Here is a 72089-nt window from a genome sequence, read left to right on the forward strand (position 1 = left end):
AAAGTCAGTGGTACAACTGTCATCTGTAACTGCTAGCGGTAAAATGAACTATTTAAAAAGTCAATGATGTCATTCATTGAGTATGCCTGCATGCTAATGTTAACCTATATTAACAATGTGCAAGGCACAGTTCATAAAAAAGGGGTATTATATTCTTCCTGCTTTAAAGCCCCCTTAAAAACAAAATTATACTATAGTGTATGCAGTATTCTTTTTTCAAGAACCAGGCTAATAAGTAAACAAATATAAGTAAAATACAGAAATAGCTAGCTTTTTGGTTAGGAAAACGACAGATATTAATTCAGTTGCTAAACCATTCCCTTTCAACAGAAAAGTCTTCAGATCTTACATTAAAAATGAAAGTAAAACATCTACACATTATTGCCATTGCACATACACAAGCAGAATGTTTTGGATTATGCCCTGAAGTCTATATGTCTCTGACTGTTATGACTCTGAGAACCCATTCACTAAATATCTGTTTGCTATTTAAAATGTACATAATAATCCCCTAAGGGTACAAACTCATATTAAAAAGCTACACCTGAATTATGTTTTAGTCTTACAAGGTGACTGCTGAGAGGGACAATCTCTTAAGTAATGCTGGGAAGGCAAACACAGTCAGGCTAAGACACTATGACTGATTTATTGCTACAGATGATGAAGATAAAATAAAATAAAATGATTACAGCTCAAAAGCAGAGCAAGTAAGCCAAAACACACATTAAAAAAACAAACCAAGGTCAAATAGTTACAGCTGAGCTAACTTTAAGTCACAAAATAAATATAAAATAAAATGTTGATAAATACACACACACACACACACACACACACACACACACACACACACACACACACACACACACAGACACACACACACACACACACACACACACACATATATATATATATATATATATATATATATATATATATATATATATGTATGGATCTAGGACTCTCCATCGAACACACATTTCACGGAAACGTAAATGGGCGAGCTCAAATTCGCAAAAGTGTATTTTAGCGAAAATGCACTTTCACCAGAAGGTAAATAAGCAAACAGTTGTTTGCATGTAGATTTAATTGTACATCAACATGTGGTATACATTGTACAACTAAACTGTTGGTTAGATCATGGTACAGTGGGGTTAAGAGAATATTCCCTTTTCCCCACTGTAGTGCAATCTTGGAGTGAGAATATTAAAGTAGGAGGGGTGTGCCACATGCCCCCCCCACATAAACGTAAGTAGTCTTTTATTTTATAATTTTTTTTTTTGCGAAAGTGCATTGTCGATAAATGCACTTTCGCAAAAGTGTGTTCAGTGATTTACGTTTCGGTGAAACGTGTTCGATGGAGAGTCCTAGATCCATAAATATATATATATATATATATATATATATATATATATATTATATATATATACATACATACATATATATGGGTTCCCTTCAGAAGCTTGAAATACTGAAATATCGAATTTCAGTATTTTGACTCCAAGAAGTCGAATCTACATAATAGCGAAAGTTTAAAAGCGTGAAATTCAAAACCTCGAATACCAGAGGTTTTGAATTTCGCGCTTCTAAAGTTCCGCTATGGTCATGTATTCAGGTAAGTGTGTGTGTGTGTGTGTGTGTGTGTGTGTGTGTGTGTGTGTGTGTGTGTGTGTGTGTGTGTGTGTGTGTGTGTGTGGGCTGTGGTGTATGTCAGTGTGTCTTGTTGCTGCAATGTGTGTGTGTGCGAAGAGAAAGTAGCTTGTGTGGTGGTGTTTTGTGTGTGTTTGTATGTAGTGCGACCTCAGAGTGAGAATATTTAAGTAGGATGGGGAGTGGGGGGCTTGCCCCCCTGCTTTCATGTAGTAGAGTGATTGTGTGCGTTTGTGTGGTGGATGGTGTGTGTGTGTGTGTGTGTGTGTGTGTGTGTGTGTGTGTGTGTGTGTGTGTGTGTGTGTGTTAAGGGGTTTGGGTAGGGGCTGTGGTGTATGTCAGTGTGTCTTGTTGCTGCAATGTGTGTGTGCGAAGAGAAAGTAGCTTGTGTGGTGGTGTTTTGTGTGTGTTTGTATGTAGTGCGACCTCAGAGTGAGAATATTTAAGTAGGATGGGGAGTGGGGGGCTTGCCCCCCTGCTTTCATGTAGTAGAGTGATTGTGTGCGTTTGTGTGGTGGATGGTGTGTGTGTGTGTGTGTGTGTGTGTGTGTGTGTGTGTGTGTGTGTGTGTGTGTGTGTGTGTGTGTGTGTGTAGTAAAAACCATGAAATTCAAAACTTCCGGTATTTGAGGTTTTAAATTTCGCGGTTTTTGCTTTTCGTTGTTTTGTGGATTCAACTTCTTAGGCTCAAGATACTGAAATTCGGGATTTCAGTATTTCGAGCTTCTGAAGTGAATCCATATAGCGATATATATATATATATATATATATATGTAAAAATATTCTCTGAAGTACATTTTGCTGTTTCTCTGTGTTATTGCAGTCTTGGAGCTAGGATATGTAAGGGGGGGGGGGGGTGACCACACAACTGACATGAATTTTCATTATGAAGTATTATAAAATTTTATATATATATTTATTTAGTCTATTGTTGATTGGGTTAGTTCATCTAGGTCAATGGCTTCTTTTCACAGGAGATGCATACTGGCAAATAGAAATCTCAATCATTATTAGTTATACTCTAGTTGCTAAAGCAGCATGCAACTTCACCATTTGTTAAATGTGGAAGTACTTGAGTTGGAGATGTCCTCTGAGGTGGACATGCTTCAGTTAGGCGATGAGCAGTATTGGGCTGATGCAGATGGTTGTTTACATCTTCATACACTCAGATGGCTTGTTGTTGACAAACAGATGATGGTAGCATTCAAGTACACTGCGGGGAAATAGCCAATGCAGCAGCAGTTAAATGGTAACAATTTGTTTCCAAGGATTTTCAATCCAGCTAGCATCATGACCATTTAGTTTCAGATGAGGCTATATCTGTTAGACATTTATTCTGAAGCAATGTGTTCAAGGTTCTAGCGATGTAAGTAAATAAGAGTAATTATACATTTAGGGAATGAACATTTATTTGAAGTATGTTTTAAAGTAAGTCAGCCCTTCCTGTGGTTCATCACAGGCTTCTAGAATTGTAAGATACATCATCTTGGAATGCATATGGGGTGAAAGCATTTGGAATGTTTGTTAGAAGTCACAAAGACACTCTAATGCAGAGGTGATAAAACAAGCATTTTACAATTACTCAAGCTTTTGAGTTAACTGTAGACCTTTATCAGGAGTTATTAAATTAGTAATATTAGACATACAGATTTACTTCCCACTCATGCCTAGAAAGGGAAGAGAAACCACATCATTTCTTAATCATTGTTAAAACTGACATATGAAAAATATCAGTATAGAAATAAAGTGTGCAGCTTGAATGCCTAGTATGACAACTATACCTTAGAGACCAACACACAGCACAAGTGTGTAACTAGCCACCAGGTTATGGCTTACCATAAAACTAAAGGCTGTTTATGTTGCATTAGAGTCAGTGTTCACTTCACAGAGAAAACAACTTCTCAAGAAAGTACTCTAATATGTAATAGGAAAATAAATCACAATAAATACATAGGTTGGGAGATTAGTTAAACAATGAGAAGGTAAAAAAGAAATTCTAACTTACAATTTGTTAGTCTGTTTAAATAGGCATTCTTTGTGAGACAGATGTTTTGGTTAACAGAAAATGTGAATTTGCAGTAATGTCCACGTTTTTGTGATGTGATATGTTATGAAAAATTAGGAACAACCAAAGAGAATAAGATATTGTGTTAGAAAGCTGCTCTGGTGATGCAGAGGAATAAAGCCCTAACTATGGCCCAGATGACCCAGGTTCAATTAGTGGACAAATTAGTAATGGAGCAGCATGGAGAGATGGGTGTGCCTGTTCTGGGTAGGTGAATTCTCCCTAAGAGAAAGTGTGGTCCATAGACATAGTTGCCCTTGGATATAGTTAATGAGGAGTGGGGAGGATATACAAAAGGGAAAAAAATCACTAACAGTTGAGCTCCCAGGATGTCCTTAGGATTTATGACCTGCCCCAGCAAATACCAGAATAGTCCGGGGTGGTAGGAGGATGGCTGGTAGACCTGGGGTAGACAGGTGAACATATGGCACTGGGAGCTAGGCCTGTACCATGAAGTCTGAGGGGACTAAAAATTAAAAAAAAAAAAAAAACAAGAAACAAGGGTTAGAATAGATGATTGGATGTTGTGTATGGTTTGTACACTACAAAGCTGTGTTTTACCTCACTGAAAGAGACACAGACAGAGATAAAGCACACACTGTGTTAACATATCAGTCTAATGTTCTGACAGATACATATGAAGAGCAGGACTGAGCAAAGTTTTGTTTTGCTGTTAAAATTTTTAGAATATTAAGGCTGTCTTGAGTGTTTACTAGTGTTTTGACTAGAATGTTACCTTATGGGGTAACAACTACTCTCTTGTCATCATAAATAAAACATGAGTGTAAACAATACAAAAACCACAAAAACCTTCACGTGCAATTAACTTTCTGAGATAGTCAACATTTTGAATTCAGGGTATAATTATCATAGTATCATGCATGACCAGAACAACAAGCATTTCTAGTCCTTTAGCACACCTTATTTGTGTCCATTGTAGGTTGCTCAGAAGGAAATAGTTCTAGTCCTACAATGTCTCATTAAAACAAGATTCAAGTTCAAACTACTGACTGAGATACAAAATAATTTGTTATTCTTTCCAAAGGTGTATAGAAATGCCCTCAAAAAAGCATAACTGACACTTTCTATACAAAATGATCATACTAAGAAAAATGTGTTACCACTGGCTTGTCAGTAATTTTGCATTTAAATATGTCTGTGTCTGTAGGCATTCATTCTTGTTCTGAGGGTCAGGTCTATCTCAACTATATAGCCTACTTCTGGACACTTTCATCATTTGATTAAATAAATCACATTCTTAAAAGTGCATGTAAAGGAACATTATGTGTTGAAACTTCTCTTCTGTGAAGTAGAAGTCATCTTACATTTTGCATCTTCAATGGTTGCAAGGATTTGTGCCATTTTGGACTGCATTCTGTTCTGGACAAAAAGTGCTTCTCACAAGAATTTTTTTTCCAGATGTGATGATTCTTTAAAAAACACTAATGGGAAGAGAGTTACTTTTCAGTTTCACACTACCTGAATTATTAATTCATTACTAAGACAAGCATTAAGTGAGACATGGGTATACTCTGTGCACAAACTCGGGGACTCTGTTGACTTCTTGACAGGGGATGGGTTGTTAGTCTGGACAAAATGAATATGATGTAGTCAGTCACTTGCCTAAAAATGTCATAATGAATAGATGAGGGAGATACAGTTCACTACAGATAGTGATCAAAAGGGTTTTATTTTCGTGATTTGCAAGATCATTTGATAAAGACCTGTCATAAAAAAGATGAGAAGCAAACTGTGGCACACTAAAAATAACTGTGAAACTGAATATGCAAGGTGCAATAAGAAAGGTCATTTGTAGGTGTTCATCTCAACCTCTCAGTGCAAATAATCTGGACAAAGCTAAGAATAATGGTTGGACTAATGCCAAAAACCAGGACTGGATTTTAAATGCTGCTCTTATAAGCTTAGAAAGTTACTAGAATACAAAGTTTTACATTAAGATACATGTTCTGAAGGATATGAACCTGAAGCTGAAATGTCTGTCATTATTGTCTTAAACAAGTTGTCAGAAAACCAAAAATTTTATAAGGAACAGAGCAATAATAAGGGGCAAAAAATCTGTACATTCTACAAAATTCTGAACAGGTGAGAGGTATATTTGAAGGTATACATTTATGAACATGATCTTATATGAAATGTGCTACTTGATGGCCATAAATGTATAATTTTAGAATGGGAGGAGTGAAATGAAGACCTACATGATATACCACAGATGCTGAATTAAGATAACTAACATAATGATGTATTCCATGCTGTCATTATGGGTTATGAGGATCTTCTTCTTCTTTTCAGCTTTTCCCGGTTAGGGGTCACCACAGCAGATCACCTCATGATTAGCAGTGGAGTTTTATGGTGTCAAATTGCCACCTTGGCACCCAACCTTCCACAGTAGGCACATACACACAAATGCCTAGGGCCAATTTAGAGTGTCCAATCCACCTACAGCATGTCTTTGGAATGCGGGAGTAAACCGGAGCACACGGAGAAAGCCCACACAACCACAGGGACGACATGCAGACTCCACACAGAAGGCACCCCAGCCAAGGATCGAACCGGAGAACCTCTTGCTGTGAGGTGGCAATGCTAACCACTGCACCACCACGGCCACCCATTATGGGTTATGAGGATATAGGCTATGATGTAGAAGGAATCAGTTGCAGATGGAATTTTGTTTCCAAATAAATATGTCAACTTGTAGAGTAAGTGGGAAGAGACATATGATGGGAGGATTAAATATTTTGGCGGGAAGGTAGTAACACAGAAAAGGAAAATGAAGGAACCTGTTAAAGTCAAACTGAAAAAAAAAATGATGGCACCTTGGAAACTTTTATACCCAAATGTGTATATTTTGAGAATGTCTTTCAGAAAATTTGCTGTGCTACATTTGACTATAGAAGAAGATGTAGATGTGTGTGTTTATCACAAAATAAAATATATTTCTGCCTTTGAGAGAGGAAATATTGCAATTTTATGGGGCAGTACATTAATATTGTCTTTTGGTATTGGGGAATGCTCTTTTTGTAGCTATATTACTTATGAAAAGGTCAGGACTGAGATTTAGAGATTGCACTATAGTTTCAAGGAGACTGTTGGTTAAAGATTGTTAGTGACAAAATTCAAATCGAGGCTGTGCAATGCAGACATGTCTACAGCAGATAGGGTGTAGGGTTGAGCTATTTGAAAATATGAGAGATATTTTACTATGAATATTCTTCTGATTTGTGCAGGAGACTTTAATTGTCATTTAAAAAAAGAGATGTGCAAAATATAAACAAAGAAATAGATTGCTGCAGGATATTTTAAGGAGGCCGGCATTCCACAGTTGAGCAGGATGGTTAGTCATATCCAAGGGCAGACAGTTATAAACAAATTGATTATTTTATTTGAACTGTAAAGGTTAAGAAAAGAAAAGGATCCTATCATGTCGTCGAACATTTAGATTGTTGAATGCCTAAACGTCGACAACTAAATGTTGAATTCTGAAAACCTCGAACTGCTAATTACGCAAATTTTTTCCAAGGGAAAAAAAATTTGCTTGGCCATCATCAAAGATTTGCCCTTTTTCCCAATGTAAAGCGATCTTGGAGTTGGTATATTTAGTTAGGAGGGTGGGGGGGCACAGCCCCCCCACATCAGGGAGTGTGGGGGTGAAGCCCACCACTTGGTTAGGGTTTTAATTTTTTTTTTTGGCCAAGCAAATTTTTTCATGGGGAAAATAATTTGCGTAATTGGTCGTTCGTGGTTTTCAGCTTTCGACATTTAGGTGTCGACGTTTAGGCATTTGACAATCTAAATGCTCAAAGTTGTGATATAGATGCAAAAAGAAATGCATGACTGGTTGATTCTTGATTTCCAGTCATAAGGCTGTTCCGTTGTGGCAACCTGGAAGGAAAAGTTCAAATACCAAGATGGGGATTTTTCATCTTGGTATTTGAACTTTTCTATCCAGACTGCCACAAGTATTTGTGTTTTGAGTTAACTGCCAGAGTGTTCTACTTTTTATAAGGCAGTTCTGTGTCAGATGAGTAGGGGTTGTTGGACAGAATGTGAGAAAAACTTTATTCAAAGTCAAGTTTATATATTTTTTTTTTAAGCATGAAGGAATTTAACAATATTTTGATTTATTTATACTTAGTTGACAGGGTTAGTCCCACTAGGCTAATGGCTTCTTTTTATTGAGATCCAGATGGTATTCATATATAATAAAAGATTAGCAAGATCACTTAGGTATGAATGATGAACAATCTATGATACCTGGTCTGACCTGTGGAAGGCATATAAAGATAAAGTTAAGAAGGAATACGTAACACAGAAAAGTCAGAACAGAAGAAAGTGTTTCTCAGTAATTATTCTTAACTGTACATTGGGGAAAGTGGCACAATTTCACAATACTATAGATGTGATACAATGGAAGCATGTAGTAGAGCAAATTCGTTATGTGAGGAGAATGAATTTAAAATGTGAGAATGGCTGAGAGAGATCAGAAATGTATGGCCTCTGGAAAGAATGAAGATTTTAATTCTTTATTGGGAAAGAAAGTTCAAAAGAAGCATGTTACATGGGCAAGCTGTGGTAATGGGGTATGTTTGATGAACAAGGTGACACCAGCAGAAATGGAGTATCTTCTACAAAATTTATATAAAAGGGAAGAGTTTAATTGTAGAAGTATGGTGGGGATACAAAGCATTTAGGAATAGTAGATTGAAAAATGAATAAAAGATAGCTACTGGATATTATGAAAGAAGAAATAAAGAAAGTTGTAGCTATGGTCAGTGATGAAAGTCCACCATGACTGGTCAGGTTCTCTTATGGATTCTATAAATTGATACCTGATGAGTAGTAGAAGGTATTGAGAGAAGTGTTGCAAGAGTGTTATGTATAGTAGGTGTGATTACATTTCTTTGTTAGAGGAAGCAGAAGGAAGTAGTTAATGATTGGAAACCGTTGGCAAGGACTGATACTAATTATAAGATCGATTTTTATCAAGGTAATATAGTTTAGAGTGAATGTGGTGGTTTTTAAGGTAGATGAACATTTAATTTTTGGTGTTTCAAAAGGGAAGAATACATTGAATGTGTCATTATTGAGATACATTAAGACGATACTAAGGAGGAGAATAAGAATGCAGTTTTAAGGGGCAATCTAAGAAGAACATTTAATAATTTTGATTTTGGTGTTATGTTAATAATTTTAAAGGACTAGATTTGGGGAAAATTTTGGGAAGTGTTTTATTTAGGAGACTGGATTAAATTGTTGAATGAATACGGAAGGCATGTAGTCTTAGCTCTCTGCTTATTAGACTGACTGTGTGCAATAATTCATAAGTTTAAAAAGATAATGAGATGTGAGACGTGGGAGACTGATCATGATTCTGTATTGTCCCTATCACTATCTTAGTCAGATGATTTAAATTGTGTTGAGGGAGTAGAGTAGATCAGATGACATGATGAAGACTTTACAGACCATTATAAGGGAGTCAGGGTTGGAGGTGAAAACAGATCACATGAATGCAACTATCACTATCAAACAGGGTAATGTTGAAGTATTGGGTATTAAGCATGGATGTTGGGGGGTTGTGTGGAAAGGTATATTTGTTGACTTCAATTTTATTATGCAAGTTGGGGAATTATGGGTTGGTTTATACTTTTTCTAATAAATTTGAAGCTGAGCTAATGGGCTTATTTTAACTGCAGTTTGGGGATCTCATTTGAACCCAATAAAAAGAGGGGTGTTATGTGATAATAAAGAAAATGAGGGGTTGAATATGATGTAACCTATAGTCTATTTACATTCCTTGCATTAAAGAAAATATTGTAATTGTTTCAGGAAGTGGTGGGTTACTACAGAGCGTGTTATAGATTAATTATGCAGCGTTCATCTTATATATTCCTGCGATGATCAAGAGGGTATGGAAGGATGGCTATAACTATAAATACAGGAGAAAGTTGAATTGTTAAAAGAAGAGAGTCAGCAACATTCTGGGAAGAAGAACTTGTGGTATAGCGGTACTTTAAAGAAATTGTATACCCTCCATAGTTGGCTAGTTCTAGGTGGGAAGAAGAATAAGTGTTTTCTTGATAGGAAGGTAAGGGGCAGGCAGGATTCACACACTGGAGTCTTTCTGTGAAGCCTTTTTCAAGAAAAAAAAAAACTACTAATGAAGAATGAATGTCCTTGATACTTGGATGTGTGAAAAGAAAATCGGTTCAGCATTTTTTTTATTTTTATTTTTTAACTCTTTAACAGGAATTCAGTTTTTTTTTCCTGGAAAAGTTAGCAGATAGTTTAAGAAACTATTTTCTTAAGTCTTCAGTAGATAATGCTATTTATGGGCAAATTAATCCTTCAGTAAAGAAGTTCAGAATTTGGATAAGGTTATTGCCTTGATTAGTTGTATCAGATGGTAGTGAACTGCAGAAACATTCTCTGTAATAAGAAGTGGGATGAAGAGAAGGTGACTGAAAAAGTTGGAAAACTAATGTATTTAAGAAATATTAGATGGTTCATAAATAAGTACTTGGCTACCTGCCCTTATGAGCCATTTTAAGCCTAGCCAATTTCCCTTTCAAAGGCAAAAATCAAACCCTGTATCTTGCATCTGTGATGTAAACATCTTAATGATTATGCTAACCGACAATCACTGGTGAATATCTTGAGTATTCTTTTTTGTTGTATGCCCTACTTTTATGTAGCTGGTGATATTTTAATTTGTAGACTGTGTGGTGTGGTTGTTCTAAAGTTTTAATAAAGTACCCCTACTGTTTTCAGTACATGCCATGGGATCTTTTACATTCACCTTACCTGCCACCAACTGTGGCATTCAGCAGTAATCCTCCTTGTTATGCTAAATATCCCTGTTAGTAATGGAAAATGACAGTAATGGAATGATCAGTTGTACAAAGTAAAGATGACATTTGTATACTTCTTTATTATTTAGTCCATGTAGCACTTTATGTTGGATTCACTGAGGATGACTAAATAACAACAAAATAATACAGACAGAGATGCAGAAATGTAACTAAATAGGTGCTAAGAAGTAAAAACAAAAACAACCAATGAACAATATGGCATGATTAATCTCTAAACATTTTAGCATTACTGAATAAATACTCATTTGTGGGAATGAAGAACAGATGCCTTAAACAGCTAGCAGATTGGATTTTGAGTAAGTTCAGAATATCACATTTATGAAGAATAAATAAATTTCCCAGGATTCAGTTCCAGGGATATCCTTTCCAACTCTACACATATAATTTTCCCTGCAATGATGAGGTAGTCCACATCTGTAAATGATACCAAAATGTTTATATTTAGTTTCTCAAGTATACATTTTCTATCATTAGTGTAAATGCCTTTAATTTTATATTTTCCTTTCCATTTTTTGCATCTTGTAATATTTCATGTTATATAAAATAGCTGTATTCTTAATTAAAATGACTTATTGGGCTTTAAAGTGAAAGTGGTTATTTGTGTATAAAATGTGCTGTACATGTGTATTCATTTAAACTTATCACCTTTCTGTTAAGCTTCTATTTTGTCACATAATATTAACAGTCCATTGCACTGTCACAGTTTGACTCAGAGAATTTGATGTACATTTGGCACTATGTTTCATGATATAAATGCATTGTGAGGTTATGACATATTTAGATTCCTTATCCTGGAAATAATGTTTTACTGTAGAAGACTTATGTTTTCATACTGAAATTCATATCAATTCCTATTTTTGATAGTATATGTCATTGAAAACAATATATTTGCTATTGAAATCTCACTACTTCTTCCGGCAGTTATTTAGCATACTTTACAGTCCAAAAAAGTACTATAAATATCAGCCACATTACCTTAAAACTGTACAATGTCAGACTTCATACAAATGAAATGTATATCTGATTAGGTATCTAAAAAATAAACAAAATTCTGCACTTGATTTATTATCTTCAGAAAATATATGCAGAATAAATTCTGTCTCATTCTCAAAATGTTTATATATTCAGTTATTGAAGGAGATTAAAGCCCTAGAATAGTGTTTTTACAAGGAGTTTATTATGTCTAGGGAAGATAATGCTATTATTAAATATAACAAAATGATCTTATATAATATATAACAAAAAACATTCACTGGAAGGCAGCAGAAACACCATGAGTAAAATAATTCTAATTTATTCACAAAGATTTAGAGCTTTCGTGCAAAGACTTCATCAGAATAAAAAGTGCAGTAAAAACCACATTTAAATGCACTTAGTATAAAATCACCACTTAAATACTTAACCAATCAACTAACAGTTCTAATTCAGTCTATAGAATACATTTAATTAATGACAATTTTGTATGTAAACCAGACAGTATTAACAAATGTACTATTCTAAAAATCACTTCATACAGATGCTTTCATTGATACCAGGATATTTGTCTGCTTGCATCTCAACTTGCTAGAAAGTTTCTCTTTTAAGAATTTTGTTCTTATAGTTGCCCCTCCTCAAATCTTTTGGAACTAACTCTAGGACCAAAAAATAAAACTTTTTAAAAGACTTACATACAGTGGAGTACTTACATAATACTTGAAAATATAAAGTTTAACAACATTTGTAAAGTAAATGTTATGAACACAGCAAGTGTTAGTAAACAGGTTAACGTGGACATTAGGATTGTGTTCTAACCACATCATCATACAGGCCTTTAATGCTCTTCCTATTTCTTCACTATATTACAACCCAAATGCAACATGTTAATTTGATTCTCTATCAAAAAAGTCAAAACAAGTTCAGCAAAACTGTCATTTATTTAAGCAATAACTAACGACAGACCACACTGGCAACTGTGAATATAAATTAGCGCTTTCGTTTACTGGCAAATTGTAAACTTCTTCAGATAAAAAAACATCCTAGTACACTCTTTATATAATACAATACATTCTGATGTCATCAAAAAACATAATTGATTAATTACTCAATTAATTAAATTGAATATGAGGAACTTTTAAAGAGCCCATCTATATAAATACCAAGTATTAAATGTAAGACGATAATACACCAAATTTTGTTGCAGAAGCATGTTACCATATAAAATACAATATGCAATACACTATCTATATAAGGCTTTCAATTTCAACAAACTTTTATAAAAATCATTTCATTTAAACCTGGTGGTGAGTTTGCATCAAGTTTAAGCTGCCATAAAATTTCTTTTTCCTCCAATTTCAGGCTAATAGGACCCCCCCGCCCAGTTTCATGAACACAATCAATAATGACAAACTGAAAGTTATGACCAGGATTATGCATAACGTGCCTAGCCAAGGCATTACAAGAATTCTGTTTATGGATAGCATAAATATGTTCATGCACTCTGTTCTTAAAACATCTATCCGTTTTGCCCACATAAAATGATGTACACAGGGCACATAATCCTAAATAAATAACTCCTTTAGAGTTACAATTAAATTTGTTATTAATGTAAATCTTGTGTTTTCGTATCATAATGGAACTAACAGTTCAAAAGATTACGATAAAAAAGGTTTCACATCACGGGTATATAGAAAACCAACTTTCTCTAATGACTATTTGGACTTTTCTAGTAACCACCCATTTCATATAAAGAAAAATATTATTAAAGGACAGATGGTGAGGGTGGTGAGGATGTGTTCAGATTTTAGTATGTTGGATGAAGAAACTAATAAGGTAGTGTTAATGTTTACAGATAGGGGATACCCACTAGAACTAGTAACTAGCATTAAGGACGAGGTTTGTTCCCTGTGGAATGAAAGATACATCCCATTATTAGGAACAGGGAGTGAAGTTGCAGCAACAAACAGGGGTGTTAATAAAGATTTATCACAGGCCATGGTTATCACCTATGGGGAAACAGCTGATTTGGTGAAGAAAATCATTTCCAACAATTGGTCAATGTTAAAATGTAACAAAGACATATTCCAGTTGATGGGACCAGAGCCACATTTTACATACAAGGTGGATTTCAATTTGAAATTTTTGTTGGAACAAAAAATAAAAACAAACACTTCCAGGAAGAGGGGTACCCGTAAATGTGGTTGTTGTGACCACTGCTCTTTTATTAACGAAAATGAATTTTTTAGACTTGAAGATTTCAATCTAGTAGTACCCTTAGTATCAGGCTCTTGTGTTTCCACGGGTTTGGTTTACTTAGCAACCTGTATGTTATGCCCCTGTTATTACGTGGGGAAGACAGAAAGAAAATTAAACTGCAGGATTTATGAACACCTTTATTGTATAAACAAAAATGATGATAAAAATGCGCTCAGTAAACACATTAGTACACACCCCCACAATAATTTCAAGTTTGCCATTTTGGAGATTTTGCTAAAAAATATAAGAGGGGGTGATTGGAAAAATTTGTTGCTGAGGGCAGAATCCAAATGGCAATTCAAATTAAATTCAACTATATATCCTGGGCTCAATGAAAATATAAGCATTAAGCCTGAATTAAAATACAGGGCTGGTACATTGTAACAATATAGATTTTACATTTTACAAACATTTTTATATATATATATATATATATATATATATATATATATATATATATATATAATTTAGAGCAGTGGGTTGGGAATATTGTTTAAGTAGTATTTTTATGTATTTTTATGTGCAGCATGTATATTTATAATGTTTTTTAAAAAAGAAAACATTTCATTTGGTAAGACAAAGTCATTTTAAAATGTTTTTAAAAAAATGTGTAATTAATTAATTAGCAGTCACATGATGCAAACTAGGTGTATTTAATGTCTCTTGAATTTATTACATTTAGATCTGTTGAAGTCCTAGTGACGAAAGCGCTTATCACTTTGGTTATATTTTTATATGTGTATTGAGTAATAATAAATTCATTTTTGTGAAAGGTGGACTTGTTATTGGCTTCCTACAGCTTCTATTCATGTTACTTGGTCTACACTGTTGCTGGAGGAGTGTTATCTTTCGTTTCTGATTGTACATACACACCCTATGACATCATCAGTGTTCAAAGAACAATAGTATAAAGTGTGAAGGCACCGCACACACACCTGTGTATTCCCAAACACTGCACCATCAGTATAAACAGACGGGGAACTTTTACAATGTACATGTTGGGAGCTGCCATAGCTGTGATTCATCACCATGTGTTAGAGACTGAAGGTGTTGTGGAGGATGATGCTGACAACCACCGCAGGCCCCGAAGGAGGAGAAGAGTGTTCAGACCAAGGGTAACCTACCAGAGGCTACATGATCTGGAGAAAGTACAGCGTTACAGGGTGGACAGGGACATCTTACAGCAAATAGTTGAGCTGTGCCGGCCACGCCTGAGATCCAGAAACAACAGAGGGGAACCCATCCCAGTGGACACAAAGGTATGTGTAAGCATGAGAATACTAGCCACAGGTACCTTTCAAAGGCCAACTGGAGATATAATGGGGATCTCACAGCCATCAGCATCCAGGGTACTACACCATTTCCTGGATGCCATGTTACCACATGCCAATGAGCATATATACTTCCCCCGAACTCAGGAGGAGTTGGCCAGCAATATGCGTCTCTTCCACCATGTGGCACACTACCCGGAGGTACTGGGTGCAATAGACTGCATGCACATACATATCAAGTCATCACCCGGTGAGCATGGTAGGCGCTACATAAACTGCAGGGGATACCACTCGTGTGCAATGCCCAGGGCATTATCATGGATGTGTGTGCTGGCAGCCCTGGAAGCTACCATAACTCCCACATCTGGCATGCCTCACAGCTGTATCAGGTATTTGTCAGGGGGGACATCCCACATGGCCACCTTTTGGGGGATGCTGGCTATGCACTGGAGCCGTGGATGATGACTCCCATCAGAAATGCACACACACCCATGGAAGAACACCATAATGAGGCACACGCACAAACCAGAATCATCATAGAGCATGTGTTTGGGATGCTGAAATCATGGTTCCGTTGCTTGGACATATCTAGTGGAGCCTTGCAGTACTCTCCAGGCACATGTGCCCACATCTTCATAGTATGTGCCATGCTACATAATATGATCCTGTGGAAACAGCTGCAGCAGGGACATAATGTTGAAGGCCCTCGCAGCCCACTGCAATTGCCAAGGCCATCACAAGCACAAAGGGATTCAGACCACAAACACCCTGTGCTAGCCCCAGTAGCCAATATGCCCGTGCCTTAGCAAAGAGGGAACGTATAGCACATACACTGACAGTGTAGGCCCTTATGGACTGACACACCTCTCCACCTGCACACACAGTAAACTGGATGGCACACACACACGACCACCTTTAAATTGTAATGTATAGGTGGCCTACTGTGTGAATCCTACATAGGCAGCCCTCAACCATTGCACACACAACAGCTATTGGAACAAGGAATGTCAACACCTGAACAGTACACGCACCTAACAGCATATGTTGATACTGTATGTATAGGTTCCTAGGTACATCGGTAGGTACATGCCCGATTGTCAGAGGCCATTCATCAACCGAGGCAAACAGTGTCTGCTGTCACCACCACATCGATTAACCAACTTTCCCTCAGTGCAGCAGAGCCAATTGCGGGATCCATGTGTGTAATCACTGTTCCCCACACACTCTGCATGGATTCCCTGGTGTGTTAATGAGGGGCTCCATATAATGTAATCAGGGATGTAGTGGCAAAGCATGGGGAGTACCCATGACAGGTATCTGTCAACCCAGCATGCTCCACCTATGGTTGTGTGAAGGTGTAGCACATTATAGTGTATGGCTCACTGTGACATGCATTCCCAATGCTGGAGCACATCCATTAAACATCACTTGGACATACCATTAATAGGTCTCATCCATATGTAAACTAACTGAGTTACACATTTGATTGCAGTATGGAGTAACAGCTGTAGTACAGTCCACATACAAAACACCATAACACGTGTACAAATCTCAGATGCCCAGGTGGTAAATTCACTGACTGTCGTGCATTTTCCCGGTTCCACGTCCTGCAAGGGACGTTACGTAATCCCGAAGGCACAAATAATGGATGTTGGATGCAGGTCATCAGATCAGGTTTAGCACATGTTAGCGGGTTTATGCGTTGGCAAGTGCTGGTGAGTGTTGTTTAAACATGACTATACGGATATGCGCGAAACAGGGCTAAGCTTTGCTGAATATCGTACAGATCATGGTCAATGATGTCCAAAACAGGTGAAACTAGCATTATTCACCCCTGTACTAATAGTGCCTGCTCTGAAGGGTAAAACAACCACTGCCAGGAGTAGAACACGCAATCATGTACACAATCACCTAACACTAAGCTACCCGAGATGTACCAACAGCAGACAGGTTAAAACACAAATGTGCGGAGTCCAGGAAACAGTATACACCACTATGCACCCAACGAAAGGTGTGTTCTCCCTCTCACTCTAGATATATATATATATATGTATATATAATAGAGATATATGTCGATATATACGGATTCACCTACATTTGCAAATATATAGATAGGTCAACAACATGTACACAACCATGGAGGTACAAATAAATAGGATACTGCCAGCTATCGAATGTTTCACATACCGACACGCGTAATCACGAGGCTTAAAAACCAAAAGACCACAGTACTGGAACACTAGAACCGCGAGTAATATTATCACGATGTTAAGGGACATTTAGTTATCGCTGCCAGTGCTGCGGTCCAGGTATGCTGTAGTCTGTGTAAGTGTGTGTTGAGGGTGCCGTGTGCGTTTCTGTGGGGCTGTAATGTGTGTGTGTGTTTGCATCATGTGTCTGTTAGTGCTAACTCGGAGGTAGATCATTACGGTAGGTGTGGTCATAGCTGGCCGTAGGCATACGGTTACCACCTGTCCCACTTTAAGAGGGACAGCCCCTCCCTGGGCAGTTGTGTCCTGACAAAAAATATTAAAAAGGGCAAATGTCCGAGATTATAGGACATAATTATGCCCCATATATTATGTAATAGTTGCATTAAATAGTTATTCCTGTATCTAAAATACGTAAATGGTACATGAAACATGATAAGTAGCTAAAGTGCTACAAGAATAAGTATGTATTTAGGATAAAAGCACGTTCTATCCTGTGTACTGACCGTGGGTATGTGTCAGCCTGTAAACACTGATATGTGTCCTGCAAATGTCCCACTATGGCCATTTGAAAAGGTGGCAACCCATGCCAAAGAGGTTCAGTCATCAACACAACTGCAATGAGTGCAAATATCTGTAATAGAAATACACAAGACAGCTGTCATTTAGTAACATTCCCTTACATGTCGATGTATTTCCGGAGGTATTGAAGTATCAACCTCACTTGCATGCTATATAGGAACCAATTAACAATGGCTCAATGTATAAGCCCATAACAACCATAGTTTTAGTCTACTACATGATAGGTCTTCAATTAGGGAAGGAGCCCACACACATATATGGAATATGTAGAAATGCAGTCCCCACAAACCTGTATATGCTATGTACACCCACTTATATCTCCTCCACACCTGAAACAATTGCAAAACAGACTGTAATAACATCACAAACATCCATTCACTCAATTACATCTGCAGAAGCGTTATTATACCTTGTGAGAGACACATTTGTAATGGTGCCATGTGAAATCGTAGCTGTTGTATAATGGAACAGACGGCAATGTTACAGGTTTTGTTTGCAATAGTCCCTTATCAGATGGTTGAGATGACAGGTACACTCACATGTAGAACCACATACTCTAGCCATCACACACAATCCACGGGAGACATGAATTCAAAATATCCGTGTCTCTCCAAATAGCAGTTGCAATTCCTCACAACAAAACACATACGAGCCATCTCCCTGAAGGTAGGGCAAAAGGGCAGCGCCCAAGTGGAGAATTCAATTATACCCCACTGTTGCCACGTAATTGGCGAATGGAGTAGCTGCACAGCTGATGTGCGTGTAATAATTTACTCAGGAACACCAACTGGTGGCAAGATACCACATTTTACAGGTATCTACGTATATAAGGATGCCTTGCCATACATTCAAACCGTATGCTCATACCATAGAACCGTTTAAACAGTAAAGGTATAAGAGAGATATCTACAAAGTCTAGGAATGCTAACAAGGTATGTAGAACACTCAGTATGTTAGTGTATGTAGAGCCTGTTTTGTATTAATTAAAGTGTACGCAATGCATAAAGTGGGAAAAGGTATTATTTAGTGATGTCTTGTTGAGCATAGTAACGCTTGTAGAAATTGTGTGTCCTGCTGTGGGCCACAAGGTAAACATCTCATACACCACAAGGGATGCTACATGAGGGCTTTAAACACAACAATTCCACACCACCCACCGTCAGTGGTAGGGTTTGTCCAACAAGTACGTGTCATAGCAGGGGATAGTATATGTTGATATACTGTCACAGTAGGCATGTGTATGGGCATATAATGAGAATAACATGCCTAAGGTGGTCCTGCTGTGCAAGTATGCTTTGCATTATGGGATAATGTTTAAAATATGTGTAATGTACAGTACTGTAGTTAGATATGTCAGATAGTTTACACAGCATAACTATTATATCATGCAAACAAAAGGTATGTCTATTGGCATGTACAATACACAATAACAGGATACATATGGCTTGTAGTCATGGGACACTGTAACAGCATGATAGCTAATTGAAATGGAAGAGCTACTTAATTATCCATGCACAAAGGACATGTAATAGCTTCACAGGTTCATAGTTAGGTACTATGCTGTCTGGCCAGGTCCATGTGTAAGCCCAACTACAGTGTTTTCACTGGCAGCACATCCCTAGGGTAGTGTCCTGTGTCTGCGAACAGCAGAGCCATGTGTTACCTGCACCTGTGTACAGTACAGCCACTGCAGTGATCCCTGGTGTACATGTGTGTCTCCCATCCACCCATCGAGGTATCTCATGAAGAGTGTTAGTGAGTATCCCTGCTTGATGTACATAGGAATCATGTTCCAAAGCATGGTGAGTGTCTGGTTCAGGAATGCATCCCTCAAGCACGTCCTACTCATTGTTGCATTTGTGTACATATCCATGAGCATGTTGCTCTCAGCGGCTTTTGCTTATGTTGCTTATGTGGAGTATATCAATATTGTTGTGGACATGGGCCCTGTATGTTCAGCAGAGGTCACCCCTGAGTATGCAGTATGCAAATGTGTACAGTTGTGGTGTCTGTAGTTGTGCCACATACGTCATCCTTCGGAGGTCAATAATCCTCATGGTGTGTTAATGTTGTGGTATGTAAAGCCGTTGCTGTTCTGTAAGGTACACCCCAAAAGGGGTGTTGAACCCTTGAACGTGTGTCATACATCAGGAGTATAGAGGTACAATGGGTGCCTTTGTTCCAGCTACAAACCCATTACAGATAAGGGTGGCCATGTAGAAGGATATCCACGCCACATTGGCAATATGGTTATCAAAGGAGTGGGTGCTATATACGTGTGTACTAAGATCCCGTATAATGTCACATGTCACATGTATGTAGGGGACTACCACCTATGTGATAGTCAGTGGGTGATTGGTGTAATCCAAAGGGGATGTCTATGCACCTTGTGTCATGCAGCTTGAGGCCATGTTATCGACACCAGGTATCTGTCACAGTGACACCTTTATGGAGGGTGTCTGTATCAGCTGGTGGATCAATCATGGCTCCTTGTTTGCAGTCGTCTGGAAACCTATTCAGGGAAAGTCCCTCTGTGCTAGCCTGCACCTCAGGGAAGCATATACCAAACATGAGGGGCCCTATGACCGAGGACTGTGGTATGCCAAGTGTAACTGAATTACAGTAGGTACTATGGTATGCTACCCTCAGTGTGTGGGTCTTGTCTATGAGCCACTTTGCATAACATCTCAAGGTGTAGGGGTCGATGTGTATGTTGTCAATGCCAGAATGGAGAACGGTGCTGAAAGCCAATGAGAGGACAATGTAGGCTGTGTGGACCCCCTTACTGTCATCAACTACCCTGGTAACTGTATCAAAGGAGTCCATCAGGTGTAGGAGCCATGGTCTGGCCCTAACAAATCCAACCTGGGTGGCATCAAAGGTCTGGAGCCCACCAATGTCTCTGTGAATGACTTCCATGATGATGTGCCCCATAGCCTTGCAGAACAGTCCAGTCAGGCGTATAGGGCAATAGTCCCTCTGGTTCATTGTGGTGCCACCTGTGTGGAGTGTGATAACTGTTGCTGTGCACCATTCAGGGGCCACAATGTCTGATACAAGGCTATTAGTGAATCTGGTGTCCAAGTGGGGAGCCATGTCATTCTGAGGTTTGTGTATATCGCAGCCTGGGATGTTGGACGGTCACATGTAGTCTGTGTTCCAGACCTTAGAGATTGCAGGTTGGAACTGCATAGTTGTGACCGCAGGGACTCTGCATTGTTCCTGTATAGATTTTGGCCCTGTAGGGAGTGAGAGGGTGTAAAGTTAGCATTGAACCTATCTGTCAGGATGTTGCCAATATCAGTCAGTTCTGTAATGTTCCTGCCTAACCGTCATATGTCAGAGCAGATGTGGATATTGCCATCGTGTACTGGCATGCCTCCATAATGCTTTGTGGTAGTTCTTGGAATGTGTCGCAGTAATGTCTACGTAGCTAGCTTTGGAGGATGTGATAAGGGATCACGGATTCCTACTGAGGCTGACCAGTGAGCTACCCCACCCATGGGATTGTACTCCACTTTGCAACAGCCTCCACCCTTTGTTGTACATTATGTCCATGGAACTGGACCCCCAGAGTGGTGTCTGTTATCTGGTGGGTACCATCATGGCTCTGTTTGGGATAGCATGATCCATGCAGTCGTGTAAGTGCTAATGAAGTGCACTGGTGTATGTGTCAGCATTTGTAAGTACATTGTCCATCTGCACGGGTGTCATGACATTTACTACCACTGTCATAAGACGTCTGAAGTAGGCCTTGTAGAAATCTTGTACTGTGTATTCCGTGAAGGGTGTGGTGCTGGATGTGGATAACAAGGGTGATTAGCATACGTTTGGAAACTACCAATGAGGGGATAACCCCAGGTGTGGAACACCAGTCACATGTTGGTAATGTCCATGTCTAGGATATTGTTGGCCTTGGTGGTGGTGTGTATGGGTTGATCCAGCCGAGTGGAGGTTATGAATCCCAGAAAGCGTTGGCCTAATGTGTCGGCACATGAGTAGGTATCCCAGTTAAGTGTGGGGTAGTGTCAGTCTCACATCAATAGTTTCTGTCTGAACCCTACTGTCCAGTACACCAAGAAATGAGGGCCGGTAACCGTGGGGTATGGTGTGGAATCTATAGCAAGTTACAATGTGTATAGCAGTTCTGGCCACAGTTAGTTGCACGTGGATCACCTCTGATGCATTGTGCTAAGTAACCAGCCTGTAGGTGTGTACATCCTTGTGAAATATGGACACACCTCCGCCGTGGGTGTTCCGGTCCTGGTTACTTGACTGCAAGGTGTGGTCTGCGTATAACCTGTCAGTGCAGGTGTGCTCTCCAGAGCCTAGAGGCAGGTCCCAGTTACTGCAGAGATATCAAAGTGGTCCAATATAAGGAGTGCCTCACCTGAGTGCATTAGAGATGAAGATGTCAAGCATTCAGTAACATTACCCCAGGTTTTGCTTGCCTGTTCCTGTTCTGGTGGTGAATATGTTATTGGAAACTGTCCAAGACAGGCAGTATAGGAGCAGCAAGAGCCTTACATGTTATCTGTAATCCCAGGGCTGACAGGTGCAGGTCATCTGTGCCAAAGCATCGTGTTTCATTGACCATGTCATTCAAAGCAGACAATACAATCTGCCACACACATTTATATTTTACTATAGGTTTTTATAGGATGTTTTAACTTAACTTAATATATGTTCTATGAAATATAGATGTGTAACATATAACAAACATATCTATATATGTATGAATTCTTGTTTACATAAAGTGCTTAAAAACTTTTTTTCTCTTTTATAAAGTGCTCAATAAGTTTTATTTTGCTAATTGAAAGATTAATGAGTTGTAGATGTGTCAATACGCTATTTAAAGCTGACTATGTATTAGTATGCCATTGAAGTCTGAAGAAGCGTTATTACAACGTGAAAGCGCTAACTGTCCTAGGCATCTCATTTTAAATAAAGGATTTTCTACACGTTTTTGGTGAACTTTTTGAGTTTCAGCTTTTGGTGCACTCCTGGATTTGTTTTCCTGTGTTACAAAGCAGACAGATACTGGATGCCTGTGAAATGACAGCAGAAGCATAGGCAACTGTTGAAGTGAAACATTCAGTCGTTGTACAGTGGTATCAGTTTGGATGAATGCAGAATGCTTCTCAGGGCTAGGGCGATACCTTCTGGGCAACAAGACAGGAGAGCTATTGCATGTCCCTGTACATGTAGTCCAGGAAGTTACATCTCAGGGCAGTCACACTAACATAGAGAATGACAGTCAAATTGTACCTGGTGAGGTGTGACATGGGTGCATAGGTTATGTTGCGGATCCTGTTACCCAACAGCCAGATGTAAGTGACTATCGCCTTGTGTAGCCTGCTGAGTGGGACATCAGTGTGACCGCCTACAAAGTCACCTATGACTGGTGTGTTGGGTATGTTATAACACCCTATTGGCTGTAGTTGATGGGCACACATGAGTCTGTGGGCTATAAGTAATTGGTGTTGTGTTTGGTGATGGGGGCTGCCTCTGTTGCCTACACAGAGAGTATGGAGAGGGTCTGCAAATGTCATAGTCATACTATGTGTGGCCTGTGGTGGTGGAGATCTAGTGAGACTATGTGATGAGTGGGGTGTGTTGCAAATGTTCAACATCACCACATGAATGTCAGGTTCAGTCTGGGTTGGAGAGAGCATTACCCCCAGCATGGCTACATATGTGCATCTCCCACAGGCTGTAGTGTCGTATGTTGGGAGGTGAGCATTGACTGTGTACATGAGACAATTGCTCTATTGCCTCATGTTTGCCATATTCATCATATAGACAGGCAATAACACTGGTAAGTGTCACTTGGACATGCCTGTATATTCAACCATGTCTCACAAGATATGTGAGGTACGTGTGTACAACAGCTGTTGTACTGTAAGCAAGCTGGAAATGTAAGGGCAGACAGTGTACTTGTAGGAAATGAGTTGGAATGGGTGCTATAGTAATTAGTAGCTCATGAAGTGCTTACATGTTCTGAACAAGTGCTGAGCATGAATATGCAATACAGATATGGTGTTAGATAATATAAACCCACTGCAACCCACAAGTGGAGACGCCAGTCATAATTGGAGGCACTGCACTATTACCCTGCTGAGTATGGTCTGCAAGTCTATGAACCTTTATCAACGTAGATGTTAGCAGTACAGATGTAGATGACAGCATGGGCGATTTCACACTGCATAGCATACCTTTGACAGGTCATAGGACATCATCACCCGTACTGTGTTCCAGCTACACTGAGTATACTAGATGTACCTTCGTATGTCACAGGAGTGTTCTACCAGTGGCCTGTTGACAGAAGCAAAACTACAAAAGGTGTCTGAGTTACATGTGCATATCACACCAGTGGCAGCTACAGTAAAACAGTGTTAATATTTTGTACTCCCCCCCTCATTGTAGCCCATACCACACAGACAAATGGGAGGCATCTTTGTATGTAAGTATGTGAATGGCCATGAGCTAGGAGGAATAGCTGTCTCAGTGTTGTGGACAACATACAGAATGAGCTTTGTGGGTGAGGTGCGTGACATATGTGCACAATCTGACAGCTGCTAATAGCATTGTCAACGCTAGGTGAATAACCCTGTACCCATGAACTACTACCTAGGCAGCGGTCAATATTATGGACACTGTGTGTAAGGGATGGTGCTGTGCAGTTCACCTCCCTGAGCTGGTGACATCTCCCGGCCTATTAGGTAGTCATAAGAGGCACCCATGTCATGACAGGGTGCCATCCATGAGCATGGAGATCATTGGACAGGCATACTCAGCACTCGGGTGACCAATATCGGATCACATATCACCTTTAAGGGGTATTGGCCATGTGTGGATGGGCGACACCAGCCTTCACAATCCTCACCTCCGCTATGCAGCATGCTGGCTACCTTGCATAAAGACATGTGCAACACTGTGATGTTGGACATGCTACACATACATATCCTGATCTGAAAGACATACATCATGGACAGCCACCTTCCTACTACAAGGATCGCCACATGCTGGACAGATCCCTGTGCCATACATGTTACATACTCCTGCCTTACCATGCAACTCTGTCCATCAAAGCTGCACATGTCATCTCTGTCATACATGGTGCGATGACCGCATGGTAGATGTATCATTAACTGTCTGGATCAGTAATGTGGCACTGATGCACCTGGTAGTGGCAAATTGGCTGTCGGATACAGCTAGAAAACCTTGCCCGTACATGATATAGTTGATAACCATCCCTGCGAATAACGTCCGACTAGCCATTGTCCCATGTGTATCACATATGCAACACAGGCGATAAGTGGCAGGATGTTGAACTGCTGTACAGTGCCGTGTAGATGTATATAGCAAAACACATGCATGTAAAGGATTCCATGTGCATGTCTGCATTGTCACTGCTCATTTCCGTTAAGGCAGTGTATGTGTTGATATGTGACATAACAGCATCAAGGTCAACAGCATTACTGTGGACAGATCCAGGCATGTGCTGATAGGTAAGAACACCAGTACAGGCAAACAGACATGCCCACATCAAGACAGCATTCACATGGAGTATGAGCAATGTAATGAGGTGACACACATATGGTGATGATATCCAATGCACAACGGGTGTTACATATGTGTGACACAAACATGTCAGTCGTGTCAGTGTCATGACGATTTGCAATGATAACTGTTCATATGTACTAGATTTAATACAAATGTATGTGCAGCTGTATCTCTGTACATCTCTGTGATACTGTGACCTGTCTCCATCATTATTTCTTCCAGATAATGCCTCATTCACGCCTGCCAGCGTATAGCCGCCTGGAGGATGATGCCCTCATACCGTACCTCCATGATAACTATGAGGTGTTGTTTAGCCCTGTGCCACAGCATGCCCAGCAGCATGACATCCTGTGGCAGGAACTTCGCAGGAGGGTTAATGATTTGGGTGGCCATAACCACACCTACCAGCAGGTGCGTAGACACTGTACAGACCTGATACGACATGCAAAACAGTGTGCCAATGCAATCGCCAGGGAACAAGGTAGAACAGATGGTGGGACATCAACCCAGCCCCCACTCACACCTACTGAGGAGCTACTGGCCAGCCTGGGGACACCCTCAGAACAACATCCACAAATACTAGCTGCCATCGTGGAGGTGGGTGTCTCCCAACCACCGAGCTTGGAGTTGCCTGGTAAGTCACTACTGCACATATAACTATTATATCCCATTTAGTTGCATGTGTCACTGTACAACATGTAATGTAACATCATATGCAAGGTATGTTTACACACATGACGCATACTATAGTATGCTACCCTATGTATGCACACATGTGCATACTATATGCGATTGTACAGGCAAATGTGTTAACATGCACAGTGCACCCTGTAGCTGTCATACAGTCATGTATAATGTTCAGACTGCAGTGTCACCCCTATACAGGTACCTCTGGCGTGCCGCACAGACATCAGTCCATTGTAGGTGAGACAGTTATCAGTATCTGGCATGTTAATGCATAGATCTATTCGCCATGTGGCCAGTTAACACATGTACACATAATGTATGGTCCAGTCACGATATACAGGTCGCATCTGTCATCAATCACACTGGCTACCCATGTACAATATATACAAACTAAATGAAACAGCGACGTGAAACCACAGTATCTGTCATTGCTAGATGTGTGGACAGCTGTACATACAATGGTGGGGTTGTTGTTCAATGTAGGAATATGTACTATACATTAGAACAACACATGTGTGGTACCCAAACAGTACCACACAGTGAGCTGGGATATGGACAGCCCACAGGATTCACTATTGTGGAATATGCCCCTGCAATGGGTGTACACATTGTGATGTGCCATCTGACAAGTCCCAGACATGTAGTGTTCCGGCTGCAATATTGTCTCACTATCCCATAATACATACCCCACATACCAAACATACAACAATTTGTCTGCATAACCCTGTGGACAGTGACGTATCTGACATCTATGGGTGTATGTCATATGGGACAACACAGACATGTGAGATAGATGGCCATCACAAACATTTGGCCAGCACATGTTCACACATGGCCATGGAGGATGGCCAGAGACATGTAGCAACACGCAGTAGATGTGATGTGTATACACCCTGTTGCACATTGTCCACACATGGTCCAACTATAGCCTTTGTTGAATGGTTATATAGTTGATGTGGAACACTGCACATCCTAAAAGCCTGCTCACAGCTTGTGGAGGTGTCACTTAATTCAACCATATAAGATGTGTTGAGCATCATGACTGTGTCATAGCATGACAGTAGTCACCTGTACAGCTTCCACAGACATAGACACCATATTAGGCCACAGATACCATACATTTCCCTTGCTGCTGTTGGACATCACTGTCAGCCGTGCACCTCGTGTGTGTGGTACTTAAATGTCATGTGGGACATGGTGTATTGACAAGTCTGCCATGTGTGGACACGGTTGCCAGGCAGCTAAGATATTTTAGTAGTTGTGCAGGGGTGTCATCCGTAGGTCTTCCTGTGACCTGTCACATGACACAGCATGGTTTAGTGTGTGTACACCTCAGCGACATGGGTCACAATCCACAGTAGTTATGTAATTTGTATGCACATAGTCATGGCTATGCACTGTGTGTGTATTACACACTGTATAGCAATATAGATGCCTCATGATGACATGCAATGGCACAGTGTTCATACTTCACACTGTATAGCAATGTAGACGCCTCATACTACCCTTCAATGCTCATGCACATCTGCTAAAAGTGCATTCTATCTGTAGGGCATACAGACAACACTGCAATGTGATACCCATTACACTGCTGTACATGTGTCAGGACACCATTATATCAGACATGTATACATGTCAGTGCACATGTCAGCAGATTACATGTCATACTACATGTTAATGTCAAGGTCACATCAGCCATGTGTACTGTTAACCTGTGCTGGTCCACATGGTGTATCACAGGGATGCATGCTTACTACCATGATTGTGTGAACTGCATGGCTTCTGATATGTCACCTGCTTGCTGTTGTGTGCAACCCAGGGAATGCATGCTAACTACCACTATTAATGTCTGAGCTGCATGCCGTCTGCTGTATCACATGCATGCTGCATGCTGTCTGTCAAATCACATGCATGGTCTGTCTGTGTGTCTGTGTGTCCGTGTCTGTGTCTCTGTCTGCCTCTATGTGTCTGTGTCTGTCTCTGTGTGTCTGTGTTGCTGTCTGTCTGTGTCTCTGACTCTTTGTGCCTGTGTGTCTGTGTCTCTGTCTGTCTGTGTCTCTGTCTGTGTCTGTGTGTCTGTGTCTCTGTCTGTCTGTGTGCCTATTGTAATGTAGAGTCTTTCTTTGCATTCACAGGTGATGTAGGTGCATTACCCTCCTGCGGTCCATCTGATTTTAGTGTTCCCACAGACTCTAGCAGTGATGAACATATGCATGAGGTACAGGCAGGGTTGTCAGGGGCTGAATCTGTGCCAATGGTTGCCATCCCAGCTATGTCCCACTCTTCCCCGCACACAGTTCTCATGCCAACACATACTCCATCACCAATGGCCATAGAGAAAGGACAGTCAGCGTGTGTTAGCATGGAACAGGAACGTGTGGTGGCAACAGAAGGTGTGTCTTCACACCATGGTGTTAGTGTAATGACTGCAGATGTACCACACAGATATGTGGCCAGTGCTGCTTGTAGGAGGACCTCTGGCAGACATGCACCTGCAGGACAGAGCGCAGCAGCTGGTGTCACCAGACGCATGTTTCGGACTGTAATGGTGGCACAGGCACATGCTGAATGGCAGAACAGAGAAGGGCAGAGGCTTCAGATGGCTGCTATCCGTTCTTTAAATGACAACATCCAGGCATTGGCAAATGCTCAACAGCAGATTGCTGACGTTCTGGACAGGCGATTGGGTGACATGGTTGGAATCCTTGACCGTGGCATGGCAATCCGCGAGCGTGAGCTGTCTGTGCTGAAATATCTGGTAGGAGTGAGGCATAGGCCACGTGGACATAGGCCAGCTACACCACCTGGTGCAGGTCAACGTGAATGAGCTACCTCACATACCCACTCCCACAGTGCCGGTAGCAGTAGCAGTGCAGCTGGTGCTGCGCTGTCCACACCAGGACACAGCAGGCCATGTGGACGTAGCACTGGACGTTCCCACTGGGTACACTGTTCCAGTGGACATGTGTCATCGGACAGTAGCCAATCTGTACCTCTGCCTGGTAGTGCCCGTGCAACCCCTGGCAGGCACAGGTCATGTGGCCGTGGCCGGACACAGTGAGCTGTACATCCTGGTCTGTACAATCTGGAGCTGTCAATAATACCCCTGTGTAGGCCGGACACATGTCAGAACTGTGTGCACACATACACGCACACAGTAGAAACATCTGTAGGGCACAGCAACACCCACATGTATAACAACCACACATGTCCAATCAGATCACTGGCCCTAACCCACACACATGATGTCATCCACTGGTGCAGCCTATGCCCCTGGCAAACATTATCACCCTGTGTATATGATGATGCCTGTACTGCATCCCTGTCATCCACACCATCGGTGCAGGGACATGCTCATATGGTCTGATGCACAGGGTGAACAGAATAGTGAGATAACTGTATATTACATTTGTTGTGTACTGTTGACATGCACCAGACTACCATGTAGTACAGGTTTAGAATGCATTGTTATATGTTCACAGTATGTGTCTTGGTAACAACAGTAACAGCATGTTGGTAATTATGCCCTGCTTCCCTCCTTAAGGTCTAGTTGCATGTGCCATTACATTACAGTTTTTGCAGTTAGAGTGCATTGTTGTATGTTCACAGTATGTGTCTTGGTAACAACAGTAACAGCATGTTGGTAATGATGCCCTGCTTCCCTCCTTAAGGTCTAATTGCATGTGCCAATAAGTAACAGTGTTTGCAGTTTCCCATGTGTAAATGTGGAGTACTCACAGGCATGTATGGCAATACCAGCATGCTATACATAGCCTCAACCTCACTGTTAGAAAGGCTACCATTCCACAGATGTCCACACATCTACTGATCCAGAAGCATGTGAGCTGTTTAATAGGCTACAGTGGCTAGAGACGTGACATCCATACCGGGTCACATCACAGGTACAGTGACATGGTGCGGGGGGTTTACACAGCGGTCTCGCTGATGTCAAAGTTAGAGGCCAGTTGATAGCATGAGGCCTCACTGTGTATCAGTAATACACTGTCACATCACAGGATGAGAGCACGCACAGACATACACAGAAACACACAGTGACATGCCCACACTCATGGGGTCAACGACACTATAATGCACACTCGACAGTGTTGAGGTGAGGACCCCTGCTTATGTGGTAATCACCTTCACAGTACCATGCACCCACATGACACGACACAAAGAATGAACATGTACAGGTAGCCAGTAAGGCTGAGACCGACGGCATCAACAGGGTAGTAGACTGCATCACCATGAGGGGTTAGGGATCCTGTCTGTTCTGTATGTTAGCATACACCCTCACTCCATGCACCAGACAGCCATACATACATACATACACACACACACACACACACACACACACACACACACACACACACACACACACACACACACACACACACACACACACACTGTGGAGTCCATAAATGTCATTCACATACAGATAGCTGACGTGTGTGATACACACACCACCCCTGCCTATGTCTTGCTTTCTACACTGCAGTATGTACAGATCTCTACAACAGTGTATAGGGGTGTGTAACAATTGGGATGTATTCCCCACCATATGTGGCATATATGGTCACACAAGCAAACACACATGGCAGTACTGTGAATCATACACCTGCTATATGATGATACGTCTGACAGACATGCAGCAGTATTGGCCGCATTATGTGTACCAACGCTACCTTTGGCAATTGTGCTGCTATATGCACACGGGAGGACATAAGTGTTACAGGTGTCAAGTGATTTACAGTCAGTAACACCCTGACCGCTGTGTAGGTTGTATGTCTTCACCTTCAAGTAACAGTAACATAGCGTACTGTTTGCACATATCATGGTAGGACAGCTTGTGACACACCTGTGAGCTGTCTTCAGCAAACATCCATCTGCAAAGGTGGACCACCACTTTATGTACACACATCCATCCATTCCTGATGTACATCCTACCGTACTGTCAGTATTTCACCATATACAGGTGTCAATGATGAGGCTGCATTGCAACTGCATGTTGTAGTTAGACACAGATGAACTGCATACATCAGCTACTGCACATGCATGGTAGCTGAATGCACACCACTACATGTACATGTGTGTTTGTCCTACATTCCTGTCATGTAGCCATGTTTGTATGCATTGCAATTGGTGGACATGTGTGATGACATACATGACACATGGACTGTTGTATGATATGATGGTTGTCATGGGTAATTAGTACAGAGGGAATGTTACCTCAGTCAACATTGCTACCTTATGTACTGTTAGCATTCAACAGCCATGGACCCACCTTCCATGTGCATGCGTGTGATTGCTGTAGCCACTTGTCTGCACAGAGGACACCAAAAGCTATGCTATGTACATATGTGTTTTGTGTGTGTGTGTGTGTGTGTGTGTGTGTGTGTGTGTGTGTGTGTGTGTGTGTGTGGGCCATGTACATATCCATGGCAATTACATGTATGTCATATCCAAACATGAGAGTTTATTGGTGTACAGCAACAGTCATCTGTTACAGCTGTATAAGACACAGGGCCCCTATTATGTGTAGAGCCGACCTAGTTATGAACAGTGGTATCATTGCATTGCATAACACATGATGGAACTCTGTCAGTACATGTGTAGTCTGCACAGTTGCTGTAGGCCTATGTTCAGTCCACTGGTCATGAGTAACATGGTGTTGTAGTAATGTATGAATGTGTGTTGCTGGTCCAAGGACATGGTGATGTCTGAGGGCTACATTGTAGAATGCGGCATTTACCACTGTGATCTGCACCTGAGACATCTGTGATGGCTCTTGAGTGTGTACTGGTCAGTACATGTGAGTGGCCTTCATGTACGTGGGGGGCACTAACACATGGAGCGGCCCATCACGGTCTTATGGCCCACATGTCTGTATTTGAGGTATACGGTGGTAGTGTAATTGTGCACAACTGTGCCATATGACAGGTGTTCCTCACTGCAGAGATGTCTGTATTCCCCATTATTGGATCTGGATTGTCAGCTGTGATTACACACGCTACACATCTAGCACTGACGACCGGTGTCAGATATATGTAGTGCAGCGTTCGTGCTAACAATGTTCATTATCGACACACTGTGCCCTTCCTTGTTTAGAATCCATGTGCATACAAGACAGCCCTTCGCTACTACTAAGTGTGTGAGCATGCACAGTACGCCGTTGTGTAGATGGACACACAGTTTATTCCAAATGGACGTGTGCTACTAAGAGTGTGAGCATGCCTAGTGACACCTTGTGTTGATTATGTGCCTCTGTGTATGGGCATGACCATTGAAATCCTGTATAGCGATAGTGGTCATCCAGGTAACAGATGTCCATACCGCACGTCAGGATGGATTCCTACATTGAACACACTGCTTGACTGTCTTGAAGAGTGTACTGTTTGTGGCGCATCTCGTATCTATGTAGTGTTGTAATAGTGCTCCATAGATAGGCAGTTGTCCCGCTCACACCACTGCCATGCTTTTAGACTGCTCACTCTCCATACATTCCCTATCGGCGTCTTTGCCTTTGCTGATGATGTCATCCACCTAGAAGTATGCCTCTGGGAGTGCTGTCTTCCAGTAATCTCGGGACCGCGTTCTGTAACTTCGAAATGCTGTAGTGTGATAAGGTAGTTAGGTGTATGTTCGACTCCCAGCCCTGCCAAGTGTGTGTGTCTGTGTGTTTCCAGCTGCCTGGAGACAGAGTAATGCTTTTAGACTGCTCACGCTCCATACATTCGCTAACGGTGTCTTTGACTTTGCTGGTGATGTCATCCACCTAGAAGTATGCCTCTGGGAATACTGTGCTCCAGTAATCTTGGGAGCGCGTTCTGTAACTGCGTAATGCTGTAGTGTGATAAGGTAGTTAGGTGTATGTTCAAATCCCATCCCTGCCAAGTGTGTGTGTTTCCAGCTGTCTGGGAACAGAATAATGTTTTTAGACAGCTCACTCTCCGTACAATCCCTATCGGCATCTTTGCCTTTGCTGATGATGTCACCCACCCAGAAGTATGCCTCTGGGAGTGCTGTGATGCTAAAACTCAGTAGCGCGTTATGTTACTGCATAATGCTGTAGTGTGGTAGAATAGACAGGTAGGTTCTCGATTCTAAGGTATGGCAGGTGTGTGTGTTTGGCAGTTATACCCTATGTGCTTGGTATCTGTGGGTGGCTAGCTGCGGGATGTGTTCAGTGTGTTTTGTTGCTGACCTATATAGTGACCACAGCCCGCATATTCTGCCAAGACACTGGGTTGTCAACACATACATTTGCCAATAGGTCTGGTGAGTAAATGTCAGCAGCCTTACTCTTACCCTTAATACAGTCTGACCCGTGTGATGCAACAAAACACACATGCCTTGATAGTAGCAACACTACATGATGCAGGTGGCACATGTAGTTTCCTTTTCATTCCTGTCTAATGCTTTGCTGTCATGTGGTACGCTGTTGTGATATAAATGCAATATCTACATATGTGTGTATATGTATATGTGTGTATGTATGTGTATATATATATATATATATATATATATATATATATATATATATATATATATATATGTATATATGTATACATATAATATATATGATATATGTAGATATAGAGAGATAGACATAGCTATAAACATATATGTCTGGGGACATCAGCACTATTGAATGTTTGTGCCGGATGATCTGTATGTGATAACCTCGGATGTATGTATATCTGCCATGGCGTAGTGGTAATGCACATCGTCTGTTGTGTGCAGGGTCCCTGGTTGTAGTCGTGTAGACACTGGCTATTTTGTTGCTGGGAAGACCATGGGGCATTGAATATGGTGATAGTAAGGCACCTGTTAACAGTTGTGTACGTATCTGAGCAACACTAAGCAGTGGTTATTAATTTGGAGGTTCAGTATGGGTCATATAACTATTCATTAGAAGACTATACTATGCAGATGAGGTTGACAATAGTGTATCCAATTTATCCCCAGGGTGTGATGCAGATCCCTGGAGTGTATGTGTGTATTTAGCCCGGTGCAGGGCTCGAATATACTTGACAGCATTGGAGGGGGGGGTCAGGCATACTGAACGTACATTGCAGAACTGTGCCTTGGGAGTGCTCCTGCCATAGCACGCCTAAGCTAGGGGTGTGTCTATGCCTGTCTGGTGACATTGGGAGGGACAAAAGCAGTAGTGGGGTAGTCAGGGTGTACAGGCTGCACTAACAGGTGATGATCAGCACAATCAGCAGATGACATGGCCAGCCCGCACCTGAACAGTACGGTAATGTGAGCAAGCAGCATACACACAGGTTTCTTCTGCACTCTACACCACCGGTGTATACCTGCAGAGACATTTCACAACATAGTCTAACCAAATGAGAAGGGCTGCAGCAGGCAACATAGACCACCATGTGCAGGAGGCTGAGGGCAGTGAGGATGTGTATGCTGCCAAACAACCCTTACTGGGGTGACATAAGACTTTATAGACCCAGGGTGACTTACCAGAGGCTACATGAGCTGGGAATGGTGGAGCACTATGGGGTGGACAGAGACCTCCTACAGCGGCTTGTTGACCTGTGCCTGCCACACCTGACACATCAAACAGGCCGAGGGAAACCAATCACAGTGGATACCATGGTATGTGTAGGCCTAGGTATACTAGCCACAGGTACCTTACACAGCACAACTGGGGATATCATGGGGATCTCACAGGCATCTGCATCCAGAGTATTGCACCAGTTCACAGATGCCATGTCAACACATGCTAGTGAGCATATTCATGTCCTCAACACACGTGATTAGTAGACCAGCAATATGCATCTCTTCAACCACATGGATGACTACCCTGGGGTACTGGGTGCTATAGCCTGCACACACGTACACATCAAAGCACCACCTGGTGAGCGGGGTAGGGCCTACATTCACTGCAGGGGCATACCCTCCAACAGCTAGACCATATGTGATGGCCAGGGCATTAGATTGAATCTGTGTGCTGTCTGCCCTGGAAGCTATGATAATTCCGATATATGGCTTCTGACACAGCTGTACCACACCTTTGCCAATATGGACATCCCCTACAGTTTCCTAGTGGGGGATGCTGGGTAACCACTGCTGTCGTGGCTGATGACACCCATCAGCAATGCACACACACCTGAACACTCACACCATAATGAGGCAGATGCATAGGCAAGACATATAATTGACCATGTGCTTGGGATGCTCAGGTCACGGTTCTGGTATCCGGACACATCCAGTGGAGCCCTGCAGTATTCACTAGCTACATGCACACAATTTGTTATGGTATCTGCTATGCTACACAATCTGATCCTGCAGTAACAGTTGCAGCAGGAACAGCATGGGGCAGGGCCACACAGCCCAACACCACTGCCAAGGCCTGTACAGGCACAGTGTGACTTGGTGAAGGAACTACCTGAGCAGGGCACAGTCAGTGAAAGGCCGTGCACACTATGACCTGCCCTTGGCAAAGAGGCAACACGAGGCATATGCACTGACACAGTAGGTACCCACGGATTTCCCCTCTCTGACCCGCACACAGTACAATGGATGCCAAACATGACACTACCTGTGCTTGGCCATGTATAGGAGGTGCACTGTGTGCATCCAACATAGGCAGCCCTCCAGCACCATCCTCAGGTACAGAACACCCCCAGGGTACGTCTATCGACCTAACAATTGGCAGTTGTATTAGAATGTGTATTTACCCATTGCTATGGTATGTATGTGAGCATACAAGAGACTTTAGTGGCCGAATGTTAGGGCAGCAGACAGTACACGTCCATAGTGGCACCATGATATCTTTAGCACATATGGGGGTCACAATGGTAGCCAGTAGTACACAGGGTGTCCTAACCCACTGCAGATTATGGTCTGAACATTATGTGTGTCCGTACAGCCCACACACATTCCAGCTGGACAGGTGTGGACCAATACAGACAAATGAAATACAATGGCCTATGGATATGCCCAATGAATGACCCCAACCCCCAAAGATGCACACAGACTACAGCAGGCCAGGCAGTTTGATGTAGGTTGCAACAACTAGGATGTCCAACACCACTATGCTGGTATTTAAAGCTGGAATCTGACATACACTGGTATCCCTCCAACCAGCAATTTAGGTAGGTCCACACACTGACATGGAGTACCTGGCATACCAGTACAGTAGCAGCAGATGTGCACAACTGTCAGCTGTGCCCCCGTCCAACCTACACATGTGAGAGTCATGTGTGCCACCCACGGTGCTGTGTAGGACTGTGGATGTGGTTGGCTGTCCCCCCACGCTATGCAGACATGTAGCAACTGTTAATGCCACATGACCATTAGCTATCCTGCAGACACAGCATGACACCTGTCTGTGTAGAACGGAGGGGTTGGCAACACAATACTGACAAGTGACATGTGCGATACAGTTGACCATACTTGGCATGCTCACACACATGACAGTATGACGGTAATGTCGGTCGACAACATTCTTAACAGTCATACTGGGCATGCTCACACACAGAAACACAGGATGGCCAGGCATGCATACACCAGTGGTTGGGGCATATCTGCCAGTACATTGCTATACTGTTGGATGACTGTGCTGTATGGTGTGTGTGTGTGTGTAGTCTAATGTCTGTACATATGCCATGGTCTATTGTTAATTCACATGAGCTATGTGCGCAGGGTACTGCTACCAACACATGAATAGGACGGTTCTTTGTTTGCGGACAGACAAAAGCCTTTGGATACGGACTGGGTAAGGCACATTCCAGCAGGTGGGAGCAGTTGTGCATGGGTTTGCACAGTGTTAAGCACTGCTGACCTCTGGTTTCAGCACCTTATACCCGTTTAGACTCCACATTTCTTTGACAGTGCACTACTGGCATACTGGTAGACAAACACGCTTGCAGCCACTCGCTCACCGAAATTTGTGCTTACATTTGTCACTCACGCTGGGTGTGTGTTCCCTTGTGATGCATATTACATCAGACTACATGACTACAGTACCGAGTATGTCTAACCATTTGGCGACGGCAGGCGTTCGACTGTACGGACTCGGCAGCCTGTCCAGTGACATGATCATATTATATGCGTGTTCCTCATACGATCTGCTCCCATCTGCCTTATACATGGGAACTGATACTCTACAATGCTGACATGTGAATGTTATTTTGTTAACGCAGCTGTCCACCGAGTCATGCTACCGCATACCTACTGTATGTTTTTCAACTTTCAGATTGCACGACGGGAGACTGTAGGAGTAACACCTTTCCCACTTTGCATGCGACAGTCCCTCATTAGGCATATGTCATGTGACAATACTCTAGCCATTGCAACTGTCCTGATTAGGGGACATTTTCATATTCTACATGTCTGTAGTGGTTGCTTGTTACAGGTCTTGTATACCTGACACATCGATATGTTATATGTAGTAGCATAAGCAACTTTACTGCTGCTAGACTACGCTTTGATTTGTGCTGATATGTATATTTCTGTACTATGCATGGCTGTAGGTATATTCTGCCCTGGTACGTCTGACATTTCTATAGAGCAGGTCCCACTTTGACCATTCAGACTGGTGGCGGCCCTATAGATCCTATATGTAGAGCTATCACATGTGTCAAGGCAACACATACCCACAGCCAGTAGTAAACTGACTACTTCAACGGTTTGCATACGTTAAGGTTATTCTTGTAGCATTATAATTGCTAATACTGTTTCCTATTACATGTAGCTGTTTCTGATACAACAAATTAATTTCTGACACCACTACGCACAATATATGGCCTCCTATCCCAAACTCACAGTTATGTGCCATAACATTCATTTTGCAGGACACAACTGCCCAGACAGGTGTATCCCTCAAAGGCATACGGGTGGTAAACCTCATCTATTATGCTATCATCTACCTAAGGTGGTCAGCAAATTATGCACTTTCCGTCACTAGCAGACCTCACATACCAATGGGGGAGAATGAACACTGTATCAGGAACACTGCATAAAACCATGTGGGACACATTTAGATGATTGGGTCTATTAACCAGACACATTGACAGTCACTGAGCATATGTATTCATTCACGTTTGTTGAGGTACATGCTGCTTATGACTCATACATGTTGTCATCTGTCATTACCTGTATTCCGCCACCTGTCCACCTAATATCACTAGTTCTGGAGGTGTTTAGTTGGACTTGGTTACATTCTGATTCATAACTATGGACGTCCATGCTAATCGGGTACACGGCACTGATTTGGTCCCTATGTATTCCCCTGATGGTTTACAGACTATCCGGTAGATGTGCTCTTCAGGTTTGGGAGGTATAGGCGTCTGCTATGCCCACATAGGAATATTAATGACTTCACTGGGCAGGCCTACTACATCTCTGCCAACCAGCACCTGCACACTTAAGCCCATTATTGCATACACATGGTTCACCTACCTGGCATCCCTCTACAGCACTCATGACAAATACGTACTGTGAGCGCAGCTGGGGTATGAGCACACCCCTACACATTGCCCACTCTCCCCGTCTCGGGACACATATCATACGTTTTGTCAACCCATGTATTATCACACTTGCACAACCTACTGTTCCATGTACACCTACATCCTGCTCGCATCGATAACAACGGATTCACACGTACAGTGAATTTTTGGGGTCCCACAAGGGACACCGTTATCCATGTTTAAAGTGTAGACCTTGCAGATCTCTCCCACTGGTACTTTCCTGTCGGTGTTTTGAACAGCAGCAGTGTATTTATCTTTATTGCCTGTCTGTATTTCTGACCGACCTAGCTGGGTGGTGTGGGGGGTACAACGTTTATTTATTGGACCTCCCAGTCACTTATGCCCGGTCTGTAAATATGTTACCCCTAATTGCTGTAAAGTAACCTAGTTATGTACATGTGTATAGCTACAATGACATATATATTTGTTTTGTGTGCATGTGTATATATCAATACCTGTTGTATGTGTATATCTATCTATCTATATATATATATATATATATATATATATATATGTATTATATCTTTGTGTGTGTATATATATATATATATATATATATATATATATATATATATATATATAAATATATATATATATATATATATATATATATATATATATATATATACGTTTTTATCTATATATACATGTGTGTGTCCGTTAACCTATACATTTCCCGGACATAGACACTTACACATGCATATTGGGTTTTATCTCTGCTTCAACAGCATACTATTGTCTTAGTCATTATGTCACTGACACTTCGCTCCGGTGAACTTGTGATCAGTATACCGCACGTTATACAGCGGACAGATGTCACACGTTTTTCATGTCTGGGGTGCCGCTGATAAGTGTGATGTGATACAGTGTCATTCGAACTATTACTCGTATGCGCAGCCTATTATTCCTGCTACGTGTTTCCCTTCACGTTTGACTATTTCATTCATTTATATATACGATGAATATTATTCTGGACATCAGTTATAAATTCACTACAGGTATGCAATAGTCCTTTCAACAAATGTGACAGTTGGTTGGTGTACATATGTGTATTGACCTCTGTGATACTCGGGGACTAGTTTCTACAGTGACAGGGACAAGGCTATGACAAATCAGGGACAATCATGGACACTTCTACCATATTAGTACTATTAACTTGGAATGTGTTGACAGATTCGTATTACTACTTATTTTCTGCAGTTAAATGCGTCTGTTACTCTTAATTGTTGTAATTAGTCATTCTCATTCAACACCTTTCCTCCAAAGGTCACTGGCTTTGTGAGTGATTAAGAGGCTGGCCAGTTATTGTGCAAATGCTCTGACCAATGGTAGGGCTGACACATTGTCATATGTACAGGTTGGGATATATTCTGGGGACACCAGATTGTTTAGGCCAACACATACCCACGGTCACTGCAGGTTTGGAACATTCATTATTTTCCTAGCTGAGAGCCTATACCTTTAGCACTTTAGTTGTTAGTCTGTTTCTTGTATGAATTATGTATTTTCTATCCTGACATGACTGCTTTAGGCAACTGTTACATGCAGTATGGTACATAGTTATTTCCTACAATCACAGGACATTTGGCATTGTATCATTATTGGTCAGGACACACCTACCCACACAGTGACTGTCCCTCACACAGTGCATCAGGGGGTATCCTGTTTATGTCAGTGCCTTCATCACCCTATTTCCAAGTGCCACAATGCAAATGTGTACAATATATTCTCTCGATTATTCATGTGGGGACACGTGTGTCACGGGCAGGTGTTTGATCCTGTTTAGTAGGTTCTGCATGACCGTCTACGGCTGGACAGTCTCGTGCACCACTACTGCACATTCAAACTTGTGCCCAGATGTCTACAGGACTGGACATTGTGTCTTGATACCCATTCTGATGTTTACACAAGTTACTTATCCCATGAGGGATATCCAAAAATTTAACAAGACCAATACCGACCATTCTTTTGGCTTTACAAAAATGTGTTGGGGGTTTTACATGCAAGGGATACATATTTTGCAATCCTGAAACTGCCTAGGGTGACACTGCCTACTACATATGAGTAGTGGCACTATGTGTAGATATGGCTGCGCCAAGCTAGTAGGCTAAGTATGGCTGGATTTGGTGGACGTTCAGGTATGGGGGCGGGTTGTGTGCTTTGGAGGGGATGATGGGTATTCCATTATGCATCCAGGTGTGTTGCATTTGAATGGGCCGGTTCCATCTGGACCAATCTGTGGGTATGTGCCGGTGACATTTCTATAAATTTGTACTGCACATTTTAGTATTCATATGTTTGTGGGATTGTGTTCTACAGTATGGCCTGTCAGGTTGTACTGCAGATGTGTATACATGTTCTTTGTGTTTCTTTCTGATTCACCCGCTGCTCCCTCATACACCTCCAGTTCACCTATTCTGCATACAACACAGTCTCGCCTTTGAAGATTATACCATTACCCATCCCCCCACACACATATTCCTGACACTCCATCCATCACTGCTTTGGTTGATGGCCCATGTCACGGTCAAGGTAACACATTGCATACACTACATATGTCAGGTACCTGTATGGCTGTGTGGACTACCCTGGCATGTTTCACCTTCCACATGCTATACATCACGCACATAGGTACACGCCCATACTTAACTTTCATGACATGGTTGGTACACCCGTGTAATATCCGTTCAACTGTGACACATCATAACAAGTACGGCTTGGACCGCATATGTGCGGATTTTGGCCGATTGCTCTGATCATTGGTAGGGTGCCACCTTTTCCTATGTCCAGGATGGGATATATTCCGGACACATATCTGATTGTATTGGACAACACATACCCACAGTCAATGCTACGGATAATACTGTTCCTTTAAGCCTACATGTTGCCTTATTGTTCTAGCAGTTTATATGCTCCTTCTGTTTCGTTTTCTTGCTTATTCTATTTCTTGTCACATATGGTATGTTAAATACGGACATACCTATTCTATGTGACTATTACATGTGTTGTGGGATACAATTCTGTCATACGGTCAATAGATATTTACATTTATCGTGGTTTTGTTATGGACACATCTGCCCAGCTGTGTACACTCCCTCACAGTGTGGGACGGCTGGTGACCCTGACCATTGGGCTGGACGTAGCTATTGGCGACACGCTAACATGATGTGTTTCACTTCCACGTGGTATAACTATCTACACTGCATTGGACTACTGACACACTTATTTTCAATGTCATTTGTTCGAGGGATGGGGACCTGTTATTCCCTACTGTGCATTTGTGTTCGCTTCTTTATTTTGTGTTCGCAGGAACTGTCTTGCATGCTTTGCATACATTTCAGTATCCACGGACACTGACAGATGTGATTACTATTGCATGCAAATTGTTATATGCAAGCATTTTAGGTTGCACGTCGACAGCTGACATTTCCACGCCTCCATGCAGCACTTCGACACGCCCTATGCACTTGCACTCATTTCCTATGCATGTGGCTGTGGCGGCAGTGCACCTTCATTAATATGCATTTGGCACTACTGCGCCATCTTTATGCCACACGGTCGGTGCAAGCCTAATGCCAGCCTTGCGCCGAGCTTAATGAATCCCGGGGTTTGTATAATGCCTCCGTACTGCTCTTCTTCATTTTTCTGGTATCCTGTGTATATGAATGAGACTTGTGTTCCAACGCTTATGCAGTACATCAGTACTGTGCAGGGGTAGCAATGGAGAAAGGAAGATCTCCTTTGCCTTTTTTTTTTAATTGAAAATAAAAAAGAAATTGGGAGACGTTTTATGTTCAGGAGAGCAGGGACAGACAGAATAAAAGGATAATCAGGTGCAGAACGTACCTGATTTTCCTCTTACTTTTGCCTGTGCCATCTCCCTCATTTATTTCAGGTCTTCCATTTTCTTTTTTGATGCAAAAAAGAAAGAAAAGTAAAAAAAAAAATATGAAATATACTAATGGGAACAAGTCCTGGTGACTGGACCTTTTTCCATTAGTATATTCTCTGATTTACAACGGGCACGTCGGTTGAGCTGGCCAGTCAGCATGCTCATTTTTGAATATTAATTGCCAGTCATTGGTTAAACAGAAACATGAGCTTTCACTGTTCATTAAAATTACAACTATCAAATGGTCCGGTATCATTGTTAGGACAAGAAATCTGGACAAAAGCAAAAATAAAGGGGGACAAAGGTCCAAAAATATGGACAGAGTTTAAATATTACTCTTATAAACTTAAAAAAAGTTGTTAGAATAATAGATTTCCAATTGGCATGTATTTTTGAAGGATATGAAGTTTGAAACTCAAATGTTTAATATTTTTTAATGACTTCAGTTCTGAGATTTCACAGAAAACTACAAATTTTATGACGAACAGACCAAAAAATATGGAGCAAAAATCTAGGTAGTTGAGAGGTATGTCTGGTATACAAACTCAGACCAGTTATAATGCATCCCTGGAATATTTCATTAATAAACCCCTACCTCTTCAAAACAAGCATCTACCAGCTGTAAAAAACAAAAACAAAAAAAAATTCTTAGTCACAATCTTGCACAACAGATATCTGCAGTTGTCTGGTATGAGATTAATGCAAAACAATCAGCATGGCATACTTTCTAAGCTGTAAACTTAAGTGTGCATACCAGATAAGTTAGCTTATTTACTGCCATAAATAGCTTGTCTATGTGTCCTCTATTTTATAGGATCATAGGATCATAGGAGATTACTAGGCTAATGGCCCTGGGGCCCTTACAAGCCTAGCCAAGAGTTTATCCCCAAAATAGAAACCTCAATCAGCACCTGTCACCCTGTCAGTGAGGGACATAGGTGGAATCCCTGAGACAAATTTCTGGTTTTCCATCCACTCATCAAGGTTGCACTTGAAGAGTGTCAGCAACATACTTTGTTTGACATGTATGGGGAGTTTATACCAGAGACGGGGCAGCTTCTGGGAGACAAACCTGTCTCTCCAGCAGGTTTTGTTAATGTCACATATTAAATTTAAGCTTTTTGATCAGGTAATGCATCAGGAGTTAGACTTGCGGATATGGAACATCTCTAGTAGAGCAGGGTTTGAGATTGCCTTGTAAGGAAGTCACAGATCACCTCTGAGCAATCTATATGATGCCAAGTAGAGTGATAGTGACTTGACCCTGTCCAATAAGGACAGGTGTTGGAGGCCATGGATTTTCTTTGTGAGGTATTTCTGTGGCCTTTCCAGTTGGTGCAGGTGTTTGGACAGGTACATAACAAACGGGGCATTGTACTCAATTATTGGCCCAATGAGGGAGGAGTACAGAGAAGTAATAACCTCATTTTCTCCTGGATAGAATCCCTTTACTTATGAGATGAACCAGGTGAAAGGCTTTTCTGACCTCTGCCGCTACATGATGGTCAAATGTGAGCTTGTTTTCAACCTGTCTATCCAGGTCTCTCTCTACAGGTTGTGTGCTTAGGGGGTTGCCATTGATGTGGTGATCAGTAGGGCCTGTGTTTTTTCCAAATATGATAATACATTTTTTTTGCATTCAGCTTAAAGCCATGACTTTCACACCAGTCATTTGTTGCTGTGAAGCGCTCTTGAAGTATGTTAACATCATTTGGAGAGTCAATGACAGAACCCAACTTACAGTCATCCTGAAACTTGGTCAGCCACAGGCCTTTTGTCTTTGCCTGGACCTCTGAGAAGTAGATGCCAAACAATAGGGGTCCCAGGACAGATCCCTGGGGGACATAACTAGTGCCAGGTCTGCTGTTGGAGGTGGTGGCACCTAATTTGACCTTGTGGGTCCTACTGGTGAGCCAGTTGGCCACCCACCTGATGAGATAGCGATTTACACCAACTTATGTTAGCTTTTCAATGATGCCCAAGTGGGGGATTGTGTCAAAGGCTTTGACCAAGTCAGTGAAAGCTGTATGTACTGACTTTCCCTCATCCAGTGCCTTAGTGACAGTCTCAAAAAAGTCAACCAGGTTCAACAGGCATGATCTGCCTTTGACAAATCCGAACTGGGTGGGGTCAACTGCTTGGAGACTGCCTATGTCCTTGTTTATGTGGTCGATAATAATACGCTCCATGGCCTTACAGATCAGACTTGTCAAGCTAATGGGGAAATAGTTTTCAGGGTCAGTAGTAGCATTACCTGTGTTCAAAGGGATGACAATGGTGGTTCTCCACTCTGCTGGAATAAAGCCTGTGCTTAGGCTATGGCTGAATAGGGTGCTCAAAGTTAAAAAGCAATCCATCCACAAAAACAACCCATGAGTAGTTATGCTCAGTCACTATGAATCTCAGGACTATACTACATTCTTCTCCTTCTATCAAGTCATCATCCATAACACAAGCACAGGTTAATGAAACTCCCAAATTAAAATGACTCAATATCTGATGGTTTAACATCCAAAATGTTTAAAGCAATGTAACACCTTAATTTCATTAGCCCACCGGGATATCATTAAACTTTCACAAACTGATGACACTTTCCTTGACCTTTGGTGAAATGACACAGCTATTCCACATCCCAGCAAAGGGGCCTGTAAAACAATTAAGGATTTACTACTTCTTCTATCAGTCCTAGAAAGGTCTAATCCTCAAAACTGATCATTCTTTATAGCACTACTATGCTATAAAGCAAACTATTACAAGATAAAAATAACAATTCCTGCACAGATAAAACAGGAACATTATTAAAATACCATTTCATTTGGTTGAAATGATCAGGAACACTCACTTCTATATGCACCTAACAATAACTGAAAACAATTGTCAGTATTAAACAATAAATTCAACAGTTTCTGTCCTTAAAAGGAGTATTAATAGTACTCTAAATGGGCATATACTGCCTGCAGGCATTTGACATTCATCTAAATTTCTAGTTCTAGGAGTTTATATATATATATATATATATATATATATATATATATATATATATATATATATATATATGTATATATGTATGTATGTATGTATGTGTCTACTTCAGTAGACCAAAATACCACCGAAACTCAAATCACAGTGATGAAAAGGCCGACAGCATGAGAACACCAACATCCCGGAACACTAACAAACCACTTCAGGTAAGTAAATGCTTGGCCATACTGTCGAACTTTGTACCTTACCCTGTGGTAGTGCGATTTTGGAGTTGGAATATTTAGTTGCGTCTATATCATGTTATCAAAATTTTACTACATTGAATCACTAAAGGTCAGCCTCTAGTGATTGATGTAGTAAAACATCTAATAACATTAAAAAAAACAAACAAAAATAAAAACTAACTGCGCCCCCCACACCCCCCTACTTAAATAATCCAAATCCGAGACCACACTACATTGAGGTAAATAGAAGTCTCCCTCTATGGAGATTTCTGTTTACCTGCATGATGTTCTGCACTTTCGATGTTGTGCTGCCGACAATATCAGGTTCGATATTGTCTGCTTTCGACATCGTGAAGCAGACCCTATTTAGTTAGGGGGGTGTGGAGGACAAAGCCCCCCCCCCACATAGAGGGGTGTGGGAGGCAAAGGCCCCCAGAGGGACGTTGCTGTTCTCGTGCTGTTGGCCTTTTCATCTCAGTGATGTGAGTTTTGAGTAAGTGGTAATTCAGTCGACTGAAGTAGACCCATATAAATATATATATATATATATATATATATATATATATATATATATATCAAGTGGGTCTCTGTTAGAATGTCAACTTGCTGTTGCTAAGCTTATACATACACCATCATGTACACATTTTAAAATGTATTTATTCTGAGCTATAAGATGTTCCAGAATTGAAATTCATTAAAACTTTGTCATAACCATCACGCTTTTTTTTTCAGTCATGTACTATCTGGGAACAGGGAATGGTTCACTTTTTTAAGGGCGTTTGGGTTCCTTTCTGGTTACTGCTGTTTAGTTCAAAAATTCTGGTTAAACCCTTGCATCAGTTCCTAACCACCCAAAGTGAAATATTCTACATTGACTTAGGACATCCTCTGCCATCAGTCAATGTTCTGGTAAACACATAACTCATTCTAATGGACTATTGAGGTAACTAATTATCGAAGACGTAGAAGTGGAGTACCAAGGCCTTCATATACTGTGCCTATAAACCATGGAACTACTGAGCACTTCTTATTAGAACAGTTTAATGACAAACTACTTAACACTTTGTCAGTGCCTATCTACATGTTATTGCTGGAAATATAATCAGTTCTTGGATTTTTTTTTTTTTACCTAGTAATTTATTTCATATCTATCTATATATCTATTGATCTATTTATTTATCCATTAGCATTTATAAATCAGGTAGAAGAGGTTGTCTAAAGACACTTTTCATTCACTAAATCACTACTAAGGCAAAAAGACAGACCCCAGGATTCATGAAGCTTGCGCCAGGTGCAGGCATAGCGTAGGTGGTATAATGCCAAATATGGCCGCCGAGCGATTCAGGTACGATCCAATTCCACGTGCACTACCAGCGTACACCAGATCTGCGCAGCTCTCGGCTCATGTATGCTAATCACCCCATGCACAGTAGTACAGCATGCAAATGAAGGTACATAGAGATTCATGAAGTGGTGCAGGCGTAGCGTAAGCATACAGAAATGTAAACCAAAAAAAAAGTTTACATTTTTCCAAACAGAACATCAGAGCCATGAAAGCGGACCAAACTTACGTATTACAAAGTTAACATATGCCAATGGCTAAATATACAGCGAATGGCATAAAAAACATGCACAACTTATAAAAAATAACATTTAATGTCATGGCCACACTAACGCAAAGTACAACCGCAGGGCATGTGTGTGCAAATGGGAACACAAGGAAAATATATACAGATGTCATAAAATTGCAATGTAACACAAATCATGATTTCATCATAATAGTCAATGGTATGCATGCTACACCACAACCAAGCTGCAAGGGTTGCTAAGGGTCTGTGACAGTGTTTGGCACAGTAACTATGAATTAGTAGTCAATGCCATGCAAATGAGGCAAGTAATACTGAATCACAAACGTCCCGCCGGCCTAAGGATGTACCATACGGTGCAGCGCTACAACACCGAGGAGTGGTCTGGAGGTATACATGACATCAGCAGTGGGGTGTGCCACCGTAGCTGTAAGCACATTGGAGCATTGCAAATCCGGGTTGCCCATTGTTAAGCAAAGCCGCGGGATAGGGGTGTGGATGAAGGCATTGCTTTGCTTAGCTGAGAGCACACATGGTGCCCAAAAGCGCATGTGTATGTGGATGACAACATGCTCGAAACCCAGTAAGCGGCCGCACGCGGAGTGCACCACAGCTCAAACAGGAAGGTTACGGGAAGACAATAAGGAAATGCCGCAGTAGGGTAATTGGAGTACAACTAAGTAATTAACACCTATTAACTCACAGTGGGCCATTGATGGCAACTAACAAGGCTGAGAGTAGCAACCTGCAGAACAGGATAGGGGAGGTGTCAGATTGCAAAGAAAAGAGAACTGTCACCGCAGAGCAAAGCAAACCTGCAGTAGATTGGCTATAGAACACATTTTGCTACAAAATCTTGGTTTGGGAAAGTACAAAACAAGAAAGCAGGCTGCTGGATGCATGCCCAACAATGGGAGGGGAATTGTTAAGAAAAGTGAAGGCAAGGGCAAGAGGTGATCCACGGCAACTAAATGTAATTCAACACCAAAGGCACCACAATAGCAGTACCTGCGGTAAAACACATAAGTAAGATACCCTGCAGCTCTGATTGTACATACACACCCTATGACATCATCAGTGTTCAAAGCACAATAGTATAAAGTGTGAAGGCACCTCACACCCACTCGTGTATTCCCAAACACTGCACCATCGGTGTAAACAGACGGGGAACTTTTACAATGTACTTTTTGGGAGCTGCCATAGCTGTGATTCATCACCATGTGTTGGAGACTGAATGTGGTGTGGAGGATGATGCTGACAACCACCTCAGGCCCCGCAGGAGGAGAAGAGTGTTCAGACCAAGGGTAACCTACCAGGGGCTACATGATCTGGAGATAGTACAGCGTTACAGGGTGGACAGGGACATCATACAGCAAACTGTTGAGCTGTTCCGGCCACGCCTCAGATCCAGAAACAACAGAGGGGAACCCATCCCAGTGGACACAAAGGTATGTGTAAGCTTGAGAATACTAGCCACAGGTACCTTTCAAAGGCTAACTGGAGATATCATGGGGATCTCACAGGCATCAGCATCCAGGGTACTCCACCATTTCCTGGATGCCATGTTACCACATGTCAATGAGCATATATACTTCTCCCGAACTCAGGAGAAGTTGGCCAGCAATATGCATCTCTTCCACCATGTAGCAGACTACCCAGAGGTACTGGGTGCAATAGACTGCATGCACATACATATCAAGTCACCACCCTGTGAGCATGGTAGGCACTACATAAACCGCAAGGGATACCACTCCATCAACTGCCAGGTCGTGTGCAATGCCCAGGGCATTATCATGTATGTGTGTGCTGGCAGCCCTGGAAACTACCATGACTCCCATATCTGGCATGCCTCACAGCTGTATCAGGTATTTGTCAGGGGGGACATCCCATATGGCCACCTTGTGGGGGATTCTGGCTATGCACTGGAGCCGTGGATGATGACTCCCATCAGAAATGCATACACACCCATGCAAGAACGCCATAATGAGGCACACTCACAAAACAGAATCATCATAGAGCATGTGTTTGGGATGCTGAAATCATGGTTCCATTGCTTGGACATATCTGGTGGAGCCTTGCAGTACTGTCCAGGCACGTGTGCCCACATCTTCATAGTATGTGCCATGCTACATAATATGATCCTGTGGAAACAGCTGCAGCAGGGACATAGTGGTGAAGGCCCTCACAGCCCACTGCAGTTGCCAAGGGCATCACAGGCACAGAGAGATTCAGACCATGAACACCCTGTGCCAGCCCCAGTAGGCAGATGGAGGTGTGCCCAATATGCCCATGCCTTGGCAAAGAGGGAACGCATAGCACATACACTGACAGTGTAGGCCCCTACAGACTGACACACTTTTCCACCTGCACACACAGTAAAATGGATGGCACACACACACGACCACCTGTAAATTGTTATGTATAGGTAGACTACTGTGTGAATCCTACATAGGCAGCCCTCAACTACTGCACACTCAACAGCTATTGGAACAAGGTAAGTCAACACCTGACCAGTAAACGAAGCTAACAGCATGTGTTGATACTGTATGTATAGGTTCCTAGGTACATCGGTAGGTACATGCCTGATTGTCAGAGGCCATTCATCAGCCTAGGCAAAATGTGTCTGCTGTCGCCACTCCATCGATTAACTAACTGTCCCTCTGTGGAGCAGAGCCAATTGTGAGATCCCTGGGTGTAACCACTGTTCCCCACCCACTCTGCAATGATTCCCTGGTGTGTTAATGAGGGGCTCCATATAATGTAATCAGGGATGTAGTTCCAAAGCATGGGGAGTACCCATGACAGGTATCTGTCACCCCAGCATTCTCCAGTTATGGTTGTGGCAAGGTGTAGCACATTACAGTGTGTGGCTCACTGTGACATGGATTCCCATAGCTGGAACACATCCATTAAACATCACTTGGACATACCATTAATAGGTATCATCCATATGTAAACTAACTGAGTTACACATTTGTTTGCAGCATGGAGGAACAGCCGTAGTACAGTCCACATACAAAACACCATAACACTTGTACATATTCCAGATGCCCCAGTGGTAAAGCCACTGACTGTGTCGTGCATGTTCCTGGTTCCACGACCTGCAAGGGCTGTTACGTAATTCCGATGGCATGAATAATGGATGTTGGATGCAGGTCATTAGAGCACATTTAAGCACATGTTAGCGGATTTATGCACCGGCAAGTGACGGCAAGCGTCGTTTAAACATGACTACTCAGATATGCGCAAATCAGGTCTAAGCTTTGCTGAATATTGTGCAGATCACGCTCAAAGATGGCCAGAACAGCTGAAATCTGCATTATTCACCCTTGTACTAATAGGGCGTGCTCTGAGAGGTAAAACGACCACTGCCAGGAGTAGAACACGCAACCATGTACACAATCACCTATCACTAAGCTACCTGAGATGTACCAACGGCAGGTGTGTATTGTGACAGGTTAAAACACAAAAAGGCGGAGTTCAGGAAATAGTATACACCGCCATGTACCCAACGAAAGGTGTGTTCACTCTCCCTTTCTCTCTCTCTCTCTCTTTATATATATATATATATATATATATATATATATATATATATATATATATATAATAGAGATAGAAAGGGTGATAGAGAGATATCTGTCGATATATACGGATATACATATATCTGCAAATATATAGATAGGTTAACAACATGTACACAACCATGGAGGTACAAATAAATAGGATACTACCAACTACCAAATGATTTACATACCAACACACGTAATCACGAGGCTTAAAGACCGAAAGACCGCAGTACCGGAACACTAGAACCACGAGTACTATTTATCACGATGTTAAGGGACATTTAGTTATTGCCGCTGGTGCTGAGGTCCAGGTAGGTACTGTGTTTAAGTGTGTTTCTGATTGCTGTAGTGTGTGTAAGTGTGTGTTCTGAGTGTGGTGTGTATTTCCGTGGGACTGTAATGTGTGTGTGTGTGTGTGTGTGTGTGTGTGTGTGTGTGTGTGTGTGTGTGTGTGTGTGTGTGTGTGTGTGTGTGTGTTTGCTTCATGTTTCTGTTCATGCTAACTCGGAGGTAGATTATTACAGTAGGTGTGGTCATAGCCGGCCTTAGGCATAGGGTTACCACCTATCCTACTTTTGAGAGGGACAGTCCCTCTTTGGGCAGTTGTGTCCTGACAAAAAATATTAAAAAGGGCAAATGTCCTGAGATTGTAGGACATAATTATGTCCCATATTTTATGTAATAGTTGCATAAAATAGTTATTTCTGTATCTAAAATACCTAAATGTTACAAGAAACATAATAAGCAACGAAACTTCTACAAGAATAAGCTTTTATTTAGGAAAAAATGTTAAGTTCTATCCTTTGTACTGACCATGGGTATGTGTCAGCCTGTAAAATCTGATGTGTGTCCCGAAAAGGTGGCAACCCTACTTAGGCATAGGCCAACTAAGCAGCTGCCTAAGGTGCCACTTTAGTGGGGGCACTTTACCAGTATTTATTTGGTGTAGGTAGACCAGGATGGGGGCACTGGGTGGAGTGGTGAGGGGTGCCGTTGTGCCCTTTGCCTAGGGCACCAGTAGACCTAAGGCTGCTCCTGGGTGTGGTGTGGGGGGTGAAGCCACCCACATGGGGTGTGTATGGGGCATGGCCACCTGGCCATATGTAGTGTTGGATGGTTTGTTTGGATGTGATGGGTAGCAGTGTGTGTGTGTGTGTGTGTGTGTGTGTGTGTGTGTGTGTGTGTGTGTGTGTGTGTGTGTGTGTGTGTTCTGTGTTTGTATTAGTTCTGGGAGTTTGACTATTGTGAGTTCAAATGTTCGGTATTGTGTGGTTTGGGAGTCTGTGAACGGTAATGTGGTTGTTGGACGTGTGTGCATTCCTGAATCCATGGGTATGCTGTATACAGCATTTGAAGTCTTCAAATATGTGCACAACATGGACCATAGCAATCACAAATTCCGCCACGACCGAACGTTAGGAATAAAGGATATGGAGACTATATTATAGCAACAACCCACGCCTGGGTGTGGGTAATGCTGGATTTACCCACTTTTGTCTTTGTTTGGCCACTCGGGCTTCGTCCTTGTGAACAAACCACACCAACTGCGGGTAAATTCACTATTACCCACACCCAGGCATGGGTTATTGCTATAATACACTATTACAAATATGTGCTATGGACATGAGCTAAACATGGGGTTAACACCTGTCCCACCTTGTGAGGGGCAGTTCCTCTATGTGCGGTAGTGTCCTGACCAAATTGAGTAAAAATACCAATGTCCTACAATCTCGAGACGTTCTGCATGTTCCATAGTAAATATAATGGTTGCATAAAATAGTCATCTGTATCTGACATACCTACATGTAACAAGAAACAGGATAAGCAAGTAAACCGCTACAAGAATATAAACTTTTATATAGGCATATATGTAAAGTTCTATACTTTCTACTGACCGTGGGTATGTGTTGCCCTCTAAAATCCGATGTGTGTCCTGCAAATGTCCCACTATGGCCATTTGAAAAGGTGGCAACCCAAGCCAAAGAGGTTTAGTCACCAACACAACTCCAATGAGTGCAAATATCTGTGACAGAAACACATGAGACAGCTTTCATGTAGCAACATTTCATTACATATCGATGTATTTCCAGAGGGATTGAAGGATTAACATCACCTACATGCTATATAGGAACCAATTAACAATGGCTTAATGAATAAGCCTGCAATAACCATAGTATTAGTCTACTAAATGGTAGGTCTTCAATTAGGGAAGGAGCCCTCACACACATATGGAATATGTATAAATGCAGTCCCCACAAACCTTTATCTGCTATGTACACCCACCTATATCTCACCCACATCCGAAACAATTGCAATACAGACTGTAATAACATCACAAACATCCACTCACTCAATGACATCTGCAGAAGCCTTAACATACCTTGTGAGAGACACACTGTAACGGCGCTATGTGAAATCATTGCTGTTGTACAATGAAACAGACGCCAATGTTACAGGTTTTGTTTGCAATAGTCTCGTATCAGACGGTTGAGATAACAGCTACACTCACATGTAGAACTACATCCTCTAGCCATCACACACAATCCACTGGGGACATGAAGTTAAAATATCTCTGTGTCTCTCCATATAGCAGTTGCAATTCATCACAAACAACACATCCAGGCTGTCTTCCTCGAAAGTAGGGCAAAAGGACAATGCCCAAGTGGAGTATTCAGTTATACCCCGCTATTGCCATGTAATTGGCTAATGGAGTAGCTGCACAGCTGATGTGCATGTAATCATCTACTCCAGAACACCAGTTGGTGGCAGGATACCACATGTTACTGGTATCTACGTATAAAAGGATGACTTGCCATACATTCAAACCGTATGCACATACGAGAAAAACATTAAAACAGAAAAGGAGTAAGACTGATATTTTCGTAAACTCTGACTACTAAGAAGGCATGTAGAGCACTCAGTATGTTAGTGTATGTAGTGCCTGTTCTGTATTAATGAAAGTGTACGCAATGCATATAGTGGGAAAAGGTATTATGTAGTGATGTATTGTTGAGCATAGTAACGCTTGTAGAAATTGTGTGTACTGCTGTGGGCCACAAGGTAAACACCTCATACACCACAAGGGATGCTATATAAGGGCTTTAAACACAACAATTCCACTCCAGCCGCTGTCAGTGGCAGGGTTTGTCCAACAAGTACGTGCCATAACAGGGGATAGTATATGTTGATATACTGTAACAGTAGGCATATGTATGGGCGTATAACTGAGAATAACATGTCTAAGGTGGTCCTGCTGTGCAATTATGCTTTGCATTATGGAATATTGTTGCAAAAATGTGAAATGTACAATATTGTAGGTAGATATGTCAAAATTTTTACATAGCATTACTGTTATATTATGCAAACATCAGGTATGTCTATTGGCATGTACAATACACAATAACAGGATACATATGGCTTGTAGTCACCAGACAGTGTAACAGCATGATAGCTAATTGAAATGGAAGAGCTACTCAATTATCCATGCACAAAGGACATGTAATAGCTTCATAGGTTCATAGTTAGGTACTATACTGTCTGGCCAAGTCCATTCATAAGCCCAACTACAGTGTTTTCACTTGCAGCACCTCCCTAGGTTAGTGTCCTGTGCCTGTGAACTGCAGAGCCATTTGTTTCCTGCGCCTGTGTACAGTAGAGCCACTGCAGTGATCCCTGGCATACATGTCTGTCTCCCATCCACCCATTGAGGTATCTCTTGAAGAGTGCTAGTGAGGGTCCCTGCCTGATGTACATAGGAATCATGTTTCAAAGCATGGTGAGTGTCCGGTTCAGGAATGTATCCCTCCAGCACGTCCTAGTTATTGTTGCATTTGGTACATATCCCAGAGCATGTTGCTCTCAGTGGCTTTTGCTTATGTTGCTTATGTGGAGCATATCCATCAATATTGTTTTGGACATGGGCCTTGTATGTTCAGCAGAGATCACCTCTGAGTATGCAGTATGCAAATGAGTACAGTTGGGGTTTCTGTAGTTGGGCTGCATACGTCATCCTTCGGAGGTCAGTAATCCTCTTGGTGTGTTAATATTGTGGTATTTAAAGCCGTTGTTGTTGTCTCGTAAGGTACACCCCAAATGGGGTGTTGTACCCTTTAATGTGTTTCATAAGTCAGGAGTAGAGAGGTACAATGGCTGCCTTTGTTCCGGCTACAAACCCATTACAGATTAGGGTGGCCACGTAGAAGGATATCCATGCCACCTTGGCAATATGGTTATCAAAGGAGTGGGTGCTATCTATTTGTGTTCTAAGATCCCTTATAATGTCTTATGCATGTAGGGGACTACCACCTATGTGATAGTCAGTAGGTGATTGGTGTAATCCAAAGGGGATGTCTATGCACCTTGTGGCATGCAGCTTGAGGCCATGTTATAGGCACCAGGTATCCGTCACAGTGACACCCTTATGGAGGGTGTCTGTACCAGCTGGTGAATCAATCATGGCCCCTAGTTTGCAGTCATCTGCAAACATGTTCAGGGTAAGTCCTTTTGTGCTAGCCTGTACCTCAGAAAAGCATATACCGAACATGAGGGGCCCTATGACCGAGGACTGGGGTATGCCAATTGTAACTGATTTACAGTAGGAACTAGGGTATGCTACCCTCACTGTGTGGGTCCTGTCCATCAGCCACTTTGCATAACATCTCATGATGTAGGGGTTGATGTGCAGGTGGATGTGTATGTTGACAATACCAGAATGGGGAACTGTGTTGAAAGCCATTGAGAAGACAAGGTAGGCTGTCTGGACCTCCTTACCCTCATCTACTACCTTGGTAACTGTCTCAAAGGACTCCACCAGGTTTAGGAGTCATGGTCTGGCCCTAACAAATCCTACCTGGGTGGTATCAAAGGTATGGAGGCCACCAATGTCTCTGTGAATGAGTTCCATAATGATGTGCTCCATAGCCTTGCAGAACAGTCTAGTCAGGCGTATAGGGCAATAGTTCCTCTGGTCCATTGTGGCGCCACCTTTGTGGAGTGTGATAACTGTTGCTGTGTGCCATTCAGGAGCCACAATGCCTGATACAAGGCTATTAGTGAATTTGGTGCCTAAGTGGGGAGCCATTTCGTTCTGAGGTTTGTGTAAATCGCAGCGTGGGATGTTGTACGGTCACATGGATTCTGTGTTCCAGGCTTTAGAGAGTGCAGCTTGGAACTGCGTAGTTGTGAACGCAGGGACTCTGCATTGTTCCTTTATAAATTTGGGCCCTATAGGGTGTGAGAGGGGTGTAAAGTTAGCACTGAACCTATCTGCCAGGATGTTGCCAATATCAGTTGGTTCTGTAATGTTCGTGCCTAACTGCTGTATGTCAGAGCAAATGTGGGTATTGCCATCGAGAGTAGTGACATACTTCCAGAACGCTTTGTGCTAGTCCTTGGAATGAGTCACAGTAATGTTTACGTAGCTAGCTTTGGAGGATGTGATAAGGGATCTCAGATTTCTACTGAGGCTGACCAGGGAGCTACCCCACACATGGGATTGTACTCTACTTTGCAACAGTCTCCTCCATCTGTTGTGCATTATGTCCATGGCAGTGGACCCCCAGAGTGGCATCCATTATCTGGTGGGTACCGTCATGGCTCTGTTTGGGATAGCATGATCCATGCAGTCGTGTAAGTGCTAATGAAGTGCAGTTGTGTATGATTCAGCGTTTGTAACTATATTGTCCATTTGCACGGGTGTCATGACATTTACTACTGCTGCCATAAGAAGCCTGAAGTTGGCTTTGTAGAAATATTGTACTGTGTTTTCTGTGAAGGGTGTGGTGCCGGGATGTGGATAACAAGGGTGATTAGCATGTGTTCGGATCTTACCACTGAGGGGATAACCCCAAGTGTGGAACACCAGTCACACATGTTGGTAATGTCCAGGTCTAGGATATTGTTGGCCCTGGTGGTGGTGTGGATAGGTTGATCCAGCCGATTGGAGGTTATGAATCCCAGAAGGCGATGGCCTAATGTGTCGGTACATAAGTAGGTATCCCAGTTAAGTGTGGGGTAGTGTCAGTCTCACATCAGTAGTTCCTGTTTGAACCCTACTTTCAAGTACACCAAGAAGTGAGGGCCATTAACCGTGGGGTATGGTGTGGAATCCGTAGCAAGCTACAATTTGTATAGCAGTTATGGCCACAGTTAGTTGCACTTGGATTACCTCTAATGCATTGTGCTAAGCAACCAGCCTGGAGGTGTGTACATCCTTGTAAAATATGGAAACACCTCCTCCATGGGTGTTCTGGTCCTGGTTACATGACTGAAAAGTGTGGTCTGAGTAATAGCCTGTTAGTGCAGGGGTGCTCTCAGGAGCCTAGAAGCAGGTCCCAGTCACTGCAGAGATATCAAAGTGGTCCATTACAAGGAGTGCCTCGGATGAATGCATTTGAGATGAAGATGTCAAGCACTGAGTAACATTATAGATTCATAGGTTCATAGGTAGGTACTAGGCTATTGGCCCTAGGGCCTATATAAGCCTAGCCAAAGGTACCCTGGCTTTCGCCACCCAAGAAAATTATTTTCCTGTGCCACTGTCGAGCAGAGCCACAGAAGTGATCCCCGGGATGAATTTCCTATCTCCCATCCAATCATCAAGATTTTTCTTGAACAGTGCTAATGAGGAGCTTTGTTTGATATAGATAGGTAGTTTGTTCCAGAGTATGGGAAGTCTCTGGGACAGGAATCTATCCCTCCAGCATGTTCTGTTTATTGTGGTGATGAGGTTTAGGTCCCTAGAGCATGTAGCTCGTAGGGATTGGGATTTCTTTAAGTGGAGCATGTTTAAATGCTCTGGGTTTGACATAGCTTTGTGTGTTAGGCAGAGATCGCCTCTGAGTAGGCGATATGCAATGGAGTAAAGCTGCAGTTTTTTGAGGCGGTCTGCATAGGGCATCCCGTTGAGGCTGGTAATCCTCTTTGTGAGGTATTTCTGTGGCCTTTCCAGTTGTTGTAGATATCTTGTGAGGTACATACCAAAAGGGGCATTGTACTATATAATGGGTCTAATGAGTGACGAGTAGAGGGGAACAATGACCTCCTTTTTCCTGGATGAGAAACCTTTTGTGATGAGGTGTGCCACATAGAAGGATTTCCTGACTACTGTGGCGATGTGATTATCAAAGGAGAGACTACTGTCCACCTGTGTCCCAAGGTCTCTTATCACACTTTCGGTGTTAAGTAGACTGCCACCTATGTGGTAGTTCATGGGTACTGAGTTTTTACCAAAAGGAATGACAATGCACTTTTTGGCATTGAGCTTGAGGCCATGGCTTTGACACCAGGAATCTGTCTCAGCAAGACCCTTTTGTAGGATGTCCACATCTTTTGGAGTTTTGATTATGGCTCCTAGTTTGCAGTCATCTGCAAACTTCATTAGCCAAAGACCTTTTGTGTTGGCCTGTACTTCAGAGAAGTTGATACCAAACACGAGAGGACCCAGGACTGAACCCTGTTGTACTCCAATTGTCAGTGGTCTGAAACTGGATTTGGAGTCTGCAACTTTCACAGTGTGGGTTCTGTCAGTGAGCCAGTTGGCAACCCATCTTGTGACATAGGGATTTATACCTAGTTTAGTGAGTTTATCTATAATTCCAGAGTGGGGGATGGTGTCAAAAGCCTTGGCCCGATCTAGATAGACTGTGTGAACCACCTTACCCTCATCTACGGCTTTGATGACTGCTTCAAAGAAGTCTATCAGGTTTAGGAGACATGATCTGCCTTTTACAAACCCGAACTGGGTGGGGTCCTGAGTTTGGAGATTACCAATGTCATTGTTTATAAGTTCCATGATGATACACTCCATACCCTCAGGTTTTGCTTGCCTGTTCCTGTTATGGTGGTGAATATGTTATTTGAACCATGTCTAAAACAGGCACTATAGGAGCAGCAACAGCCTTAGACATTATCCGTAATCCCAGGGCCGACAGGTGCAGGTCATCTGTGCCAAAGCATTGTGTTCTGTCGACCATGTCATTTAAAGCAGACAGATACTGGATACCCTTGGAATGACACCAGAAGCATAGCCAACTGTTGAAGTGAATAATTCAGTCTTACTGCATTATCAGTCTGGACGAATGCAGAATACTTCTCAGGGCTAGGGCGATACCTGCCTGGGCTACAAGATCGGAGAGCTATTGCATGTCTCTGTACATGTAGTCCAGGAAGTTACATCTCAGGGCATTCACACTAACACGGAGAATGACAGTCATATTGTACCTGTTGAGGAGTGACCTGAATGCATAGGTTATGTTGCGGATCCTGTTACCTGACAGCCAGCTGAAAGTGACTATCACCTTGTGTACAATAATTCACGAAGGCACGAAGTTCTCCCAAAAGGTTTATTGGATAACAACCACAGCAACCAGCAGAACACAGCAACCAACACTGACCTAGGTTTCGTCGTAAGACTTCCTCAGAGTGTTGGTAATCACTTAATTTATACTGAACATATGCAATTAATTAATTAACTACTCCATATTGTAACTCATTTAACTCAGCATAGTAATTTCATTCATACATCCAACCTAAAAATACAATACTGCGTGTCCATTTAAACTCTCACTTTTATACTAATAAAATATAAAATATAAAAATATACGTATATATTGATTATTCACAACACATATATTGTGTAAATAATATATAAGTATAATAAGTATAAGTATAAGTATAATAATAAATGTCACCATTAGGGTAATAACCCTGTACCCACGAACTACCACCTAGGCAGTGGTCAACATAATGGACACTGTGTGTAAGGGATGGTGCTGTGCAGTTTACCTCCCTGAGCTAGTGACGTCACCAGGCCTATTAGGTAGTCATAAGAGGCAACCCTAGTCATGACAGGGTGCCATCCATGAGCATGGAGATCATTGTACAGCCATACCCATCACTCAAGTGACCAATATCGGAGTCCATATTGCCTTTAAGGGGTATTGCCCATACTTGGATGGGCAACACCAGCCTTCACAATCCTCATCTCCACTATGCAGCATGCTGCCTACCCTGCATAAAGACATGCCCAACACTGTGATGTTGGACATGCTACACGTACATATCCTGAACTGAAATACATACGTCATGGACAGCCACCTTCCTAGTACAAGGATCGCCACATGCTGGACAGATCCTTGTGCCATACACGTTACATACGCCTGCCATCCTATGCAACCCTGTCCAGCAAAGCTGCACATGTCATCTCTGTCAGACATGGTGTGATGACCGCATGGTAGATGTATCATTAACTGTATGGATCAGTTATGTGGCACTGATTTACCTGGAGGCGGGAACATGGCTGTTGGATACAGCGAGAAAACCTTACATCCTATGCTCATACATGGCCCAGGGCATGCACACTACTACATGACCTTGGCCGTACATGCTATAGTTGATAACCATCACTGCAAATACCATCTGGCTAGCCATTGTCTCATTTGTATCACATGTGCAACACAGGTGATATGTGGCAGGATGTTGAACTGCTGTACAGTGCCGTGTAGATGTACATGGCAAAACACATGCATGTAAAGGTTTCCGTGCACATGTCTGCATTGTCACAGGTCAAGTCCGTTAAGGCAGTGTATGTGTTGATATGTGACATATACACAGCATCAAGGTCAACAGCATTAACGTGGACACATCCAGGCATGTGCTGATAGGTAAGAACACCAGTAAAGGCAAACAGCATGCCCACATCAAGACAGCATTCACATGGAGTATGAGCAATGTAATGAGGTGACACACATATATGGTGATAATATCCAATCCCCATTGGGTGTTACATGTATGTGACACAAACATGTCAGTGGTGTCAGTGTCATGAATATTTGCAAAGACAACTGTTCATATGTACTAAATGTAATACACATGTATGTGCAGCTGTATCTCTGTGCATCTCTGAGATACTGTGACCTGTCTCCATCATTATGTCTTCCAGATATGCATCGATCAAGACTGCCAGCTTATAGCCGCTTGGAGGATGAGGCCCTCATACCTTACCTCCAAGATAACTATGAGGTATTGTTCAGCCATGTGCCACAGCATGCCCAGCAGCGTGATGACCTGTGGCAGGAACTTTGCAGGAGAGTTAATGATGTGGGTGGCCATAACCGCACCTACCAGCAGGTGCACAGACACTGCACGGACCTGATCGGACATGTGAAACAGCGTGCGAATGCAATCGCCAGAGAACAAGGTACAACAGGTGGTGGGCCACCAACCCAGCCCCACTCACACGTACCGAGGAGCTACTGGCCAACTTGGGGACACCATCAGAACAGCATCCACAAACTCTAGCTGCCATCGTGGAGGTGGGTGTCTCCCAACCACCGAGCTTGGAGTTGCCTGGTAAATCACTACTGCACATATAATTATTATATCCCATTTAGTTACATGTGTCACTGTACAATATGTAATGTAACATCATATGCAAGGTATGTTTACACACATGCCACATACTATAGTATGCTACCCTGTGTATGCATACATGTGCATACTCCATAGTATATCCTATTGTACTGGCGAATGTGTTAACATGCACATTGCACCCTGTAGCTGTCATACAGTCATGGATAATGATCATACTGCTGTGTCACCCCTATATAGGTACCTCTGGCATGCCGCAGAGACAGCAGGCCATTGCAGGTGAGACAGTTATCAGTATCAGGCATGTTAATGCACAGATCTCTTCACCATGTGGCCAGTTAACACATGTACACATAATGTATGGTCCAGTCACGATATACAGGTCGCATCTTTAGTCAATCACACTGGCTACCCATGTGCAATACATACAAACTAAATGAAACACTGACATGAAACCAGAGAAACTGTCATTGCTAGATGTGTGGACAGCTGTGCATACAACGGTGGAGGTGTTGTTCAATGTAGGAATATGTACTATACATCAGAACAACACATGTGGGGTATGCAAACAATACTACACAGTGAGCTGGTGTATGGGCAGCCCACAGGATTCACCATTGTGGAATATGCCCCTGCAATGAGTGCACACATTATGTTGTGCCATCTGACATGTCCATGACATGTAGTGGTCCGGCCGCAACATTGCCTCACTATCCCAAAAATAAATATACCCCACATACCAAACATACAACCCTTTGTCCTCATAACCCTGTGGACAGTGGAGTATCTGACATTTATGGGTGTATGTCATATGGGACAACACAGACATGTGAGATAGACGGCCATCACAAACATTTGGCCAACACATGTTCACACATGGCCATGGAGGATGGCCAGAGACATGTAGCAACACACAGTAGATGTGATGTGCATGTGTGTACACCCTGTAGTACATTGGCTACACATGGTCCAACTATAGCCTTTGTTGAATGGCTATATAGTAGATGTGGAACACTGGACATCCTACAAGCCTGTGCACAGCTTGTGGAGGTGTCACTTAATTCGACCACATAAGATGTGTTGAACATCATGACTGTGTCACAGCATGACAGTAGTCACCTGTACAGCATCCACATACATACACAGACACCACATCAGGCCACAGATACAGTACATTTCCCTTGCTGCTGTTGGACATCACTGTCAGCCGTGCACCTCGTGTGTGTGGTACATAAATGTCATGTGGGACATGGTGTATTGACAAGTCTGCCATGTGTTGACATGGTTGCCAGGCAGCTAAGAAATGTTAGCAGTTGTGCAGGGTTGTCATCCGTATGTCCTTCGGTGACCTGTCACACATGATACATCATGGTTTAGTGTGTATACACTTCAGCAATGTGGGTCACAATCCAGAGTATTTATGTATTGTGTATGCACACAGTCATGGTTATGCACTGTGTGTGTAATCCACACTGTATAGCAACAGAGACGCCTCATGATTCCATGCAATGGCACTGTGTTTGTACTTCAAACTGTATAGCAATATAGACGCCTCATAATACCCTTCAATGGTCATGCACATCTGCTAAAAGTGCATTCTATCTGTAGGGTGTACAGACAGCACTGCAATGTGACATGATTACACCACTGTACATGTGTCAGGACACCATTGTGTCAAACATGTATGCATGTCAATGCACACGTCAGCAGATTACATGTCATACTACATGTTAATGTCAAGGTCATATGCCTCACATCAGCCATGTGTACTGTTAACCTGTGCTGGTCCACATAGTGTAACACAGGGATGCATGCTTACTACCATGATTGTGTGAAATGCATGGCTTCTGCTATGACACATGCTTGCTGTTGTGTGCAACCCAGGTATGTATGATAACTACCACTATTAATGTCTGCGCTGCATGCCGTCTGCTGTATCCCATGCATGTTGCATACCTTTTGTCAAATCACATGCATGGTGTGTGCGTCTGTGTGTGTGTGTCTGTGTGTGTGTCTGTGTGTCTGTGTATGTGTGTGCATCTGTGTGTGTGTGTCTGTGCATCTGTGTGTGTGCGTGCATCTGAGTGTGTGCGTGCGTCTGTGTGTGCATCTCTGTGTGTGCATCTGTGTGTGTGTGTCTCTATTGTAATGTAGAGTCTTTGTTTGCCTTCACAGGTGATGTAGGTGCATTACCCTCCTGCGGTCCATCTGATTTTTGTGTCCCCACAGACTCTAGCAGTGATGATGAACATATGCTTGAGGTACAGGTAGGGTTGTCAGGGGCTGAATCTGTGCAATTGTTTGCCATTCCACCTATATCCCCCTCTTCCCCACATGCAGTTCTCATACCAACACATACCCCATCACCAGTGGCCATAGAGGAAGGACAGTTAGCGTGTGTTAGCTTGGAACAGTGGCTACGGAAGGTGTGTATTCACACCATGGTGTCAGTCAAATGGCTGCAGATGTGCCACACAGGCATGTGGCCAGTGCTGCTCGTAGGAGGACCTCTGGCAAACATGCACCTGCAGGACAGAGCGCAGCAGCTAGTGTCACCAGACGCATGTTTCAGACTGTAATGGCGGCAGAGGCACATGCTGAATGGCAAAACAGAAAAGGGCAGAGGCTTCAGAGGGCTGCTATCCATTCTTTAAATGACAACATCCAGGCATTGGCAAATGCTCAACAGCAGATTGCTGAAGTTTTGGACAGATGATTGGGTGACATGGTTGGTATCCTTGACCATGGCATGACAATCCATGAGCGTGAGCTGTCTGTGCTGGACATCTAGTAGAAGTGAGGTGTAGGGCACGTGGACGTAGGCCAGCTACACCACCTGGTGCAGGTCTACATGAATGCGCTACCTCACATGCTCGCTCCCATTGTGGCAGTAGCAGCAGCAGTGCAGCTGGTGCTGCGCTGTCCACACCAGGACACAGCAGGCCATGTGGACATGGCCCTGGATGGTCCCAATGGGGACACAGTTCCAGTGGACATGTGTCATCGGACAGTACCCAATCTGTACCTCTGCCTGGTAGTGCCCGTGCAACCCCTGGCAGGCACAGGTCACGTGGCCATGGCCGGACACCGTGAGCTGTAAATCCTGGTCTGTACAATCTGGAGCTGTCAATAATACCCCTGTGTAGGCCAGACACATGGCAGAACTGTGTGCACACATACATGCACACACCAGAAACATCTGTAGGGCACCGCAACACTCACATTTATAACAACCACATATGGCCAATTAGATCACAGGCCCTAACCCACACACATGATATCATCCACTGGTGCAGCCTAGGCCCCTGACAAACATTATCACCCTGTGCATATGATGATGCCTGTGCTGCATCCCTGTCACCCACACCATCGGTGCAGGGGCATGCTCATATGGTCTGATGCACAGGGTGAACAGAACAGGGAGATACGTGTATATTACAATTGTTGTGTACTGTTGACACGCAGCAGACATAACATGTAAATACAGGTTTAGAATGCATTGTTTTATGTTCACAGTATGTGTCTTGGTAACAACAGTAACAGCATGTTGGTAATGATGCCCTGCTTCCCTCCTTAAGGTCTAATTGCATGTGCCATTAAGTACCTGTGTTTGCAGTTTCCCATGTGTAAATGTGGACTACTCACAAGCATGAATGGCAATACCAGCATGCTATACGTAGACTCAACCTCACTGTTAGAAAGGCTGACATTCCAAAGATGTCTACACATCTACTGATCCAGGAGCATGTGAGCTGTGTACTAAGCTACAGTAGCTAGAGATGTGACATCCATACCGGGTGACATCACAGGTACAGTTACATGGTACGGGGGGGGTTTACACAGCGGTCTAGCTGATGTCAAGGGTAGAGGCCAGTTGATAGCATGAGGCCTCACTGTGTAGCAGTAATACACATTCACATTACAGGATGAGAACACACAACTACACACACACACACACACACACACACACACACACACACACACACACACACACACACGTATTCGCACACATGTATTCAGACACAGTAACATACCCACACTCACGGGGTCAACGATACTGTAACACACACACACACACACACACACACACACACACACACACACACACACACACACACACACACACACACACACACTTGATAGTGTTGAGGTGAGGACCCCTGCCTATGTGATAATCACCATTACAGTACTGTGCACCCACATGATGCGACACAGAGAATGCACATGTACAGGTAGTCCATAATGCCTAAGACCGACGGCATCAACAGGGTAGTAGATTGCATCACCTGGAGGGGTTAGGGGTCCTATCTGTTCACTATGGTAGCATACATCCTCACTCCATGGACCAGACAGCCATACATACATACACACACACTGTGGAGTCCACAATTGAATTCACCTATGTCATGCACATACAGATAGCTAACGTGTGTGATACACACACCACCCCTGCCTATGTTTTGCTTTCTACACTGCAGTATGTACAGATCTCTACAACAATGTGCAGGGGTGCGTAACAATTGGGATGTATTCCCCACCATACGTGGCATATATGGACACACAAGCAAACACACATGGCAGTACTGTGAATCAAACACCTGCTACCTTATGATACGTATGACAGACATGCAGCAGTATTGCCCGCATTACAATGTGTACTGACGCTACCTTCAGCAATTGTGCTGCTGTATGCACATGGGAGGACTTAAGTGTTACAGGTGTCAAGTGATTTACAGTCAGTGATACCCTGACCGCTGTGTAGGTTGTATGTCTTCACCTTCACTTAACAAAAACATAGCTTTGTGTTTGCACATGTTATGGTAGGATGGCTTGTGACACACCTGTGAGCTGTCTTCAGCAAACATCCATCTGCAAAGTTGGCCCACCACTTTATGTACACACATCCATCCATACCGGATGTACATCTTACCATACTGTCAGTATTTCACCATATACAGGTATCAGTGATGGGGCTGCATTGCAACTGCATGTTGTAGTAAGACACAGATGAACTGCAAACATCAGCTACTGCACATGCATGGTAGATGAATGCACACCACTACATATGCATTGCAATTGGTGGACATGTGTGATGACATACATGACACATGGACTGTTGTATGATATGATAGTTGTCATGGGTAACCAGTACATAGGGAATGTTAACTCAGTCAACATTGCTATCACACATTATGCACTGTTAGCATTCAACAGCCATGGACCTACCTTCCATGTGCATGAGTGTAATTGCTTTAGCCACTTGTCTGCATGAAGGACAGCAAAAGCTATGCTATGTACATATGTGTTGTATGTGTGTGGGGCATGTACATATCCATGGCAGGTACATGTATGTCATATCCAAACATGAGTGTGTTTACTGGTGTACAGCAACAGTTATCTGTTACAGCTGTATATGATCCAGGGCCCCTGTTATGTGTACAGCTGACCTGGTTATGAACAGTGGTGACATTGCATTGCATAACACATGATGGAACCCTGTCAGTACATGGGTAGTCTGCACAGTTGCTGTAGAGCTAGGTACAGTCTACTGGTCATGAGTAACATGGTGTTGTACTAATGTATGGATGTGTGTTGCTGGTCCAAGGACATGGTGATGTCTGAGAACTACATCCTAGAATGTGGCTTTTGACACTGTGATCTGCACCTGACACATCTGTGATGGCTTTGGAGAGTGTACTGGTCAGTACATGTGAGTGGTCTTCATGTACGTGGGGACACTACCACCTGGAGTGGTCCATAATGGTGTTATGGCCCACATGTCTGTATCTGAAGTATACGGTGGTAGTGCTATTGTGCACAACTGAGCCTTATGCCAGGTGTTCCTCACTTCACAGATGTCAGTATTCCCCATTGTTGGATCTAGATTGGCAGCTGTGATTACGAACGCTACACATCTAGCACTGTTTAGCATACACATACAATGCAGTTGTCCTCTAGGTATCAGGGTGTTTACCTGGTCTCAGGACATTCGTCTGTGAATGGTACTATATGGGCGAAGTAGCCACTCCTGGCAGGACATCATCACGGGTGGTATTAGTGTGCCAAGTTTAGATTGGTACAGCTAAGGTGATGGACAGTAGCAGACATCATGTAGAAGACCAGTGTCAGATATATGTAGTGCAGCATTCATGCTAACAATGATGACTATCGACATACTGTGCCCTTCTGTGTTTAGAATCAGAGTGCATACAAGACAGCCCTTCGCTACTAAGTGTGTGAGCATGCCCAGTACGTCGTTGTGTAGATGGACACATAGTGCATTCCAAATGGACGTGTGCTACTGTGTGAGTATGCCCAGTGACACCTTGTGTCGGTTATGTGCCTCTATGTGTATGGGCATGACCACTGTAATCCTGTATAGCGATAGTGGTCATCCAGGCAACAGATGGCCATACTCCATTTCAGGATGGATTCCTACATTGAACACACTGGTTCACAGGTATGTACACCATAACTGCCAGCATCTATGTCGATGTCCGCATTCCTTGAAGGTCATATTGACTGTCTTGAAAGGTGTAGTATCTGTGGCACGTCTCGTATCTATGTAGTGTTGTAATAGTGGTCCGTAGATAGGCAGTTGTCCTGCTTACACCACTGGTGTGTGTTTGTCTCCGTCTGCCTTGGGACAGTAATATGCTTTTACACTGCTCACACTCCATACAATCCCTATCGGTGTCTGTTCCATTGCTGATGATGTCACCCACCTAGAAGTATGCTTCTGGGAGTGCTGTGATCCAGGTAGCTCGTTCTGTAACTGCGTAATGCTGTAGTGTGATAAGGTAGTTAGGTCTGTGTTCTAATCCCAGCCCTGCCAAGTGTGTGTGTGTGTGTGTGTGTGTGTGTGTGTGTGTGTGTGTGTGTGTGTGTGTTTCCAGCTGCCTGGGGACAGAGTAATGCTTTTAGACTGCCCACTCTCCATACAATCCCTATCGGCATCTTTTCCATTGCTGGTGATGTCACCCACCTAGAAGTATCCCTCTGGGAGTGCTGTGATCCAGTAATCTTGGTAGCAAGTTCTGTAACTGCTTAATGCTGTAGTGTGATAAGGTAGTTAGGTCTATGTTCTAATCCCAGCCCTGCCAAGTGTGTGTGTTTCCAGCTGCCTGGGGACAGAGTAATGCTTTTAGACTGCTCACTCTCCATACAATCCCTATCGGCGTCTTTTCCATTGCAGATGATGTCACCCAACTAGAAGTATGCCTCTGGGAGTGCTGTGATCCAGTAATCTCGGTAGCGCATTCTGTAACTACATAATGCTGAAGTGTGATAGAATAGACAGGTAGGTGCTCTATTCCAAGACATGACAGGTGTGTGTGTTTGGCAGTCATATCCTATGTGTTGGTATCTGTGAGTGGCTAGCTCCAGGATGTGTTGAGTGTGTTTTGTTGTTTTCCTATATAGTGTCCACAAATGTCATAATCGCCCAAGAGACTGGGTTGGCAAGACATACACATACATTTGCCAATAGGTCTGGTGAGTAAATGTCAGCAGCCCTACTCTTACCCTTAATACAGTCTGACCCATGTGATGCAACAAAACACACTTGCCTTGATAGTAACACCACTACATAATGCAGGTGGCACATGTGGTTTCCTTTTCATTCTTGTCTAATGTTTTGGTGTCATGTGGTCCGCTGTTGTGATATAAATTCTATATCTATGTATGTGTGTGTATATGTATGTATATATATCTATATATATATCTATCTATCTATATATATATATATATATATATATATATATATATATATATACACATATATATATATATATATAGATATATATATATATATATATATATATATATATATATATATATATATATATATATATATATATATATATATATGTGTGGACATTAGCACACATAAATCTACATGATGGAATACATGTCCTATACTACTGAATATCTGTGCTGGATGATCTGTACGTGATCACCTCAGATGTATGTATATCTGCCATGGCTTAGTGGTAAAGCACATTGTCTGTGGTGTGCAGGGTCCCGGGTTCTAGTCATGTAGAGACCGGTTATTTTGTTTCTGAGAAGAACAAGGGACATTGAATACAGTGATACTAAGGCACCTTTAACCAGTTGTGTGTGGATCTGAGTGACAGTAAGTAGTGGTTATTATTTTGGAGGATCAGTATGGGTCATATAACTATGCATTAGAAGACAATACTATGCAAATGAGGTTGAAAATAGTGAATCCCGTTTATCCCCAGGGTGTGATGCAGATCCCAAGAGTGTATATGTATAGATAGTCGGGTGCAGGACTCGAATATAGGTGAAAGCATGGGGGGGGGCTGTCAGGCATACTGTACCTACATTGGAGCCCTGTGCCTCAGGATTGCTCCTGCTTTAGCATGCCTAAGCTAGGGGCGTGTCTATACCTGCCTAGTTAAATTGGGAGGGACAACAGCAGTAGTGGAGTAGTCAAGGTGAACAAGCTGCGCAAACAGGTGATAATTAGCACAATCAGCAGATTACAGGCCCAGCCCGGCCCAGAACACTACGGTAAAGTGACCAAGCACCAGACACACAGGTTTCTTCCACACTCTACACCACCGGTGTATACATGTGGGGACATTTCTCAACACAATCCAACCAAATGAGAAGGGCTGCAGCAGGCAATATAGACCAACATGTGCCGGAGGCTGAGGGTGGTGAGGATGTGAATGCTGATGAACAACCCTTAGTGAGGAGACAGAGAAGACTTTACAGACCCAGGGTAACCTACCAAGGGCTACATGAGCTGGAGATAGTGGAGCCCTATGGGGTGGACAGACACCTCCTACAGCAGCTTGTTGAACTGTGCCGGCCACACCTGACACATCGAACAGGCCGAGGGAAACCCATCCCAGTGGATACCAAGGTATGTGTAGGCCTAGGTATACTAGCCGCAGGTACCTCCCAAAGCACAACTGGGGATATCATGGGGATCTCACAGGCATCTGCATCCAGAGTATTGCACCAGTTCCTAGATGCCATGTCACCACATGCCAGTGAGCACGTACATGTCCTCAACACACGTGAGGTGTTGACCAGCAATAAGCGTCTCTTCCACCAAATGGCAGACTACCTTGGGGTACTGCGTGCTATAGCCTGCATGCATGTATGCATCAAAGCACCACCCGGTGAGCGGGGTAGGGCCTACATTAACCGCAGGGGCATACCCTCCATCAACAGCTAGGTCGTATGTGATGGCCAGGGCATTATACATAATGTGTGTGCTGGCTGCCCTGGAAGCTATGCCGATTCCGATATATGGCATCTGACACAACTGTACCACACCTTTGCCAATATGGACATCCCCTACAGTCACCTAGTGGGGGATGCTGGGTAACCACTGGAGTCGTGGCTGATGACACCCATCATCAATGCACACACACCTGAACAACCACACCATAATGAGGCACATGCACAAACAAGATATATAATTGAGAGTGTGTTTGGGATGCTCAGGTCACGGTTCTGGTGTCTGGACACATCCGGTGGAGCCTTGCAGTATTGACCAGCTACATGCACCCAAATTGTTATGGTATGTGCTATGCTACACAATATGATCCTGTGGAAACAGTTGCAGCAGGAACAGTATGGGGCAGGTCCACACAGCCCCCCACCAATGCAAAGGCCCATACAGGCAGAGTGTGACTCAGAGGAGGAACTACCTGAGCTGGAACCAGTAGCCGAAAGGAGGTGTGCACAGTATGACCTGCCCTTGGCAAAGAGGCAATGCATGGCATATGCACCGACACAGTAGGTACCCAGGGAATTTCACCCTCTCTGACTCGCACAGACAGTAAAAGGGATGCCAAACATGACACTACCTGTGCTCAGCCGTGTATAGGAAGTGCACTGTGTGCATCCAACATAGGCAGCCCATCAGCACCATACTCAGGTCTGGCACACCCTTAAGGTAAGTCAATCAACCTACCAATTGGCAGTTGTATTAGAATGTGTTTTTACCTGTAGCTATGGTATGGATGTGAGCATACAAGGGAATTTGGTGGCCGAATGTTAGGGCAGCAGACAGCACACGTCCATAGTGGCACCATGACATCCGTAGTACATACCGGGGTCACAATAGTAGCCAGTAGTACACAGGGTGTCCTAACCCACTGCAGGTTATGGGCTGAACATCATGTGTGTCCATACAGCCCACACAAGTCTCAAACAGCTGGACAGGTGTAGACCAGTACAGACAAATGCTATACAATGGCCTCTGGATATGCCCAATGGATGACCCCAACCCCCACAGACACACACACAGACTACAGCAGGCCAGGCAGTTGGATGTAGGTTGTGAAGGCTAGGACATCTGAAACCACTATGCTGGTATTAAAGCTAGGATCTGAAGTACACTGGTATGCCTCTAGCCAGCACATTAGGTAAGTCCACACACTGAAATGGAGTACCTGGCATACCAGTAAAGTAGTAGCAAAAGTGTACAACTGTCAGCTGTGCCCCCCTTCCAACGTACACATGTGAAAGTTATGTGCACCACCCCCAGTGCTGTGTAGGAATGTGGATACAGTTGGATGTCCCCCCATGCTGTGCAGAAATGTAGCAACAGTCAATGTCACATGACCATTGGCTACCCTGCAGACACAGCATGCCATGTGTCAGTGTATAACGCAGGGGTTGGCACCACAGTACTGACTACCTGGACATGTGACACATGCCATCCAGTTGACCATACTGGGCATGCTCAAACACATGAAGGTATGACGGTAATGTCAGTTGACAACATGCATAACGGTCATACTGGGCATGCTCACACACTTAAACACAAGATGGCCAGGTCTGCAAA

The sequence above is a fragment of the Protopterus annectens genome, chromosome 1.part0, assembly GCF_019279795.1.
Source record: "Protopterus annectens isolate FY-2018-M chromosome 1.part0, PAN1.0, whole genome shotgun sequence".
Classification (NCBI taxonomy): Eukaryota; Metazoa; Chordata; order Ceratodontiformes; family Protopteridae; genus Protopterus; species Protopterus annectens.